Genomic DNA, 61,794 nt, shown 5'->3' on the forward strand with positions numbered 1-61,794 from the left:
AAAGAATAGCACACACCCAGTTTCTCAGCCTTTTATTGGATTCACACTCTTCTCAGGTCTACACTTTTCTCTGGGGGACACGTGAGATCTCCTCATGTCTTTGTTGCAGACAACTCAGCCTGCGGTGGACATGTCTGTCATGTGTTGCAGGTTTGTTGCAATGGCTGTCAAGCAGCTCCTGGAATATGGATGGATGTTTGGCCCAGCTGGCTGTTCTTTCCTCCAGTTGAAGCACCTCACCAACCTGGAGGCACCCTGCAAGGAAAGAAAGGACAGCATGAAGATGATGATTGAGTAGAATGACATTGGAGTACTTGGAATACCTGCAATTTTCTTTGGGTGGTAGTTGTTGTTGTTAACATCAATAAAACGGATTGTCATGATTTCCTCGTCATGTCCTGCTTAGCTTTTACAGAAACACACTTTGATGATAGGGACTCACCACCACATGGCTCACTATATCAGATATCTACAGCAGGTGTAGGTTAGATAGAGTTTAAGATGACGTCATCAAAGTGTGAGAGATGGTAGATTATGAACATCATAATTATCTACCAACAAGTAGATTAATATCTACCAAGTAAGGAGAGAGGATAGATCTAACCCCCCCCCCCCCCCCACGCCAATCTATCCACCTGCTGTAACTATGTCAGGATGGATTGATCTGTTACATGACATCAACCTGGACTGTATGTGTGGAGCTAGATGGATTTGTGAGAGCTAAATGCGCATGCATTTGTGTGTGCACACAATAAGTAGTAAACTTATTGATTTAAGTAGTAAAGATCATGAAGCCAAAAGACCCATTTTGGCCTATATGCCAAGAGACAAATGCTCACATCCACCCTACACACACTGCTGGTGGCTTGAGCAGACAAACACCCAAGCACAGAAGCCTCACAACCTGTTTGCAAGAGAAACGAGGACTGTGCTGAGATTGACTCTTGAAGGTGTGTGAGATAGAGAGAGATGGAGAAGCTGCCTCACTGGGTGCTATTCCTGAACACACACACTGGCCTCAGGAAACATAGCCTGCATTTGGATGCTGACCCACGAGGCAACTGCAGGCTATGAGGACTACCGAGTTCTATTCTGAAGCCTAACTAGGAACACGGGCACATTGTTTGGTGAAGGATGCAGTGGAAGAAGGGGGCTGTCCAAATTAATGCCCAAGTCCACCCAGCTCACTCAGGCCACACCCACCACAAGGAAACATGATGGTTTGGGAAGTGGACTTCCCAAACCACAAGGATGTCACAACAAATACAGCTCACCTGGGACTGGCCTATTCCAAATCCACTCAGGGCTGTGGCTGCTTGAGTTGTGGTGCCTGTCAGCAGCCCAATGGGCGTGATTGCACATCGACCTGGGTTCCACACCACCACAACAAGCTACACCTGATCTCATGAAGCAGCCAAAGGAGGGCTCCAGTTACTTTGCCACCACAATCAAGCTGATGCAGTTCAGCCTGTTGAGGGGATTTGCTGAGGAAGCAACTGAGAGAGCCAAAGACGTGCATCTCCTTCCTTCCTTCCTTCCTTCCTTCCACACGAGCTGCTCTTTCTTTCTGTCTGTCTGTCTGTCTGCATCCTACTCATCCATCATACTCTGCCTGCAGGGCTCAAGCCAAAACACATCCCGTGCTTCCATGTCTGCCACCAAGTCTCAAGAACGTCAGACACCTTGCAGAAACTGGGCCTGCCGACATGCTGTGCTTGACACACTTTCTAACCAACATTCTAACAACACACTCCACCTCGTCCAACTGCAGCCATTTTCGCTGTGTCGACTACACAGTCTGCATATGACACCACCCTCTCCAACATGACACCATCCTTTTTCTTCTCTGCTTGGGGTGCCACATCCCACCAACATGACACATCTGCACCACAGTCTCACCAAGAACACACACGCCTCCTGCTCCACCTCAACACCTTTCACACTGGGCATCATAACCACACGGGACAAGCACTTCATCCACTCTAAACTCACACTTTGATCAAAGACTGGGTGCCATGAAGCAGTCGAAGCTTGAGTCTATCTGGCCAATCAGCAAGTGCTTGAGTGTCAACAGACAAAATGGGTGAGTGCTCCTCCACTCTGCAGTCAAGACAACAAACACCACACAATCCAGCCACACCTGTGTTCCTGCATCTGAGCCCCAGTGGCAGCAAGCATCTTGGTCACACAGTGCACGCAGCACGTGCTGCACGTCTGCACTTCTTCCACATACTCTGCAACAGCTCCTATGTCTCTCACCCACATAGCAGCCATGTTGTCTCCTACTTCCGGCCTTCGCTGAAACACTCCAGTTGTCTCTGTGGGGTGGGGCTAGTGTGGCAGCGCTGCCACAACACCAGCCTCACTCTTTCTACTTCTCATTCTGTCCCTTTTCATCCACCATTTAACTTGCACATTCTCCTTCTTCTTCCTCCATTGTCACCCACTTCACCCTCCCCTCCCAAAATGCATAGCTCATGTCCGCCACAAACAGCTTCTCCTCTTTGACACATGACATGAAAGAAAAACTCCTCCTCTTTCTCACTCAACACCTGTGCTCCACAAACACACTTGCTCCCCATTTCGACCCAGCAGGCTGACAACTCCACAACCACAAACAGCCACTTCTCCTCCTCCTCTGCACTACACTCACGTCTCACTCACCAATGCACCAGCCACAACGACACCATTGGCAGGCAACAGAACACAGGCTCACAGGGCTTCTTCACCACACCAGCACCAACGCCGCACTCCCTGGGATGGACCACAATGCACACACATTCAAACAAATGCATCACCGTTTCTATTACTTTTTACTACTCGCCTCATGATATGTCAACATCCAGATAGATCTCGTCTCTCACTTAGCCACCAACCAACCTCAATGCGTTGGCCTCAACACGGATCCTGTTTCCTTTGAGTTCACATTCTGAAGATACCCTCTGCTGCTTTTTGCCTCAACCTGGCCAGTGTTGCTCCAAAAAGAGCCGCTGACTCGAGTTGACTGCAAGTCACTGTGAAAAACAACTGCAGCTTTGATGCCAATGTGACAGACATGCTAAACCACCACTAAGGCTGCACAACAACATTCCCATTCACTCATGTTCAACGACATTGCAACATGGGCGCTAACTCACAAGTCATTTCATTTTATTCATTTCCTTGCACTTGCCTCTTTGGGGAATCTATCTTTTCAGATTAAATCCCATTGGATTTGTGCTTCTCGTCTCACTTCCGACAGCAGTCTCATCACAGCTGCGGTATCCTTTTCCTTCACCCAGCCACAAACATTGTGGCTTCTCAACCAACAGCTGGCACACAGGCGGCTGGAGACGACGCTGCTCAGCTGGAGGCCAACGCCAACTGCGCAAGTCCTGAACACCAAAATGGCGGACAGTGGGACAGTGCACCAACAGCCAAGGATCTCTACTTCACACCTACTGGAAATAACTTTCTTTTGTGGGCTGTTCATAGAAACACTCCACTCGTCCAAGCTCATCGACTGCAGTTTATTAACACAACCCCTTTGGCTTCTTCTTCACAAAGCTATCTAGCCTTACTTTTCATCTGCCTTCACGCTGCCCTCGCCACTGATGACGTCACGAACGGCCTCCGCCACGACAGACTTCACTTGTTGCTCCTCCTGTCAAACAGGGGACACAGAAAATTCTCTAGTCCAGATATTAACATCGACGTGTGGATAAGCGCCACTTTTCCCGTGAAATACTTGCAGGCCATTGACATCTCGGAATCTCTGCTCACTACTGTGGCGTCAACTGACACGTCACTGACAACTGCCACCCAACATGACTCTTACCTGAGGAGGGTGAGCCTTTCTTCACCTCCAACATGGTGCTGCAGCAGGAAAACACACCGTCAGCAATCGGGCCGACAAACTCCATTCGCTCTCCACAAAGGTCACCCACACTTCTCTTCGTCACTTGCCCCTTTTTTCCCCACCCTCTTCCGTTTCCCGGCACCGACGGACCTGCTTCAAGTCAGACGAGAGTGGCCGTTTAAAGGAAATGCCACCTCCCCCGGACACAAGCAAGGCTAACACTACTCGACTAAATCTGAATGCTCTCAAAGGCCAAAGTCCATCTAACATGAAACCACACAAACACCTCACCGGCTGCACCGACTGCAAGAGCACGAGTCGCCAATTAGCAACCACCACACCTGTGGGCGTGGCACACGCTCTCACACTCACTCTCTCTTCAGACATCTCAGTCGATCAAACGCTCACACGTCACTGTGAAGCTTTCATTCATTTCGTGCCCTCCGTCGCCATTTATGTTCAGGAAGGAAAAGCATGGCGGACATTTGACCGGTCCTCTCAGCCGGGATAAACAGCGATAAACATCGTCTCGCTGCTGTCGAGGCACTTCGGAAGGAAGGCCTCTGTCTGAAATTGAACGCTGTTCAGTAGGAGATGAGTACGACATTTGATTTGGCACTCATCGTGCTGATAAGTACTGTTTGTATTCTTCCATTCAATAAAACAAGTTCCTCCGTGTCCTTAAGCATGTGCACAACTTGGCCATGGTGGGAGTATGTATAATTGAAAATTTTTATTATCCCTTTGACTGCAAATTCATATCAGCCTCCTTCACTACTAATAATCGGTATCGGCCCTGAAAAAAAACCACATCGGTATATCGCTAATTTAAAATGACTAAATGCTCTACCAACGACCCCCAAAATAATTCTACTTCAGAATATTTTGCTCTCCATAAACTGATATTAAGGAATACAACAATTACAATATTTACAGTCACTTCAGCTCCACAAGAAGACAAACACACACTCAGCCTCCTCTTTTTAACGTGACTGGACTCCCCGTTGTTTTCCCCGCATCTCTATCACATGAAAGGGACAAATGAAGTTGTTTTCACAACCATGTTCAAATATGACTCACCTCCACTACGTGGCTGTCCAGCTCAGCACATGACATTCATGGACATATTCCATGAATCAAAAAACAAACAAACCCACCCACACAACAGCTGCTTTACAATCATTACTTTGGATTTTATTGGTTTCCAAACTGCAATTCACTTTCAATTTCTCAGACATTAAACAACCATTACAGCACAAAAACATTTCACATTACATCGTCCTTTACAAAGCATATACTCAGTCTGAAACTGAATGCTTCTTGTTAGAAATGTTTCAAAGTCTACAATAGCATTAAGTTGTCACAAACCAGTCACTACTACACACAATACACTTTACATTTCATTTAGACCACTGCACATGTAAATGGGCAAATAAAATAACATAAAATTATCATAACATTTAAAACTAAAATAAAACTCCCCTATTCAAATTACCACAACACTGCACGGAAGTTACAGCCAAACGACAACCGCACTTGAAACTACTCAAACCATGAACCAGGCCAAACCAAAACTACACGTCAACAACCAAACAGGGCTACAGGAGCACAGACTTTACACACCAACAGCAAAAACAAATGTAGGACCCACACCTACGTTTCACTGCAATCACAAAAATAAAGCAATGCTTACTTTTTTGCCTTGTACATCCCGTACGCATCATGATCTGCATCCAGAGGAGGAACACCAACAAGGTGATCAGCATAAAGAGGATGAGCTGCAGGATTGTCATGGTGAAGAGCAGCTGGAGCAGCCTCAGTGGTTGGGAGACAGTCTGCCACCTCCAGGCCACTGAAAGGACAAACAACCAGCCAAGGACACAAACCACTGCTCTGAATTGAATGACATCCACTCACCACACCATCTGGTTTCTTCAGACAGGAGGCAGCAGTGCTGCTGAAGAACACAACACTTAATGACTGTTGACATTTCACAGGAGGGAAAACACTTGCAACTGTCAACTTACCTTCAACGCCTCAGCACTGCTCCTACGCTAGGACAAAAAGGCATGTTCACATACAACCACACTTTTACTGCACCACATGTGACACCACTTGCTGTGTGGCTAAAGAGGATGCATGCAGAGAGGTGTGTGCAAACCTTCCGGCTCCAACTGCAGTCAGGGAGACATGATGATGAGTCAACCTAAGCGTCAATGGATCAAGAACAGCTCCGAAAACATGGAAATGAGACCAGAAAGAAGAGTAGTTCATAAACACAGAACATAAATTGTCTCGACAACACAACTTCTGTCCAAACACAAAAGCAGATCACCAAGACCAAAGCTAACCACCACTGGATAGACCGCATGCACCAAACCTTGAGCCACAACCGCAAAACCACCAAGGGCCAACACAACGCACACAGTCCAAACTGACTGCTGAACCAGAAGACAAACAAACCAGACCACATTACTACGCAACCACCTATTACACTATAACCACTGGCTATGCAGGTACAAAATAGGAAAAAACAAAATAAAAAAAAAAAAAATAAAAAAATTGCCCATTTACAACATACAAAGCACACAATAAACAACGTCAACAGTTGATCTGTCCGACGACGATGCTGACTGGCCCCTTCCGTCACACTGGTACTCTGCAAGGAGGAAAGACGTTCATTACCTAACCAGTCACTGTTACTTCAACTGAAAAGAGAGCCTTTCTACTTCATTTCTTCATCAGCTACGGCAGAATTGCTGCTTGTACATACCTTCAGCCGACCCTCCCTGCTGAGGTTGAACCTGAAAGCAGACAGCGGCAGTAAATGGAAAACCATGGCTGGGAGTTTACCTGGCAAGTTACATAACGGCACCGACTCACCAAATGGACACGAGCAAAGCAGTCCATCCGTCCTGGACCGGGAAGGTGGACGAGGTCACTGATTCCTGGGACCACACATCATGCACCACTTCCATTGCGGGGAGGGGGGCTGTGGTGTGACACACAAAATTACTGTCCAGAAGAAGGACAAGCAGTAAATATTACAACCACCCCCGACAAAACAAAAGCCACGTGACTACCCAACACCAAAGGAAAAGTGACAACCCACTGATGCAATAATACAGCAACAGACATCTTGTAAACAAGTTCAAGCTCACCTGCTGGCCCCAACGACTGCAGCAGCACAGCTCCCACTTCAGGGTACAGCAAGTCAAGGTAGGCATTTACTACACTTTTATTTCTGAAAACAAATAAGACTCTTATCTGAGTGGGAGTGGAGTCCTGCTCCATCCTGCTCCTGCTACAGCTTTGGCCCCTCAGAGAGGCTCCATCACAGCCAACACAAAACTGGAACACAAAAAACAGTCCAACAGCACACGCAGAAATTATGAACACCTCAATCTTGTATTAAAATGTTTCCACATGATTACACCTACCTGTTGATTGGCACCCCCTCCTGCTTCTTCTCCAGCACTAACAGAGGGAAACAATAGGATTAAATAAAGCTCGTGTGCACCATTTAAATTTAAAGACATTTACTCTACCATTACAATCTCACACCACTATCAGCCCACCCAAAACCACGACGCAAGCCGACGAGCGAGAAACAAACGGCACGCAAAGTGGAAGAGTCAAGCGAAAGTCAAGTCAAGTCAAGTGAAACCGAGACAAAAGGAAAGGACCGCACAACCAACACCCTCCCTCCAACGACAACCACAACCCGTCAAATTCAGTGCCAGGTTCTTCCCTAAAACTCAGACATGATTTCATGACGACAACTACTTCAGTGAATAGAGAACTCAGACTCTTACCTGAGGGAGGGTCCCTGCCCAGGTGTGCCCCTGATGGGAGATTCAGGGAAACTGCTCCAACATACATTACCATCAAAACATTAAGCAGCTGACTGAATTCATTTCAAGTCAACTGATCCTCATGTTTAGTCCTCCAGTTTGTTTCACCATTGTATTGCCTTCTCAATCCATAGAATAACCTGGAGGAGAAAAAAAACAAACAAAGACATTTTAGCTCATAACATTTGGTGCACGCACAACAAAATGCTAAACATTTCATAGCTCACTGAAGACCTATGACATGACGTCACTTCCTGTCTTCTCCCACCTACCTGTTGGACTTCCGGGCCACGAGCCTGAATCCGGATTATTATTTTTTTATTTTAACATGTGCTGCGGAAAAAACAAACACAAACAGAGTTAAGACCACTCGTTAAATCCGTGTAGACATCTGCATGTGACTGACAGCATCTGCTAACCGGAAACAGTGAGACAGGTGCCCGGTGAACCCCTCCGTGGTGCACACAGCGTGAAAAAACACACAAACACTCACACAACAGCAACATCATCTAAACGAGAAAGAGTCTGAAACAAACAAACACAACGCTGCGGACACGGCTGAACTGGTTTGCTGTTGCCGGTAGCCGTAGCTTTGGCGGCTAAAGCTACCTGAAACGACACAAAGCCGACCTACCTGTCGTCCAGAAGCAGAGAGCCGAGCCGAGCGGACTGCTGGCTTGTTCTGACTGAACCAAGTTCAGCGCAGCTCGGTCTGTTAAACACGCCGTGACAGCAGTCCTGATTCAATCCGAGTGACTCTCACCGGCTGCACTGACTTTAAGAAGAGCCGGCAATTAGCAATCAGCCCACCTGTGGGCGTGGCGCACATGCGCACACTCTCTCTCACACACACACCGGTTCTCTCAGCCGGGATAAACAGCGATAAACATGGTCTCGCTGCTATCGAGGCACTTCGGAAGGAAGGCCTCTGTCTGAAATTGAACGCTGTTCAGTAGGAGATGAGTACAACATTTGATTTGGCACTCATCGTGCTGATAAGTACTGTTTGTATTCTTCCATTCAATAAAACAAGTTCCTCCGTGTCCTTAAGCATGTGCACAACTTGGCCATGGTGGGACTCCCGGTTCCATTCCTGTCTTGTTATATAAGGCAAAACACATATATTATAACAACAAAGGGGTGAGGGTAGGAGGGAGTAGTCTTTTCTCCAAACTCAACGCGTTAGGAAAGAGAGGGGGGTAAAGTCCACATGTCAAGGTGAAGAGAGAGAGTGTGGAAGAAGAAGAGCCTTTAGATTCCACTTCAGGGTACAGCAAATCAAGCTGGACATTGACTACACTACTATGACTGAGAATAAATAAGACTCTTGTCTGAATGGGAGGAGAGTCCTGACCCAGCTTTGTCCCCTCAGAGAGTCTGTCCAAAGTCGACAACGCCACCAACACAAAACTAGAACACAAAAGCAGTCTAAACAACACAAGGTGAGAAGATGAACACCTCAGTGTTGTATTACATGTTTCCGCATAGAATCTCATCCTCTGACAATGATTGTGAGCCTTTCCCAAATCATCAGCAGACCTCCAGCTGTGGGTTACGGCCTCTCTGAATCGACCAGTGTGAAGATGCAACATAGTACTCGTGCCCATTCATTCCGACAGACATTGCTTAGTGGCACATGATGCCAATAAAGTTTTTTTTTTTTGTTTTTTACTGGTGTCATAGTAGGCATAAAGATACCCAGATCATCCACATCAGTTACCCTGAAATTTTGGAACACTTTATTTACTGTTGAAAACTTTACGGAGCTATTTCTGTGTTTAAGCTTTCATTTAACCTTAATAAGACATGCTGCTGAGCCTGGGAGCTCCCTGCACTTTTTGGTAGAATTGTAAAACAAAGATGACTGTTGTCTAAGACAAACAATAAAATAAAAAAAAACTTTGACATGTTGCAAATCTGATAAGCTGTTTCATAAACATATGCTTAAATGTATTTCAACAAAGTTAAGTGTTGGAGTTTGTATTTAATATTTTGAGGCCAATATTATCGGAGCACACAGATAAACACAAACGTCATGCCAAAGAGGATGAAGATCGCACGTGGAGGCCAAAATAATGCCAACGCAGCAGAAGAAGTCCTTCTGAGGGAAATTGAAATGCTGAAAAGGGCTCTGGAGAACGAACAGGCCCTGAGAGCGGCAGAAACACAGAGGGCCCGAGAGAATGAGTCCAAACTCAGGGAGGAGCTGCACAGGGTGAAAGTGATGTTCTCCAACTACATCAGGTACGATGAGGTGGTCAAAAAGACAGAGCCACCCCAGAGGAGATCATCTCCAAACACCTCACAATCCTCAAAGATGGAACAGCTGCTGGACGGTAAAGAGCCAGAGGACAATTGTGGAGGGACTCGGAAACCGACAGAGAGGGAGCAGAAGTTGATGACGTTGGTGGACAACCTGACAGAGTCCCACAAAGAAATCCGCGAGATGTACAAAAACACAATGTCTCTGCTGAAGAAAACCAGAGAGCTGAACGACGCCACAAAAAAGGACAATGTGGACTTCATTTTCACGTTGGAAATGCAGAACCGATGTATTCAGAGGCAGCTGCATTTGCTAAAGAAAACCAGCAAACTCCAACCAGAACACAGGTCCCGTCTGATGGACATGAAGGCCAGCATACAGGAAGTGGCTGAAGTGACCAAGGTCAAAAAACAGGAAGTGGTTCAAGTGATTGAGGCCAACAAGCAGGAAGTCAATGACAATCAGACACCAGCAGAAGATGTGAGGCCTGGACCAGCACCTTCAAATCCACAGGCCAGCTCTGAGCCGCTTCCAGACGGACCAAGGCAGAGGAAAGCACAGACACTCCCCAAAGTACAAACGAGAATCCTGAGTTGTTTACAAGTTGTTTGTTGTGCCTCATTTCTAAAATCACTATAGTTAACGCAGATGATACATAAAACCAGAATAAATAATGGAACTACTCCTGCGTCTCACACTCATGTCTTCTCAACAATTAGCAACCAAATATTCAAGAGAAAAAAGGCCTCAGAACAAACAGCTGAGTGGTGTCTGAGAAACTGTCTCTGCCAGTCAGTGTGTATTCAAACACCTGCTCATGTATCTCCGAGGCCCCTCCAGTCTTCTCCGAGGTCACAACCAGGAATTAAGTCATCTTGCATGAATCTGATGGTTGGTTTTCACATCAAGGCCACTATGCAGGATGTGCAGGCTTTTGGACATCATGCAGCCTCTGCACCTGCCGAAAAGCATTCAAATCCAAATAAAACAGGACAATATATTGAATTTTAAAAATTAAGGGAGCAGCTGTCAGTGGACTTTGTGAATGCAGCAGTGAATAAAAATGGAGATATTTAGGCCCAAAACCATGAAGTGCTTTAAAGAGCAGCAGGAGGATTTTAAAATCCTTTGACTCACAGGAAGCCGGTTTTGTGATTTCACATGTAACACATTTCAACCTTCTTGGCGTTAGGACTCTGTCTGCATCAGTCCCGCAGGGGACGAGGTCAACCACCAGCAAACGGCAGACAGGATACTCATAAGATCAGCTGACTTACACGATGTGCATGTAAAACACTGAACTCAAACCACCGCAGAAAAACTGTCGGGCTTCTTTCATCCACCTTGGGTAAAAAACTGTCCTCGTTCGGCTGAATGGTAATGATGCAGCTGTCTTGGTGCCTGCTTTACACTTGCCAGGTCTAATTTGGTCTTAAAATATATAAGCTTGATCAAACTATCACTGCGATAATAGGATAAAAGAGCAAAAGCCAGAGGGCTGTGTGTAAGGTGACCCAACTCCACTGTGTGCCTTGTCAGCGCAGTCCTGAGAGCAGATGGATGGGGCCTTTGCCGAAAGTCTGCAACTATTTCAGTTTCTGACGCTCTAAGTTTAATTTCTTTATTCTGAACATTTCCACATAACAGGTAAGGCAAAAGAAGAAGGGGGGGGGGGGGGGGGGGACCCAAAACAACCTTACCTGGTCTCTCAGGGTGTCGAACTCAAATGCATGGGCCAAAACTGAAAAATTGGCAAAAGGGTTCAACGGTTATTGAAAACTCATTGCGCTGGAACTCACAGAGCCTAGAGGTTAATGGCTATGAAACATCATGAATTATGAAAAGAAATAAATTCAGGTCATGGTGCTTCATGTCTGTTATATTCTTTGATTACAGCTACACGGTCCTCTTTTGTTGCAAAAATCATTTACATGACATGGATTAAGTGTCAAAGTGAGGCTAAAGAGAAAACAGAAGCAAAGAGTTGTGTGAAATAAACCAAGTGTGAGGACTACATTAAAGTATGACAAGACAGACAGAGTGAAAAGGCTACAGGACCAAAAATACCCCCCCCCCCCCCCCCAAAAATATAAAAACAAATAAAAATAAAAAAAAACCACACAACAGCTGCTTAACAATCATTACTTTGGATTTCCAAAATGCAATTCACTTTCGACTTCTCAGACATTAAACCAGGTAAGGTTGTTTTGGGTTTTTTTTTTTTTCATCACCCCCCCCTTCTTCTTTTGCCTTACCTTTTATGTGGAAATGTTCAGAATAAAGAAATTAAACTTACAGCTTCAGAAACTTCAATAGTTGCAGACTTTCGGCAAAGGTCCCATCCATCTGCTCTCTGGACTGCATTATAGCACAAAAACAGTTCACATTACATTTACTAAGCATATACTCAGTCTTAAACATTTCAAACAAGAAGCATTCAGTTTCAAAGTATACAATAGCATTAAATTCTCAGACATACAACCACAATCTAAACAAACCAGTCACTACTACACACAATATACTTTACATTTAGACCACTGCACATGTAAATGGGCAAAAAAATAAATAAATTAATTTAAAAAATAAATAAAATAAAAATAAAAAATAAAAATCCCCTAATCAAATTACCACAACACTGCACGGAAGTTACAGCCAAACGACAACCGCACTTGAAACTACTCAAACCATGAACCAGGCCACACCAAACTACACATCAACAACCAAACAGGGCAACAGGAGCACAGACTTCACAAATGTAGGACCCACACCTCCATTTCACTGCAATCACAAAAATAAAGCAATGCTTACTTTTTTGCCTTGTACATCCCGTACGCATCAGGATCTGCATCCAGAGGAGGAACACCAACAAGGTGATCAGCATAAAGAGGATGAGCTGCAGGATTGTCATGGTGAAGAGCAGCTGGAGCAGCCTCAGTGGTTGGGAGACAGTCTGCCACCTACAGGCCACTGAAAGGACAAACAACCAGCCAAGGACACAAACCACTGCTCTGAATTGAATGACATCCACTCACCACACCATCTGCTTTCTTCAGACAGGAGGCGGCAGCAGTGCTGCTGAAGAACACAACACTTAATGACTGTTGACATTTCACAGGGGGAACACACTTGCGACTGTCAACTTACCTTCAACGCCTCAGCGCTGCTCCTACGCTAGGACAAAAAGGCATGTTCACATACAACCACACATTTACTGCACCACATGTGACACCACTTGCTGTGTGGCTAAAGAGGATGCATGCAGAGAGGTGTGTGCAAACCTTCCAACTGCAGTCAGGGAGACATGATGATGAGTCCACCTAAGCGTCAATGGATCAAGAACAGCTCCGAAAACATGGAAATGAGACCAGAAAGAAGAGTAGTTCATGAACACACAACATAAATTGTCTTGACAACACAACTTCTGTCCAAAGACTAAAGCAGATCACCAAGACCAAAGCTAACCACCACTGGATAAACCGCATGCGCAAAACCTTGAGCCACAACCGCAAAACCACCAAAGGGCCAACACAACGCGCACACAGTCCAAACTGACTGCTGAACCAGAAGACAGACAAACCAGACCACACTACTACGCAACCACCTATTACACTATAACCACTGGCTATGCATGTACTAAATAATAGAAAACAACAAAACAAACAGGGGGGGGAAAAAAACCCTCTGACATGTTGCAAATCTGATACTGTTTCATAAACATATGCTTCAGGGCTTTTCAACAAAGTTAAATGTTGGAGTTTCTATTAGCAAAAGTTTTGAGGCCAATATTATCCCTTTCACTGCTAATTTATATCTGCTTCCTTGATTACTAATAATCAGTATGGGCCCTGAAAAAAACCACATCGGTATATCGCTAATTTATACTGACCCCCAAAATAAATCTACTTCAGCTTATTTTGCTCTCCATTAAAACATCTCCTGTCAATTATAATTAACACTTCCTAATATTAATGGCGGTGCAACATAGAAAACAATAATTAATAAAAACATACAGACAATATTGTCTGTTTTTATTATTAATTGTCTTCTTGGGGAGCTGATGTCGCGGTAATTAAAAAACTATTACAAACACACTCTGCCTCCTCTTTTTACCGTCACTGGACTCCCCGTTGTCTTCCCCGCATCTGTATCACATGAAACGGACAAAAGAAATTGCTTAAAAAACACGTTTTCCCAAACATGTTCAAATATGACTCACCGCCATTACGTGACTGTCCAGCTCGGCACGTGACATTCAGACATATTCATGTCTACGTAGCGTTTAGCTTTGTCATCAGCGGCAGCTAAGTTAGCTTGAGATCATCCGCCATTTTCACTTCACATCAACGTTCATATCCTGACGGGTCTTGAGCTTCACAATCACTCTCACTACATTAAATACAATTAAGAAATAACACAGTTTAATAATAATTAAACCCATTTCTGACTAAAACTCCTGTCCAGTCAGCTAGCGTCAGGGAGCTAACTCACCGGGATGATCCGGACCAATGGAAGAACCGCCACCGGAGTTCCTCGCGGACATTTCGCTCTCTTCTCCGGCTGCTACAAGTGCACAACCTCGGTGTTCGGCTCGGGAAGGTCCTCTCGGTGTGGACACCATCAGACTTCGTCCGTGAGGAACTCGCTGATCTCCAGCCGCATAGAAACTAATTCTCTAGTCTATTTCACTGGATTTGCTTCAAATAAAATAGAAATCATGATAATGATTACTTTCTAAGGAGTGCTGTTTTAGAGAGTACAGCTCCATACACACAGCAAGAGGCTGAAAATTAAAATGTACTTTCTATATTACTGACTGCTTCTACACTCCTTGTGGGAACAACAACATTTGGGTTTGTGACTTTGGTGTGAAGGTCTTTCTTAATTTAATGTATCTGTCGGTGATGTCATCATCCTACTCTGCTCTATAACATTCCATCGCCTTTGAAGTGACTCTGTTGCCTTTGAAGTGACGCTGTGATGTCACTGGCTCCTCCATCATTCCTTGTAAATACCAGCTGGCACACACAGTCCCATCACAGTACATGCACAGCAGCACTACAGCGTTTGAGAAATCAGAGCACACACACACACAAACAAACATCATGCCAAAGAAGACAAAGAGCGCACGGGGACGCCCAAATAACGCCGACGCGGCAGAAGAAGGCCGGCTCAAAGAAATTGAAATTCTGAAATGGGTTCTGGAGAACGAACAGTTCCTGAGAGCGGCTGAAACACAGAGGGCCCGAGAGAATGAGTCCAAACTCAGGGAGGAGCTGCACAGGGTGAAAGTGATGTTCTCCAACTACATCAGGTACGATGAGATGCTCAAAAAGGCGGCGCCACCCCAGAGAAGATCATCTCCAAACACCTTAGAGTCCTCAAAGAAGCACGGTCAAGAGCCAGAGGACGACTGTGGAGAGACTCAGAAACCAACAGAGAGAGAGCAGAGGTTGATGACGTTGGTGGAGAATCTGACAGAGTCCCACAAAGAAATCAGCGAGATGTACAAAAACGCTATGTCTCTGCTGAAGAAGACCAGAGAGCTGAACGACGCCACTAAAAAAGACGTCGACTTCATTTTCACGTTGGAAACGCAGAACCAATATATTCAGAGGCAGCTGCATTTGCTAAAGAAAAACAGCAAACTCCAACCAGAACACACATCCAGTCTGATGGAAATGAAGGCCAGCATACAGGAAGTGGCTGAAGTGACCAAAGCCAACAAGCCCGAAGTGGTTATAATGACTGAGGCCAACAAACAGGAAGTGGTTGAAGTTAAAGAGACCAACAAGCAGGAAGTGGCTAAAGCGACCGATGCCAACAAGCAGGAAGTGGCTGAAGTTACCGAGGTCAAAAAACAGGACATGGTTTTAGTAACTGAGGCCAACAAGCCGGAAGTGGTTGAAGTTAAAGAGGCCAACAAGCAGGAAGTGGCTAAAGTGACCGAGGCCAACGAGGCTGAAGTTACCGAGGTCAAAAAACAGGACATGGTTTTAGTAACTGAGGCCAACAAGCCGGAAGTGGTTCAAGTTACAGAGGCCAACAAACAGGAAGTGGTTCAAGTTAAAGAGACCAACAAGCAGGAAGTGGCTAAAGTGACTGAGGCCAAGCAGGAGGCAGCTGAAGTGACCAAGGTCAAAAAACAGAAAATGGTTAAAGTAACTGAGGCCAACAAGCCGGAAGTGGCTAAAGTGACTGAGGCCAACAAACAGGAAGTGGTTCAAGTTAAAGAGGCCAACAAGCAGGAAGTCAATGACAACCAGACACCAGCAGAAGATGTGAGGCCTGGACCAGCACCTACAAATCCACAGGCCAGCTCTGAGCCGCTTCCAGACGGACCAAGGAAGAGGAAGGAGAAGACGAATCACACCAACAGCAACCACAACAATTCCAGATGGAAGAGGTTCATTGGCTTTTTCAGCTTCAAAAAAAGAAACAACCGAGGAGCTGGAAATTCATCGCCTCACCTGCAGGAAATGACCGAGCTTACGCCACCCAGTTTAAATCCAACTGACTGCACGCAGGAAGAAAGTCCATAACCAGTCAAACTGCAAAACAGGGAACAGGAGAAACATCCAGCCTTCCCACACAAAACCCCTTTTTTCTTTTTCTCTTTCCTTTTCCTCTCTATTTATCTCTTACTTTTTCTTTCTCTTTCTATTTCCTTTCCTCTCTTAAAAAAAAAAAATAATTAAAATAAATAAATATCTAAACTCAAACAAAGAATATCTTGCTTTCCATTTTGGTGTCCATGTAAGCAGCTTGGAGCTGCCGTGATTTACTAAGTGATGAACGGAACCCCTTTATTTCAACTGCGTTTGCATAGGAATGATTGCAGGCCAAACTTCTTGATCGCTACAACCGATTGATCACTGAAAGGGGAAGCGCACACACTCCCCAAAATACAAACGAGAATCCAGAATTGTTTACAAGTTGCTTGTTTTGAAAACTCATTGACATATTGAACCTGGAACTAACAAAGCCTATAGCTTAAGAGCTATCCAATCATAATCACATCAGATTTATTTGTATAGCGCCAAATCATAACAAAGTCACATCAAGGCACTTTACATATAGAGCAGGTCTAGACCAAACTCTTTATAAATTCATTTAAAGAGACCCAACAGATCCCCCAATGAGCAAGCACTTGGCAACAGAGGCAAGGACAAACTTCCTATAAGAGGCAGAAACCTCGAGCATAACCAGGCTCAGGGGGGGCGCCCGTCTGCCTCGACCGGTTGGGTTGAGAGTGGGAGAGAGAGAGACAGAAAGAGAGACGTAGGCATTGGAGGGGGGTGTAGGCAGGAACATGTTGCTGCATGAAGTTCATGGAGTTGAGCTGGAGTACAGAATTCATTACATATGGGACCAGCTGGTGTTGCAAGAACATGGGATGGTAATGAGTCACCACCTGCAGGATGAGGACGGGGGGAGAGAGGAGAGGAACTGGGAGAGACAGAGACTTTGGCAGAACATGGTTAGTAAATGCAGTATAAATGCTTAGGACTGGGTGAAACTGTTTTTTCTGAAGAAGGATGGTTCTTATCAACACATGCACAGGGGGGAGGAAAGGAGAGCGAGCGAGACGGAGGGAGAGAGAAAGAGGGAGAGGGGGAGAGAGGGTAACAAGGAGAGACAGGGAGAGACAGAGAGAGAGAAGCTCAGTCCTTCCCCCAGCAGTCTAGGCCTATAGGAGCATAGCTAAAGAGTAGAGGACTTTAGTCATTTTCAAGTCCAGCTTTAAACTTTCCTGTATGACAGAGCTTATAGTTAAAAAGTTAAAAAGAGTCCACCCCCCAGACCGATGCTGGAAGTTGGTTCCATCAAAGAGGAGCCTGATAACTGAACAATCTGACTCCAGATTTACTCTTGGAGACTCAAGGAACCACAAGTAAGAGAGCAGAGTGGCCTGCTAGCACAGTAAGGAACTATGAGCTCTCTGACATATGATGGAGCTTGGCCATTAAAAGCTTTCTATGTTAAGAGAAGGATTTGGATTTCCACTCTATATTTCACTGGCAGCCAATGAAAAGCGGCTAACACAGGAGAGATGTGATCTCTCTTCCTAGTTCCTGCTAATATTCGTGCAGCAGCCTTCTGAATTAACTGAAGGCCTTTTAGACTTTTGTTTGGACGTGCAGATAGCAGCGAGTTACAGAAGTCCAGCCTAGAAGTTACACATGTATGGACTAGTTTTTCCTGCATCATCCTGAGAAAGGATGTTTCTGATTTTCCTCATGTTTCTCACGTGGAAGAAAGCTGCCCGACTAACTTGTTTTATGTGAGGGACAATGGACATGTCCTGGTCAAAAATGACTCCAAGGTTTCTTACAGTGGAGCTGGAAGCCAAAGTGATGTCATCGAGACTGATGAGATGATTAGATCGTATTTTTCTGAGGTGCTTAGGACCGAGTACAATGACTTCTGTTTTGTCCAAATTGAAAAGTAAAAAATTTCCTGTCATCAACACATGCCTGCAGCCTGACTATCTGAGTGACTTCATTTGGCTTCATTGATAGGTACGGCTGGGTATCGTTTGCGGAGCGGTGGAAGTTGATGCTGTGTTTCCTGCTCATGTTGCCTAGAGGAAGCAGATAAAGCGTAAAGAGGATTGGTCCAAGTACCGAACCCTGCGGGACTCCATGACTGACGACGGTACGTGAGGAGGAGCTGTCGTTTACATGGACAAACTGATGTCTATCTGATAAGGAGGATTTGAACCACCTTAGTGCACTTCCTTTAAGTCCTATTTCATGTTCCAGTCTCTGGAGTAACATATTATGATCTATGGTGTCGAATGCAGCGTTAAGATCTCAAAGGAGAAGTATGGAGGCTGATCCATTGTCTGGCGCCATTCGAATGTCATTGGAGACTTTCACCAGCGCTGTTTCTGTGCTATGATGGGCTCTAAATCCTGACTGAAACTCTTCAAACAAACTGTTCCCAACCAGATGCTTGTGTAGTTGTTTTGCTACAGCTTTCTCAAGGATTTTAGAAATAAAGGGAAGCTTCAATATGGGTCTATAATTTGCCAAAACATCTGCATCAAGATTAGGCTTTTTAAGCTGGGCTTTGATGACCACAGTCTTAAGTGCCTGAGGTACATAACCCAGACATAAAGTCAGATTAATCAAATATAAAATAAACGGCTCATTTAAATAAAAGATGCCTTGAAAGAGGCAAGTTGGTACTGGGTCTAATAGACAGGTCGACGGTCTGGATGATGAAACTAGAGAAGCTAGCTCTGAGAGATTCAGAGGTGAGAATGACTCCTGATGTAAAAGAGACATCGCAGCTGATTCAGCAGTTGCTGTATTCAGTAGGGGATTTTTATCTAACGGAGGCAAGAGCTGATAGAATTCTTTCTCTGATCGCGAGAATTTCATCTGTAAAAAAAGTTCATACAATCATCACTGCTTAGAGCTAATGGGATCACTGGTTCAACTGAGCTATGGCTCTCTGTCAGCCTGGCTACAGTGCTGAAGAGAAACCTGGGGTTGTTCTTGTTTTCTTTGATGAGTGCAGAGTAATATGAACTTCTAGCGCTGCCGAGAGCTTTTCTTTTTTTTTTTTATGTTTTTACGCTATCTTTCCAGGCTCTGAGAGACCCTTCTGACTGACTGGAACGCCAGTTTCTTTCTAATTTGCTTGATGTCTGCTTTAAGGCACAGATTTGAGAATTACACCACGGAGCCAGCTCCCTCAGATTGAATACTTTCTTTTTGAGAGGGGCGGCACTGTCGAGATTCAAACGCGGTGTGGCCATAGTGCTAGTCACGAGGTCATCAACCTGCGTATGGGAGAAATCCTCATTTGAATTTAGATATGGCATTGCTGGGAATGATGATCAAATGTTCTCTTTACATTTAGCCACGGCTGCTTCACATTAACATCTTCTATCGCTGAATTTATTCCTCAATGCTGTGGAGCCCGTTAAAGTAAACTCAAATGTAATAAGGTCATGGTCAGACAGGAGAGAATTTGGGGAAGAATTGTTAGCTTGTCAATTTCAATGCCATAAGTTAGAACAAGATCAAGGATACGATTGTAGAAGTGAGTGGGTTCATTCACATGCTGGGAAAAGCCAATTGAGTCTAGTAGGGAAAGAAACCCTGAACTAAGGCTATCGCTTTCTACATCTACATTGAAATCTCCCAGGATAATGATTTCATCTGTATAAAACAACATGAATTATGAAAAGACATTAAAACAGGTCATGGTGCTTATTTTTGTGTCTCTTACTTTCTTTGATTACAGCCACACTGTCCTCTGTTTTGTTGCATTAACTTTTTTCTTCAACTTGAAGCTGGTTAAATACCTTCAATTATCAGGTAGCAATTTGTGCTTTACTTTTTCTAATGTGAAAATACTTGAAAGGGGAAAAGGGGGGGGGGGGGGGGGGGGGGGGGGGACACAAACCAAACTAACAGAACAGCTTTGCCCCTTTATCGCCACAAACAAATGTGACTCCAAGCTGTCAAAAAATGTTATTCTGTCCACATTGCGGGGAGAGGGATAGCTGAAAGCGCACCAGTGGTGGATAAGAGACTGCTGATGAAAAACTAGATTTCATACAAATTTCACAAGACAACATTAAAGCACTAAGAAGAGGAATGAAGTTAGATTGGGGACACAGAAAATGTGTTGAGGAATGTTAGCAAGAAGAAGGGAAAACAGTGTAAAAGACTAAAAAGGAGCTTCAACCAAAGACCAAAACAAAAAAAATGTCTCTTTCTTCCCAAACTTCCATACACATTACATGTCAAAGTGGGGAAAGGAAGACAGTGTGCAAAGTGAGGCTAAAGAGAAACTGAAAAAGACCAAGCAAAAAAGAGTTGTGTGAAATAAACCAAGTGTGAGGACTACATTAAAGTATGACAAGACATACAAAGACTAAAAGGACCACCCCCCCGCCCCACACACAAACAAACCCCCTAAAAAAAAAATAAAATAAAACAATACATATATATATATATATATATATATATATATATATATATATATATATATATATACACACCTACACAACAGCTGCTTTACAAACATTACTTTGGATTTCATTGGGTTCCAAAATGCTATTCACTTTAAACTTCTCACACATTAAACAGCCATTATAGCACTCAAACATTTCACATTACATTTTCATTTACAACGAATATACTCAGTCTTAAACATTTCCCGAACTAGAAGCATTCAGCTTTAAATTCTACCATTACATTCTCAGACATACAGCCACAAACTAAACAAACCAGTCACTACTACACCCAATACACTTGACATTTCATTTAGACCACAGCACATGTAAATGGGGGGGAGGGAATAAATAAATAAATAAAAACTAATAACTAAAAACAATGTCCCCCTCATCAAATGAACAAGACACTGCACGCAAGCAGTAGCACATTACAGCCAAACAACTGCACTTGAAACTACTCAAATCATGAACCAGGCCACACCAAACAGCGCTACAGGAGCACAGACTCTCAATAAACACACAACAAGCAAAAACACAAATGTAGGACCCCACACCTACATTTCACTGCAATCACAAACAAATCAATGCTCACATTTTTGCCTTGTACATACCCTACGCATCAGGATCTGCATCCAGAGGAGGAGCACCAACAAGGTGATCAGCTTAAAGACGACGAGCGGCAGGATTGTCATGGTGAGGAGCAGCTGGAGCAGCCTCAGTGGTTGGGAGACAGTCTGCCACCTACAGGCCACTGAAAGGACAAACAACCAGCCAAGGACACAAACAACTGCTCTGAATTGAATGACATCCACTCACCACACCATCTGGTTTCTTCAGACAGGAGGCAGCAGTGCTGCTGAAGAACACAACACTTAATGACTGTTGACATTTCACAGGAGGAAACACACTTGTGACTGTCAACTTACCTTCAACGCCTCAGCGCTGCTCCTATGCTAGGACAAAAAGGCATGTTCACGTACAACCACACATTTACTGCACCACATGTGACACCACTTGCTGTGTGGCTAAAGAGGATGCATGCAGAGAGGTGTGTGCAAACCTTCCAACTGCAGTCAGGGAGACATGATGATGAGTCCACCTAAGCGTCAATGGATCAAGAACAGCTCCGAAAACAGGGACATGAGACCAGAAAGAACAGTGGTTAATGAACACACAACATAAATTGTCTCGACAACACGACTTCTGTCCAAACACTAAAGCAGATCACCAAGACCAGAGCTCACCACCACTGGATAGACCGCATACGCCAAACCTTGAGCCACAACCGCAAAACCACCAAAGGGCCAACAACGCGCACACAGTCCAAACTGACTGCTGAACCAGAAGACAGACAAACCAGACCACACTACTACACAACCACCTATTACACTATAACCACTGGCTATGCATGTACCACATCATAGAAAACAAAACTAACGGGGGGGGGAAACCCCTCTGACATGTTGAAAATCTGATACTGTTTCATAAACATATGCTTAAAGGCTTTTCAACAAAGTTTAATGTTGGAGTTTCCATTAGCGAAAACTTTGAGGCCAATATTATCCCTTTGACTGCTAATTGATATCTGCCTCCTTGACTACTAATAATCAGTATGGGCCCTGAAAAAACCACATCGGTATATCGCTAATTTATACTGACTACAACGACCCCCAAAATAAATCTACTTCAGATTATTTTGCTCTTCATTAAAACATCTCCTGTCAATTATAATTAACACTTCCTAATATTAATGGCGTTGCAACATAGAAAACAATAATTAATACCAAAAACAGACAATATTGTCTGTCTGTTTTAAATAAATAAATAAATACAAAAATAAAAAAAATAAAAAAAAACAAACAAACTAACTAACAACTAAAAACAATGTCCCCCTCATCATATGACCAAGACACTGCACACAAGCAGTAGCACGTTACAGCCTTGTCTTCTTCCTTGGTCTGTCTGCAAGTGGCTCAGAGCTGGCCTGTGGATTTGAAGGTGCTGGTCCAGGCCTCACTTCTTCTGCTGGTGTCTGGTTGTCATTGACTTCCTGCTTGTTGGCCTCAGTTACTAAAACCATGTCCTGTTTTTTGACCTCGGTAACTTTAGCCACTTCCTGCTTGTTGGCCTCGGTCACTGGTCCAGGCCTCACATCTTCTGCTGGTGTCTGGTCACCATAAATTGTCTCGACAACACAACTTCTGTCCAAACACTAAAGCAGATCACCAAGCAACTAAACCAAGACCAAAGCTAACCACCACTGGATAGACCGCATGCGCCAAACCTTGAGCCACAACCACCAACACAACGCACACAGTCCAAACTGACTGCTGAACCAGAAGACAGACAAACCAGACCACACTACTACGCAACCACCTGTTACACTATAACCACTGGCTATGCATGTACTAAATAATAGAAAACACAAAACTAACGGGGGGGGGGGGGGGGGGGGGGGAGAAACCCCTCTGACATGTTGAAAATCTGATACTGTTTCATAAACATATGCTGAAAGGCTTTTCAACAAAGTTTAATGTTGGGGTTTCCATTAGCAAAAATTTTGAGGCCAATATTATCCCTTTGACTGCTAATTGATATCTGCCTCCTTGACTACTAGTAATCAGTATGGGCCCTGAAAAAACCACATCGGTATATCGCTAATTTATACTGACTACATCGACCCCCAAAATAAATCTACTTCAGATTATTTTGCTCTTCATTAAAACATCTCCTGTCAATTACAATTAACACTTCCTAATATTAATGGCGGTGCAACATAGAAAACAATTAATAAGAAAAACAGACAGACACGATTGTCTGTTTTTCTTATTAATTGTCTTCTTGGGGAGCTGATGTCACAGTAATTAAAAAAAATATTACAAACACACTCTGCCTCCTCTTTTTAACGTGACTGGACTAACGTTGTCTTCCCCGCATCTGTATCACATGAAATGGACAAATTTAGTTGTTTTCACAAACATGTTCAAATATGACTCACCGCCATTACGTGGCTGCCCAGCTCGGCACGAGACATTCACAGACATATTCATGTATACGTAGCATTTAGCTTTGTCATCGGCGGCAGCTAAGTTAGCTTGAGATCATCCGCCATGTTCACTTCACATCAACACAACGTTCATATCCTGACGGGTCTTGAGCTTCACAATCACTCTCACTACATTAAATACAATAAAGAAATAACACAGTTCGCCCATTTCTGACTAAACCTCCTGTCCAGTCAGCTAGCGTCAGGGAGCTAACTCACCGGGATGATCCGGACCAATGGAAGAAAAGCCACCGGAGTTCCTCGCGGACACTTCGCTCTCGGGAAGGTCCTCTCGGTGTGGACACCATCAGACTTCGTCCCTGTTCCACAAAGAAGGGGAGTCAGTGAGCTCACTGACCGACCACATGATGCTTTGGCCCCGACTGTCCACCGTTCATGTGGACCCGCTGATCTCCAGCCGGATAGAAACTGATTCCCTCATGTCCATTTCACTGGATTTGCTTCACATTAAATAGAAATCATGACAATGATTACTTTCTAAAACAGTACTCATTCGATATGGAGCTCCATACACACAGCAAAAGGCTGAAAATTCAAATGTTCTTTAAATATTACTGACTGCTTCTGCACTCCTTGTGGGAACAACAACATTTGGGTTTGTGACTTTGGTGTGAAGGTATTTCTTAATTTAATGTATCTGTCGGTGATGTCATCATCCTACTCTGCTCTATAACATTCCATCGCCTTTGAAGTGACTCTGTTGCCTTTGAAGTGACGCTGTGATGTCACTGGCTCCTCCATCATTCCTTGTAAATACCAGCTGGCACACACAGTCCCATCACAGCACATGCACAGCAGCACTACAGCGTTTGAGAAATCAGAGCACACACACACACAAACAAACATCATGCCAAAGAAGACAAAGAGCACACGGGGACGCCAAAATAACGCCAACGCAGCAGAAGAAGGCCAGCTCAGAGAAATTGAAATTCTGAAAAGGGCTCTGGAGAACAAACAGGCCCTGAGAGTGGCTGAAACGCAGAGGGCCCGAGAGAATGAGTCCAAACTCAGGGAGGAGCTGCACAGGGTGAAAGTGATGTTCTCCAACTACATCAGGTACGATGAGATGCTCAAAAAGACAGAGCCAACCCAGAGGAGATCATCTCCAAACACCTTAGAGTCCTCAAAGAAGCACACTCAAGAGCCAGAGGACGACTGTGGAGAGACTCAGAAACCAACAGAGAGAGAGCAGAGGTTGATGACGTTGGTGGAGAATCTGACAGAGTCCCACAAAGAAATCAGCAAGATGTACAAAAACGCTATGTCTCTGCTGAAGAAGACCAGAGAGCTGAACAACGCCACTAAAAAAGACAATGTCGACTTCATTTTCACGTTGGAAATGCAGAACCGATATATTCAGAGGCAGCTGCATTTGCAAAAGAAAAACAGCAAACTCCAACCAGAACACACATCCAGTCTGATGGAAATGAAGGCCAGCATACAGGAAGTGGCTGAAGTGACCAAAGCCAATAAGCTGGAAGTGGTTATAATGACTGAGGCCAACAAACAGGAAGTGGTTGAAGTTAAAGAGGCCAACAAGCAGGAAGTGGCTAAAGTGACCGAGGCCAACAAGCAGGAAGTGGCTAAAGTGACCGAGGCCAACAAGCAGGAAGTGGCTGAAGTTACCGAGGTCAAAAAACAGGACATGGTTTTAGTAACTGAGACCAACAAGCAGGAAGTGGTTGAAGTTACAGAGGCCAATAAGCAGGAAGTGGCTAATATGACCGTGGCCAACAAACAGGAAGTGGTTCAAGTGACCGTGGCCAACAAACAGGAAGTGGTTCAAGTTAAAGAGGCCAACAAGCAGGAAGTCAATGACAACCAGACACCAGCAGAAGATGTGAGGCCTGGACCAGCACCTAAAAATCCACAGGCCAACTCTGAGCCACTTCCAGACAGACCAAGGAAGAAGACGGAGAAGACAAATCACACCAACAGCAACCACAACAATTCCAGATGGAAGAGGTTCATTGGCTTTTTCTGTTTCAAAAAAAGAAACAACCGAGTAGCTGGAAATTCATCGCCTCACCTGCAGGAAATGACCGAGCTTCCGCCTGCCAGTTTAAATCCCACTGACTGCACGCAGGAAGAAAGTCCATAACCAGTCAAACTGCAAAATAGGGAACAGGAGAAACATCCAGCCTTCCCACACAAAACCCCTTTTTTCTTTTTCTCTTTCCTTTTCCTCTCTTTTTATCTTATTTTTTCTTTCTCTCTATTTCCTTTCCTCTCTTAAAAAAAATAAATATCTAAACTCAAATAAAGAATGTCTTGCTTTCTATTTTGGTGTCCATGTAAGCAGCTTGGAGCTGCCATGATTTACTAAGTGATGACTGGAACCAATTTATTTCAACTGCGTTTGCATCGGATTGATTGCCGGCCAAACTTCTTCATCACTACAACCAATTGATCACTGAAAGGGGAAGCACACAGACTCCCCAAAATACTAACGAGAATCTGGAATTGTTTACAAATTGCTTGTTTTGAAAACTCATTGAAATATTGAACCTGGAACTAAAAAGCCTATAGGTTAATAGCTATGAAACATGAATTATGAAAAGAAATACACGTCATGGTGCTTGGTTTGTGTCTGTTACTTTCTTTGAATACAGCCACACTGTCTTTTTTTTTTTTTATGCATCAGCTTTTTTCTTTCAACTTAATTGGTTAAATACCTTCAATAATCAGATAGCAATTTGTGCTTTACTGTTTCTAATGTAAAAATACTTGAAAGGGGAAAAGGCAGCATTGGGGGGAAGACAAAACACAAACCAGAGAACAGCTTTGCCCCTTTATAGCTGCAAACAAATGTGCCTCCCAGCTGTCCAACTAAAAAAAAAAAAAAAAAAAAAAAAAAAAAAAAAAAAAAAAACAAAAACATTACATGTCAAAGTGGGGAAGGAGAGAGAAAAAAAAAAAAATAAGTGTGCAAAGTGAGGTGAAAGAGAAGCAAAGAGTTGTGAAATATACCAAGTTTGAGGACTACATCAATGTATGGCAAGACAGACTGAGACTAAAAGAACCCCCCCCCCCCCCAAAAAAAAAAAAAAAAAAAAAAAAAAAAAAAAAAAACACCTACACAACAGCTGCTTTACAATCATTACTTTGGATTTTATTGGGTTCCAAAAAGCAATTCACTTTCAACTTCTCAGACATTAAACAGCCATTATAGCACTCAAACATTTCACATTACATTTTCATTTACAAAGAATATACTCTATTTAACATTTCCCTAACAATAAGCATGCAGCTTTAAATTCTACCATTACATTCTCAGACATACAGCCACAAACTAAACAAACCAGTCACTACTACACACAATACACTTGACATTTCATTTAGACCACAGCACATGTAAATGGGCAAAAAAAAAAAAAAAAAAAAAAAAAAAAAAAAAAAAATAAAAAAATAAATAAAATACAACATCCCCAAATCAAATGGCCTAGACACTGCACACAAGCAGTAGCACGTCAGAGCCAAACAACGACAACTGCGCTTTAAACTACTCAAACCATAAACCAGGCCAAACCAAACAGGGCTACAGGAGCACATACTCTTCATAAACACACCACAAGCAAAAACACAAATGTAGGACCCACACCTACATTTCACTGCAATCACAAACAAATCAATGCTCACATTTTTGCCTTGTACATACCCTACGCATCAGGATCTGCATCCAGAGGAGGAGCACCAACAAGGTGATCAGCATAAAGAGGATGAGCTCCAGGATTGTCATGGTGAGGAGCAGCTTTCGCAGCCTCAGTGATTGGGAGACAGTCTGCCACCTCCAGGCCACTGAAAGGACAAACAACCAGCCAAGGACAAACAACTGCTCTGAATTGAATGACAGCCACTCACCACACCATCTGGTTTCTTCAGACAGGAGGCAGCAGTGCTGCTGAAGAACACAACACTTAATGACTGTTGACATTTCACAGGGGGAACACACTTGTGACTGTCAACTTACCTTCAACGCCTCAGCACTGCTCCTACGCTAGGACAAAAAAGGCATGTTCACATACAACCACACTTTTACTGCACCACATGTGACACCACTTGCTGTGTGGCTAAAGAGGATGCATGCAGAGAGGTGTGTGCAAACCTTCCAGCTCCAACTGCAGTCAGGGAGACATGATGATGAGTCCACCTAAGCGTCAATGGATCAAGAACAGCTCCGAAAACATGGAAATGAGACCAGAAAGAAGAGTAGTTAATAAACACAGAACATAAATTGTCTCGACAACACAACTTCTGTCCAAACACAAAAGCAGATCACCAAGACCAAAGCTAACCGCCACTGGATAGACCGCATACGCCAAACCTTGAGCCACAACCACCAACACAACGCACACAGTCCAAACTGACTGCTGAACCAGAAGACAGACAAACCAGACCACACTACTACGCAACCACCGGCTATGCATGTACCAAAAAAAAAAAAATATATATAAAAAAATAAAAATAATTAAATAAAAAAAAATAATTTTGCCCATTTACAACATACAAATCACACAATTAACAATGTCAACAGTTGATCTGTCCAACGACGATGCTGACTGGCCCCTTCCGTCACACTGGTACTCTGCAAGGAGGAAAGACATTCATTACCTAACCAGTCACTGTTACTTCAACTGAAAAGAGAGCCTTTCTACTTCATTTCTTCATCAGCTACAGCAGAATTGCTGCTTGTACATACCTTCAGCCGACCCTCTCTGCTGAGGTTGAACCTGAAAGCAGACAGCGGCAGTAAATGGAAAGCCATGGCTGGGAGTTTACCTGGCAAGTGACATAACGGCACCGACTCACCAAATGGACACGAGCAAAGCAGTCCATCCGTCCTGGACCGGGAAGGTGGACGAGGTCACTGATTACTGGGACCACACATCATGCACCACTTCCATTGCAGGGAGGGGGGCTGTGGTGTGACACACAAAATTACTGTCCAGAAGAAGGACAAGCAGTAAATATTACAACCACCCCCGACAAAACAAAAGCCACGTGACTACCCAACACCAAAGGAAAAGTGACAACCCACTGATGCAATAATACAGCAACAGACATCTTGTAAACAAGTTCAAGCTCACCTGCTGGCCCCAACGACTGCAGCAGCACAGCTCCCACTTCAGGGTACAGCAAGTCAAGGTAGGCATTTACTACACTTTTATTTCTGAAAACAAATAAGACTCTTATCTGAGTAGGAGAATCCTGCTCCAGCTTTGGCCCCTCAGAGAGGCTCCATCACAGCCAACACAAAACTGAGGGAGGAGAGAGAGAGGAAAAAAAAAAAAAAAAAAAAACAAAAAACTGTCCGACAGCACACACTGAAATTATAAACACCTCAATCTTGTATTAAATGTTTCCACATAATTACACCTACCTGTTGATTGGCACCCCCTCCTGCTTCTTCTCCAGCACTAACAGAGGGAAACAATAGGATTAAATAAAGCTCATGTGCACCATTTAAATTTAAAGACATTTACTCTACCATTACAATCTCACACCACTATCAGCCCACCCAAAACCACGGCGCAAGCCGACGAGCGAGAAACAAACGGCACGCAAAGTGGAAGAGTCAAGCGAAAGTCAAGTCAAGTCAAGCGAAAGTCAAGTCAAGTGAAACCGAGCCACAAGGAAAGGACCGCACAACCAACACCCTCCCTCCAACGACGACCCGTCAAATTCAGCGCCAGGTTTTTCCCTAAAACTCAGACACATGATTTCATGACGACAACTACTTCAGTGAACAGAGAACTCAGACTCTTACCTGAGGGAGGGTCCCTGCCCAGGTGTGCCCCTGATGGGAGATTCAGGGAAACTGCTCCAACATACATTACCATCAAACATTAAGCAGCTGACTGAATTCATTTCAAGTCAACTGATCCTCATGTTTAGTCCTCCAGTTTGTTTCACCATTGTATTGCCTTCTCAATCCATAAAATAACCTGGAGGGGAAAAAAAAAAACAAAAAAACTCACATTTTATAACATTTGGTGCACGCACAACAAAATGCTAAACATTTCATAGCTCACTGAAGACCTATGACATGACGTCACTTCCTGTCGTCTCTCACCTACCTGTTGGACTTCCGGGCCACGAGCCTGAATCCGGATTATTATTTTTTATTTTAACATGTGCTGCGGAAAAAAACAAACACAAACAGAGTTAAGACCACTCGTTAAATCCGTGTAGACATCTGCATGTGACTGACAGCATCTGCTAACTGGAAACAGTGAGACAGGTGCCCGGTGAACCCCTCCGTGGTGCACACAGCGTGAAAAAACACACAAACACTCACACAACAGCAGCATCATCTAAACCAGAAAGAGTCTGAAACAACAAACACAACGCTGCGGACACGGCTGAACTGGTTTGCTGTTGCCGGCAGCCGTAGCTTTGGCGGCTAAAGCTACCTGAAACGACACAAAGCCGACCTACCTGTCGTCCAGAAGCAGAGAGCCGAGCCGAGCGGACTGCTGGCTTGTTCTGACTGAACCAAGTTCAGCGCAGCTCGGTCTGTTAAACACGCCGTGACAGCAGTCCTGGTTCAATCCGAGTGCGTCTCACCGGCTGCACTGACTTTCAGAGGAGCCGGCAATTAGCAATCAGCACACCTGTGGGCGTGGCGCATGCGCACGCTCTCTCTCACACTCACACACACTCTCTCTCTTCAGACATCTCAGTCGATCAAACGCTCACACATCACTGTGAAGCTTTCATTCATTCGGGCCCTCCGTCGCCATTTATGTTCAGGAAGAAAAGCATGGCGGACATTTGACCGGTTCTCTCAGCCGGGATAAACAGCGACATCCTGAGGGGCTCATCGTCTCACGCCGCTCCTTCATCCCCCTGCTGCTGTCGAGCCAGGTCGGAAGAGACGGCCTCTGACTATGAACAGTGAAGGACATCAGTGCTTTGGAGTCCCGTCCCCCCCCCAAAGCAAAAGTACAAATATACAATGACTACTTTTAAAACGCTCTTCTCTCCTCCACCATAGAACACAATGTTATGAACACAGCATTAATTCACATTACAACCATTATTTTAACACCAGGGGGCTACACTGCCATGTCCCCAGTCACAGAACAGAACAACAGAGTGTTTTTTATTTTTTTATTATTATTTTTTTTTTATTTCTTCATCTTCTGGCATGATTTGCTACATTTTTAACCAAACGCTGTATTTCATCTGTCACTTTTTTTTTTTCTTCTTACACTTCCAGTATTAAAAATATGTTGCATCCCTGAGTCAACTGTCCACCCTATTGTCTGTTTTTTCTGGAATTTTTTCTGCAAAAAACCAGCTACACTAACAACGTCTTTCATTATTGGCAAGGTATGAATGAGGAAAATAATATCACTTCAAAATACAGCGACGTTCCATGACATTTCTTTCTTTTCAAAAAGTTACATTTTGAAATCACATTGTGCCTTCAAATAAAGCACTACTTCACTGATAAATAACATTTCTTTGAAACATTTCTAAGGGCTCAAATAGGCGGACCTTTAAGTTCTTACTGTAATGTTTCCATTTAGTACTAACCACTTCAAATATGTATTCCATCGAAATGACAATGTCTGCTAACAGGGTGGACATTCAGTCTGTTGACTCCTAAGACGTGGTTCATCAATATAACACTTTGCTCGACCTACATTGCTTTCTTGTATAAGTCTTCCTTCAAATTAATTCTCGAAATCAGAGACTATTCAGTTTTGTTTTTTTTTTATAAGATACTACTATGCCTAGCTGAAATGGCACAGTATAATAGCAAATACCCAACTTGTATTCTTTCAGTCCATAAAACAAACACTAATTCAAGTGGTAACATCAAGCTCCTTACCCATCCCAACAAATGTCCACCCTTAACTGCCAACTTCAGTCCTTTCAGATTCTCAAATGGCCAACTGCTGGTCACAATCCTGCTCCACCGCCCCAAACAGATTTGAAAAAAAAGATAAATAAAAAATAAAGATAAAACACACACATGAAAAGACACCACCACAAATTGCTCCCCAATATGACATTTTTAAGCAATCCCTCCATTTCTCATAAATACTTTGGCCCCCTCCATTGATTGTGGGTTCTTACTTCCATCAACAAGTTGATGCTGCTGTCCGTACCAGGTTGAACTATTTGACAGCCAGCATCCCTCACTTCTTGGGCTGCCTAAGGTTGTCAAGGACAGCACACAAACAAGATTTATTTATTTATTTATTTATTTATTTTCTTTTTTTTTTTGGGGGGGGGGGGGGGGGGCGCATTGCCCAAACAGAAAAATGCCACCTTGTATGGTAATGGGGCTGGGCGGATACAATCACAACTGCAACTGTGGTCGCCTGAGAATGGTCCATTATTTAAGGTCAGCTCCATCTTGACAGACGCTGACCTCGTCCGCTGCTTCCAGGATGTCTGTTGCAAAGCTCCAAAAGGCCTCCTCGTCCACCTCTGTTCCCTTTCTTTGTTTACTCTTCTGGGATGACACATTTCCGATGCTGGATACACTGCAGCGCCTCATCCTTCCATCTCCATGCAGCACAAACCAGGAAAATGTTACATTTCTCCTCATTTCACTTTTTTCTTTTGTCCCTGCAGGTTTCTACTTCTACAGCCAAGTCATTTCTATACAATTATGAGCAAATAAGGGATTACATCTGCAACAACAACTGTCTGGTAGAGCATGTAAAGCATCATTCCGTCATTTGAAAACAAAGAGGCCCAGTGATGGTTGAAAGGCAGAGCTCCGAACGTGCCATTTCATTTCTACAGCACGCCAGGAACTACTTGTGAACACAAGCTCACCATTTCACATGACGTATTTCTCATTAAAACTACCAGAGTTCATTTCATGCATTACATTTCAACCCGCCAGCTGCGGTCAGCCAGTGTCTCATGACGTCGTTTGATGGCGTCGGTAATGGCCGCCACCGCGGCAGAGTGGGCTCGTTGCTCCTCCTGTTGAACACAAAACACACACACACACACAATAAAAAGTCCGGAAATTAACATCTACAGCAACACGTGCACAAGTCATTTGGAGCTGCACTATCAACCTCATGACTAAAATGCCAAATATATACTCCTTTCTTATTTTCTGCTCACTAACATCTCGTTAATTTAGAGAGCCGCCACATAAAGACAAACAAACATGACACTTACCGTAAGTGAACAAGCCTTTCTCTGGCCCCTCTGTGAAATCGGCTCCAACGTGGCGCTGCGGCAGGAAAACACACAATCAGCACAACTCCATTCGCTCTCTACAAAACGTCACCCACACTTGCTTCCTCACTTGCCCCTTCTTTTCCTGCCCTCTCTTCCGTTTCCCGGCACCGACGGACCTGTTTCAAGACCGGGGAAGGTGGCATTTCCTTTAAACGGCCACTCTCGTCTGACACAAGACAGGCTAACACCACTCCACTACATCTAACTGCTCTCAAAGGCCAAAGCCCATCTGACGTGACACCACACAAACACCCTCCTCGGCGGCGGACTGCTGCTGTCTGACTCCGACAAGCCGACTTTAAGAGGACAAGCCGGCAATTAGCAATCAGCACACCTGTGGGCGTGACGCACACGCTCTCTCTCTCTCTCTCTCTCTCTCTTCAGACATCTCAGTCAACCAAACGCTCACAGATCACTGTGAAGCTTCATTCATTTTGTGCCCTCCGTCGCCATTTATGGTCAGGAAGGAAAAGCGTGGCGGACATTTGACCGGTTCTCTGAGTCGGGATAAACAGCGACATCCTGAGGGGCTCATCGTCTCGCCGCTCCTTCACCTCGCTGCCCCCCCGCTGCTGTCGAGGCAGTTCGGAAGGAAGGCCTCTGACTGAAATTGAACTCTGAATGGAAAAAAGGAGCTTTTTTCTTCTTCTTCTTCTTAGGGTAGGAAATTTGATTTGGCACCACGCAAACTCTCGGCCTCCTTCGATGAGCTGGCCGTCTCCGTCTCAGAGAGCCTGGGCAGATGTTTCCTGCCTCCGCAGTCCCTCAGTCAAAGCCCCGCTGGACCGGCGGTATTTAGAGCAATCAAAGATTTTCACCCCTTTCGTCCTGGATCGCACCCGATGGCAAGTCCAGCTTTTGTGTTTTGGGGATGCACGTGACAAACGAGAGAATTATGAAAAGCAAATCGCCGATTAGGATTCCAACGACGCGTTACTCTCTGTCGCTTTACAGCAAAGAGGTCCAGTCGTGGTTGAAAGTCAGAGCTCTGAACATGCTGTTTACTTTATATAGCACAACAAGGCAGGAACTAGTTGCAAACACACGCTCACGACGGCACGTGACGTACATGCATTACATTTACACCGGCCAGCTGGGGCTACGTTCAAGCATTTGGCATTTCTCCTGCAACCAACTTAGTCTCAGGACATATTTGATTCCATATAATATCATTTACAAGGCTTTTACTGCTCTCGTGCGAGCCGCCGCAGATTTCTTCTGGTGAAGTGAATTCGGCTGCGGCTCACAATCTCATCATGATCATTGTTTTTGTCAATTATTCACCTTTTCTGTCATTATAAAGGCTCCGACGACAGCCCTCCCCGTTCTGGAGGGCTGAGCGACAGCCGTCTGGCTCTCCCCTCGACAACACAGTTAGAAAACAGAGCCTTAAAGCAGAGCTGTCAAATTGCATTCTGACTGTTGCCATCTGGACTTTTCCATCCCGATGTCAGTCTGGAGACATTACAGTCAGAATCAGACCCAGAGAAAGCAAAGCCACCGTATTTGTTCAGGACAACTGCTGCCGCATTCAAGCAAAACATTCAAAGCTTTTGCTGTCAATGGACACCGGCCCCACCGCATCAGTCCTGCAGAGTCCTCTGCTGGCGCTTCTTGGCTATTGCAAAATCTGCAGACAACAAGTGAATACGCTCATCTCTGTGTTTACGACATCATACGATCTGCCATCAGAGGAAATAAGTCCTGCGTGCCAGCAGTAATATCATGTCGACAGGCGGCGCTTGCCTATTTAATCCATCTTCAGGCACTTTCGACATGTTTTTGCAGGACGCGTCCCATCTGATGAAAAAGCGATTGGAAAGAAGCCATCCCGTTTGACAGCGCGACTTCTCGGACTGATTCGCCTTCACGCAGACAGAAATTGGGATCGGGCTGCGCCGGAACAACAAGCGGGATTCTTCGTTCGTGTTTAGTGAAGTTTTCCTTGTGCAACAGGCTGTGTCGGGTGCAGCAAAGCCACCAAGGTCCTTCGAATGGAGCTCGGGGCCAAACCGGAACGGCAACATTTAAACCTCCTGTTGCTGTTAAGGGTGTGGTCGCTCATTAAAATGTTAGCTTTATAGGAAAACGCACAGCCGCTCGTGCCACGGGCCAAGAAATGAGCTTCCAAACAAAACCAAAAACAACCAAACAAAACAAAACAACAAGAGACAAATCAAACGCGATTCCTGTGGCCTCGTGCACAGACTCTGCACACCTTTGCTACATCTGGAGAACACGTTTTTTTTTTTTAAGCTGGGGCGTCTCTGTTGGAATTTGCAATTTGCACTAATATAGAGATTGCCATTTGGATTATATTTTGATGCGTTGCGCAGCTCTGCAACGTGAAACGACTGCAATGAGCTTGAACCGGTTTCAGAGGCGATGAGGGTGGGGTCCATTTGGGGAGAAGGGACGAGGTGTTTCCGATGTCTCGTGTCACACGAGAATTAAATGCCATTCTAAAGTCATCGAAACGTCTCGGTGTCCGGTATGGTATCGTCGTTTATCCCAGCATCCGTCGACGTACCTTTGTCGGGAGAATGTGCCAAATCAGTAATTGTCCCGATTGTGATCAGTGCCATGCCTTTTGAATGACATGAAATTCATTTCAAGTCGTCCTCATTCTCTAGCAATCAACCAGCGACGCTTCCACCGAGCGGCCAGGAGATGGCAGAACAGCACCAGGAAAGACCTGAAACCCAACTCGCCGGCATCAATGTGAAATCACACACCAACTCTGTGATGACCTTTGACCCCGACCAAGCCATTTCATTTCTTTCCACCCATGTGTGAGAGACAATGTCCACAAAATGAGTCCCATTTTGCCCATTGAATTCATTCTTTCCAGCAGAACGAAGAGGTCCAAATGAGAAGGTGAACGACTAAAACCGACCAGACGGCGTGTGGAAACAGACATTTTACAAACTACCTCCTTTCTCCCTCAGTACGCTGAGAGTCGCCAGTGTCACCTTGGCCACCACCCTCCTCTGTGCGTGCACGCACACACACACACACACACACACAGCGAGGCCCAGCTGGGCAAGCAAACTGCACTCTCTCCCTTTCTCTCTTCTCTCGCTCTCTCTCTCTCAGAGGTATTTAGTTGGTTATGGATCCCTGAGGAACGCTGCAGCCTCCTGTGAGCAGAGGATCCATGCCAGGCCCCGGATGAACCGTGTGTGTGTGTGTGTGAGAGTGTGAGAGAGAGAAAGAGAAAAGGGGGGGGGGGGAAGATACTCTGGCTGGCACTTTTGCAATCACGCCAAAAGACAGCGAGGGTGTGCGTGTTGTTTGTGGCTACTGTTCAAATGTACCAACGTGGACGTGTCCTGGTGCAGAGATGATGCTTGGGCGTGGATGATCTTGCTCAACGAAAAGAGTGACATTCACCTGTTTCCCTCCAACGTTTTCATGCGAGGATGTCAGGCTGAAAGCACGTGAAATATTCGCCCTGCGTAACTCTGATCCGGAGGCAAAAAGCGAGGGCGTTCGACGTGTTCGGTCATCGCCTATCTAGGCTTTCGACTGCCGCCCCGAACCTTGGGCCTCCTGCCGTCTCCTTTTAAATATACGGGGATGAAAGGTCAAACTGCCCGGTCTCGCCTCAAAATGGAAGGAGCGGATGCTTTTGTGACAGCCCCAGTTTGCCCCGTCCTGAAACACGCGTGCGCTTCCTCTCCTCTACAGTCTGACCTCTTCTCCTCCTTTCACCCCTCTTCTCGCCTGCAGTCCCGCAGAGCTGACCTGACAGACGCTGTTGTCGGTGCCCGTTTTAATTGCGTGTCGATCCCGCGGCTTTGGCGTTTTGCATATGCAATAAAAGGACTTTTCTCTTTTCGCCCTCGCAGCTCCACATTTCCAGCGCTTAGTTTCAGCTTCTGCTTGCCTTTTCTGGCTTCGACAACTTTGTTCCATTTCTCATTCTCTGGCATAATTGCAGCTTTACGGCATACTTCGCCGCTCGGGCATGCCGTAGATACGCGGCCCCTCCTTTTCCTTTTTGTTTCTGTGTCTTTTTGGGTTGGATCTCATTAATAATTCACAGAAAGAGACTGGGAAATTTTAGTGCAATTTGCAGCTGCTGAATCCCAGTGATTGTTTTGCAGGGAGAGCGAACCTCGGACGAAAGCTTTGTAGTCCCGAATGTAATTGGCTGCAACTCTCTCGGGCCGCACATCATTACGCAGGGCCAAGGAGTGTGTGGTGCGGGGTCGCTGCTACGTCCGACCGGTCAAACGCGCTGTCCTCGTCCGTCGCTCCGCGTGCCGTTTGCTCATATTTATGCCTGCAACTATCTGCGTTTCATTGTGTGTTGTTTGCGTTCGACTGGGCAGCCGCTGAATTATTCAGAGCGGCTTCAAAAAGACGACGGGAAACCGCTGTTTCCAGGCTGCGCTTCATTTTAAAAAGTAACAATGGCTTTGTCCACTTTTCTTTTTTTTTTTTTTTTTTACTTAGGCCCTTTTAAAGCCTTGTGGTTGAGACGATGGATTCGTTCATCCAGCCTGAACCCTCTGTTCCTGTTAGTCCTTTAGCGACAAACTGTCCGACAACGGCTATGAAGACCACAAACTAAACATCCAAACACTTGTTTTGCCAACGCGCAAATACAACACACAATCGGCCTTCTCGGTTGGTTGTCGTCTGTGTGGATGAACGCTGATCTCAACAAGCCCGACATCAACCTACGCGCACAGGTACGCGCATTTAACTCGATGCCATTTACTGCTACTTTCTGCTACTACTAACTTACAGGACTCTTTCAACTTGAGCAGTTCTCTCCTCCTTTTCACATTTCGCTTTCGTTTACTAAAAGTGGGCCGTTTGCCACTGACACTGGTTCCGATTTCCAAGTGCAATTACATTTGTGTGAGTTAAGATTGGCCGTGCGTGCGTGAGTTCGGCATAAAAACAGTGCAGAGAAAAAGAAAAAGAAGAAGAAGAAGAAGAAAGAAATCTAAAGCTCTCTTTTCCTTTTTGCCTGGCCTGACCTATTTTACACAGAGTATCTCATAACCGGAGAGTTTAGAGCTGTTTAATGCTAGGTGACACAGCAGTGTCCTGCAGTCTTTTCTTTCTTAATCCCTGGCATCTTCGGTAAAAGATCTCTCGGAAGAAACGGCGCTCGTTCTGGCATCCTGCCGCCAGAGGGAAGGGGAGATTGTCAAGGCGCATTTCTCCTTTGCTCGCCAGCCATTCCTCAGGAGGGTTGTTTGTGTGTGTTTGTGTGCGAGTGTGGGTAAATTCCCCCACCCTTTTTTTTTTTTTTTTTGGGCGAGTTAGGTAAACTGAGGGAGAAGGAGGGGAAGAAGAAAGCGAGGTGGCAGCTACCCCCCCCCCACCCTCCCCTTGGAACACAATTCCACCTTAAGCTCTTTTTGGAAAATTACAGGGATGTTTCTCTTGTACTGCTCTTGTCACCTTGCCTCCAACATGGCCCCAAACAAGCCAAAGTGAAACTCAGTGACGCGGGGGGGCGGGGGGGTGATGCCCCACAGGCCGGTGTTTCATGTCAGCCTCTGATAGCGCCTTGCGTTTGGCCAGGGGAGGTTTTTGCAGGGGTAATCTCGCTGACCCCGCTGCCCAGCCTCCGACGAGAGGAGACGCAGTCCCACGTTGAATTTCAGCTTCTCTGCCTCTCTCTGTGCCCGCGCCGTGAAGCCGAGGCGGAGCGATCCGGCTCGTCCCCTCGGCCCTACGACGCGCCGACTGACCGAGCGGACCGATTTTCAGCTCGTAACGCCTCTCGCTCTCGAGCTTTATTTGCATTTGACCGGCCAACCTCCTAAAAGTCCAGTAAAAGTCCTGTGCGCTCTGTGGAAAAAATAAAACAAAAAAATAAAACAACTACTAAAGTTCTTCATGCGTCATTGCGTTTCCTGCACGCTTACAACTCCTTTAATGTCTTTTCCCACTCAAAAATATCAATCACAAAAACAGTCGACGGCACGGTGCTCAGTCAGTGTGAGCTCTACGCTTGGCTTAGGTACTTTCTCCACACTGGAAATGACGGAGGAGGAGTGGAGCAACTCGTCTTTCTGCAACGCAAGATAAGGACGGGCTTGACCCTCCATATGTCCCGGCACAAGGCAACCCCGGCGTCCAGGAAGCACCAGTTTTCCCCCAATCAAAAGTTCCATTAACCTGGAGCACCGGGAGCTAATTGAGAGCGGTCGCGATATATCACCGTGTCGTTTGAGCCGCACGGCCCGACGACGTGCCGGCGTCAGCGGACGTCATACGGTGACACGTCTGACATGGAAGTAATTACCTCGGATAATAAGAAATAAAATGCAGCCGCAAAACAGCTGAGCTGAGGATGACGGTGTCGGCTGCGAGCCGGCTCCTCCGGGAAAAGACAATGAGCGGGAAGATTTTTTCCAACCTTTGATGACCCAGATCGTGTTTTAAGCATTAGTTGTGCTCTTCGTAACGGGAAGCCGGGGGGAGGGAAAGAAAAAAAATATTCCACAAATCTGCATTACTGGTTTGAAGATTTATGAATCTCAACTTCACACGTGCTCTTTAGTGGTGGGAGATCACCAGTTCATTATGTTTTGCACCGTTTTATGATGGTTGTGTCTCTCTTATCTCCTCGAGGGGGTGAAAGATATTCTAATCTGTCGCCCCAATAGCCTTAAGCCCTGGTACGGCGAGTGGGCCAACTTTTGTTCCGCATAATCCCTCCGCCCCGACGAGGGGAGGTCACGTTTGTCAAAATGTGGCAAAGTGAACGTGATTTCTTTTTTTTTCTTCCTCTCTCCTCCTCCTTCTTCCCTGGCTTAATTTGGAATTAAAAATGCATGCGATTTTGAACTTTAGATCTCCGGAGAGAGCTGTAAACAAGTATGAAATTAAGTGTCTTTTGAAATGCTGCGGCGGGGACGTGAATTGAATTGAGACGCTCGCATTATTCAGCCTTGGCGGGCTTCAGAAGGGTGGGCGGGTGACCGCGGTGGCCTCTCAAGACAAATCACTCAGAGTTGGTCCGTATTGACAAAAACAAAGAGGACCACCGCAGGAAAAACTGCGGATTTAACACAGACTGAAGGTTGCACGTGATTAGAGCTGAAACTCCAGAGAAACGGTGGAAATCTGCCAAATTCTGGAGGAATTTTACATATTTTCCAGGTCACTTTCACACCACTTACTGCTCTCTCACAGCCAAGACGAATGTAAATCCTCAATGCCAGCAAATGAAGAAGAGGCAAAAGACACAAAGCAACATCAATGGCAGGACAAAAAAAATGTCGATGACCGGCCTGACAGATTTTCATTTGGCCAACGGCTGAGTTAATTAGCCAAATTGCATTTCTATTTCTACAGATTTCTATATGTTTTTTGGGACGACTTTTTCAAACATGCGCCTTAAAGTGTTTTAAAGGGCCACGTCACACGGTCAGCGTAAATGTGCTACGTTTTAGTCTGAAGGCTTCCGACCTTTTTTTCCTATTCCACACAGTCAAGCTCCTCTTTGCCAACGCTACATTTCCTCCCCTCTCCTCGTGTCCTAATATTTACACCTTTTATGAGCTCCGCTGCTCTCTGCTCATTAACAGCGGCACCGACATTTGTCCCTCTTTAACAGCGGGTCGCGCCGAGGTCAGCCGGTACCGTCAGTAAAAGACGACACATCCTGTGTAGGCGATTAATAGGCGATTAGTTTCTCTTCGTGCCTCATTTCTGCACGCCAAATCCTTGCTTCAGCTTTCTCGAGACTCTGAAAAAGCTCAAGGACTTGAACCGTTACGCGTCTCGTGTAAGGTGGTGAGTAGCTCTCCTAAATTGTCCGGCTGGGACGAGCCAGAGGCCGGGCTGAGGTGTTTGGCCGTAGCGCCGATCTGGAGCTCAGTCGACGGCCGTAAAATGAGCTCGTGCGCGTAAGTTACTGAAAAGTGAGGCGGGTGAACGCAGGGATACGCAGAGGCCCGCTACTGCGTTAACCTTTCAGGAAGTTCCCCAGTGGTCCTCCCCCGCCCTCAAAGGCGCATCAAAGGTCTCCTAAATGTTTATCCAACCTACGTGCCGCTCGCTCGCGCCCGGCAGCTGCTTTAAGGAGAGTAGAAACGGCGCCGAACCTCAAAGTCAGTCCCGAGAAACTTTATTTGCTGTTGAAGCCGTACCGAAGCGAAACAATGAACCTAGTCAGATTTCATGTCAGAGTAAACATTTACCAACACTTTGACACTGCTACAGAGCAACTCAGAGATTCAAAGCAGATCAAAGAGCGCTCCTTGGAGACTCGAGCCAAAGCTGTAAAGAGAAGCTGGAGAATCCCTACAGTTTGTACAGTAAATTGGGCCTCGGTAAACAACTTAACTTTGCAAACTCTGCTGTCGGCTCCGGGAGGCGGCGAAGCGAGCAGCTCAACTGCTGCAGTCATCTGTTGGAGCTGCAGACTGCTTGACCAGGGGAGCGACCCCCCCGGATGACGGATGGCAGGCGGCCGGAAAACGAGCGCCTTTATCGGGCCGCCTTATCCTCCAGCGGCCGATCCAGACAGGCCAGATTTTTATCAAACTGTATTGGATTTAGTAATTTCCTTTTTCCGAGACAAATGGATCGAGGTACTGGGGGAGAGGGGGGAGGTTTATCGTCTGCAAAGCCGGGCTGATGATTACTTATGATCCATTTAGGATTTCGGTCTTGTCCCAGCGCGCGTCGGTTATTGTTCTCAGTCCGCCGTGGCTGGCTCACCTTGGCCACACGATCCACAGCCTTTATCCTCACGCGCAACATGTTAGGGTTGCGCTCTAAGAGTCGTGGCCTTTTGGAGTTGCGGAGGGAAAAGCTTTGTTCGTTTGCAAAAAAAAAAAAAAACAACAACATTGAGGCTGTTACAACCATGCAGTAAGCCGCTGACCTTTACACTTTGGACACGTGCGCGCCGTTGGTTTCGACGCTGGAGGTGCACGAGGGCGGAAAGCGTGACTGCGTTAACCCTTTTGCGTTCCACACCTCACGTTTATTTTGTGACGACAAAGCGTGAATGACAAACTCTCCCCAGACCTTGACACAATGCAAACAGGGCCCTTTTCACACTGCCATGAGACAGTTTGGACTAAAGCATTCACCAACCGGCATATGTCGTGCTCCCACCTCCTTCCCTCCCCTCTCTCTGTGTGAACATGTGTGTACAAATCCCACGGTTGCAAACACACAGACGGCGGAAGCACCTTGCCTCGATGAAAGCTGTGTCAGGTAATTTCACACTCTCACACGCGTGCAGTCACGTCGGCCTCCCCGAGCTAACTCATTACCTGTCTCGGCCGCCGAGTGTGCGCGGGATGTACCTTCTGGAAACGCTGGCGTTAAACAAGCTGCGCAGGTGGGAGGGCGGGGAGGGTCCGATGGTCGCTAGAGCGAGAGGATGAAGGTTTGCGGTCCTAAACGTAGTGGCAATAAAGGGACAGTACGGTGGAGTGCAAACTGAAGAGGTTCGTCCTTGACGGGGGGGGGCTTTCAGGTCTGTGACAGACCTGAGTATTCTCAAACAAAGGCAAACCCACGCAGGCAGCTCCTCTCACCTTGTAGCAACGACGGCGCTAACAAGAGCGCGGTCAGGGAAGGACGAGGGGTCAGGTTCACCTAGCCGGGCCGGGGAGAGCAGCGAGGGCGGACGTCGAGGGCCGAGGCCCCGCTAGCGGTCTTTTCCCTCTGTTTTCCTCCTGACAAATGCCTGCCTCCTCTGTCCTCCCCCCCTCCAACATCATTGCCACCCCTGCAACCTCCCTGCCGTGCGGGAGCTGTCAAAGGGTGGGGCGGGGGGGGAGGGGTGGCGGGACTCCAGACCTGCCAGCACGCATCTGGCTGACAGGCGACTGGGAAGGTGCACTGCGAGCGCACGTCACAATCAATAACCCCCGCTGAGAGCGATGGACCGGGGGCTGCAGACGCTCTCCGCCACCTCTCTGTGTGTTTTTATTTTTGTACAGGGGCTTGGGGGGGGCGGTGGCGATGACTTGTCACCTAACGACGCACGCTCGCTCCGGGTGTTTGGGATTTTGTTTTGTGAAAATACATATGCGCCGTGTGCAGGCGTGCGTGCATGCATGAAGAGCGAGTTTTGGAGGTGTGATACGTGATGTGATAAACTGTAGGTCAGCGTCGGGGGGGGGGGATGTAACCGAGCGGCAGGTTTGGATGGCAGTCGGCATTATAACGCCGGTGGCCCAAACCACGCAGCTGGTCAGGTGACAATGAGGAGACTCGACAGAAGATGCAAGCGCTGCTGAAGTGAATTCCAGACAAATATTATTCTGATGTGAAACACAAGAAGAAGGTTTGATGGGACGCTAAGAAGAGCAGCTCGAGCGGAACCCTTTTGGAAATAAATGTAGAATGTGATGCGCTGTATGTGTTCCTGTAATTCTTCAGACAGCTGGATGACCGCCCTCTCTCGTGTCCTGTTAATTGCCCACGTCTGCGTGTGTGTACGGAGACTGCTACAAGTAAATAATCTTCAAGTGTTCAAAATGTCAAGATTTCCAAGAGTTTACAGGCTCCCCCTGCGCTGAAACGCTGCTTGGAGTGGATTACCGTGTATAATTATACACGTGTGTCCTGGAGGATGATCAATTGTCTTTGCGCTTACAGTCAACAGCTCGGCAAACCGCGGCAAACGCGCTCAAAGATCTGTTACGATACCTTCCCAGAAAAAGAGGGAGGGGGGGGGGGAGCGTTCCTGGCACATTCACCGGGCCGTAAACAGATATAACAAGTCCCCCCCCCCGCCGTAGATGAGAGAATGTCAATGGGGCCTGACGCTGAGACACCCGGCCGCCGATCAATCGATAGCTGACATTACACCTCGACGCGTCAGACCTTCTTCATGTGCGAGTATTAAAGTTTTGCATTACCAATGAGGCTCTGCCGGCGAGCTTGCCTCCCCCCTGCAAAATTCATGTTTACCAGCTCTGCTTATATTTTGAAGGGTGATTATCCAGTCACGTCAAAACCTTAATGAACCTCATTTCACCAGCAGCGTGTAATATTCGATGCCCCCCCCCCCCCCGCCTTTTTTCTTTGGCAAACGAAATCTATATCATTTCAGAGAATTCAAAAAAAACTTGAGCTGATTAAAATCATTCTGTTGGTTTGAGCCACAAAAAGAATGTTTCCCACTGGTCGGTCGTGGCTTTTGGACGCGTCACGTCGTATTTAAGTCGACAGCGTCGTCCTCCTCCTTAAAGGTTTTCTAAGCGCTGACAGATTCTCCTTACTGGGGAAATTAACTGGCTTTGATACCTCGCTCATCTCCCCTGAAGCCAATCAGGACATGTTTACCGTCACAGTGAGAGAAGGGGAGAAGTTTAAGTGTGTGCGTGTGTGTGTCTTTCTTTTTTTTTCTTTAAGGCTTGGCTCTGATGTGACGAGGCCCCATCTACGGAGAGAAGAGGGGGGCATCCTCGACGAGTTCCTCCTGCTTTTAATGAAGCTCTGTGCAATTATCAAAGCCGCCTCCTATTGATCTCCCCGCTCGTGCCAGGTCAACCAGCCAGACGCCGGCTTTTTAAGTCACTTTTCCAGCTCCGCTTCATTATGGGGACCAGGCGCCGTGAAAACACGAGTCAGGATGTCGACCGCTGCCTGTGCTCATTTGCTTTGGGCTGTGGGAAGAAAGGCCCCAATGTTTTTGCCTGTATTTTTTTTTTTTTACATCCAAACATCTTCACTCAAGTGAAAAAAGTGTCTAGACACACTGAATCTGTCATTTGCTCTTGCTGGAAGCGGATGACCTCTGTGCAGATTCTGTTTGAGACAGGAAACGTTTGGAGTTCAAATGTCAAACGCAGGTGAAACCCACTTGACGGGTGAACATCTCTGTGCTCTTTCTGCTGCTTGCACGTTGCGCAATAAGTACAGTCGGGACTACGGTTTGGATTCGGACTTGTGGAACCGATAAATCTAGCGATGGACTTGCGCGTGTATGTTTATGTCAGCCAGCGTGAGAGGAGCGCGCGTGTGTGTACGCTATGTGCTACTCGCACGAGGCAGTGGAGAGTGACTGATTTGCAGTTTGTTCATACATGTGTTGCGTGACTGTGAAATTTGGAAATGTTTAAATATCTGCAGACGCAAAAGAGAGAGAGAGAGAAAAAAAAAATATGCTGAAACAGCGAAATCCGTCCGGGACAAAAGAGCCGTTCCCTCCGTGTGCCTGGACCTCTCCTTCGCTGCCTGACCGAGGCAATAAAACTCTGACTCAGTCTCAGTGAAATATGCCGCTGCGTCGCTGTGGTCCGCTGCCTCGCTTCCAAACACATCAGTCCGTATTGTTACAGGCCTCTGTTTACCTTCAGGCCCAGACGCTCTTCATTTTTGCATTGCCACCTGTCACCCGGCTCTCATTTATAACACGAGTGGGTTCCTTGCCCTTCCAAACAATGCCAGAACTGTGAAACCTTCTGTTATATTATACCAAAAAGAAAATAAATATTTGAACTAGCGTTTAATGGGGGGGTTTTGCACATTCCGTCATATCGTACACAACCTCAATTGTTACCTTGGATGAATCGCAGGGTTGTATTTACTTTGGGGTCTGTGTGAGTGATATCTGCATCGATGCTGTTTGCCATATTAGTGAGCTAAGACCTGACGCTCTCCAGCTGAACTATTGCGGCTGTGTACACAATTTAGATGAAAATCCTGTTTATATTGCTAAAGAGGTGTATTTTGTAAGCCCCTTTTCCTCCATCCTGTTGTATATTCAATTGTGAAATATTCCCTGCGCCTGCTTGCGGCCCCGGCCGGTACGTCCTGCCCTCGCTTGTCCCAGAATGCACCTTTCGGCTCTATCGAACGTTTGGTCCCGCTCGCGCCGCTTTTCAGCTGTGGAGCCCGGCTGTCGTACGCGTGCCGAGAACGTGGCCTTTTCGTTCATTTCGTGTTATTTGTTCGAGGCCTTCTTTACATTTCGTCTGTGAGCGGCTTGTTGAGATGACTTTGAAAGAGAAAGCCAGTTTTAAAAATTGATCACCTCCATCTCAGCTCAGGTCCGCTGCACGTCCGGTGACGTAATTATCCTCGCGTCTTTTGGACCGGGTCTAATTGTCCTTGACCCCCTTTCTAATGAGATGCCATGTTAATTAAATGCAGGCACATTGAAGGTACCTGCGGCTTTTACGCACCTATCCGTACACAAACGACTGAGGACCGCGTTCTACTTCAAATGTCTTCCTGGCCTGTTTTAAGGTCACGGCGGGCAGTTGACTTTTGCGCTGTCGTCGCCCCCTGATGAGTTTCGTTTGGACTTTTTCAGTCAAGCTCGTTGACGAGGTCGTTAAGATCTTCAAAAGCATCGCAGGTCCTACATTAAGAGCGCTTTCGATGACAAAATGCACCGATCGCAATAAAGTTAATGCAGAGTTTAGCGGGCGGCTATTTATACATCGTGCTTTCTTCTTTCAATTCACGCTCCTCGTACAGATCATCGAGCTAATTCCTGATCTGCGGCGTCGGTAAATTAGATCTTGTGCAAATTACGGCTCCCTCAGAAAGTGATATTTCACTAAGCTGACTTTGAGGACTTGTTTTGAAGGGCCGGACTTTGCGCGATAGGAACTGGTTGTCAACGTGACGGGTGGGATAATTCAGAGAGCCTCGTTACGTTGACCGTACGACACGGCTGCTGCGGCGGCGGCGGCTTTCCGCTGGGGCCGAGTCCGGACTTAAGAGATCTTTGAAAAGAGCCAATTTCAGATTATCGCGGCCCGATCTGTGTGGATGCGGCGACCGGGACGCGCGCGGTTTAGGAATGCACAGATGCCTCGTGTTGTCGTTAATCTCCCCGAGTGGCTCGCGTCTCGATGGCATCCATATGCAACTTTTAATTTCAGCACTTCAAACTGCAGGGGGATAAAGATAGCGTTTGAAGATTGCTTTTCATGTTCGCCGCGTTCGTCTGAGTGTCTAAGTGTAGCGCAGTAGACGGTCCCCTCCTTTTGAGGCATAGTTTGGCTTTTTAAATGAAGAAGGGTAAAAAAAAAAAAAAAAGAAAAAAAGAAAAAGAAAAAAGAAGTCACTCAGCTCAGAGACAACTTGAAGCATCTGAAAACGCCGGCTTTAGAGGCAATTTCCCGCTATTGTTTCACACTAACGAGATAAACACTTTCTGTCAATCAGAGCTTCTTCCAGAGGTGTCAGATTTCAACATCGTGCTAAATTACATGCAGTAACAGGCAGCGGTTGATGGAAACAGTAATTTTGTGGAGAGAACTTCATTCAGCAGCCAGCTGTTTTGGGCATTTTTACATTCAAGTATTTCTGAACCAGGCAATAAAGTGTCCAGCTTTTTCATAACTGCAGTTTTCCCCTTTCGCATAAATATGCCTCTAACAAACAACCATAACATCCCTGTTATACGATCCCTATTGTTAACAATTCTCTTTTAACTTCCATCCAAATCAACTAGCGCTGCTCACAGAGGGCCAGTGCTAAAAGGATATGGAGCTTTCAGATGGCACCTAAGTGGTGTATCGCATAACCAGCGTGCCTTTTTATGGATTAACAGTTTATTCCTTTTGCTGGAGCCGCACCAAAGCGCCCTGGCCCTGTGTAAAATATACTGCTTTTGGTGAATTATGAGTGTGGCCTTCATCCAAGTGCCTGCGGCCTTCCTGTTTATTTGTACGGCGGCGCAGGTCGGCGGTGAGGTGGGGTCCGACGGATCCAGCTGAGCATGTGTAAACACTCATCCTGGGAGCTGCGGTGAAAGTGGCTATTTTCCTCCAGCGAGGGGATTTTTTTACTGCCCATTGTTTTTAACACAGAATCGACCTCTTAAAAACATTGGACACTCTCATGGCTCTCCTGTGGCCCAAAGAGTGCTTTGTATATGCCTATTGACAAAATATTTCTGTGTTATGGCATGTGTATACTGCGACTCGTATAAACTGGAAAAGAAACACGAGTGCGCTGGCGGGAACATCTCGGCCCGTTTGGCGCAAGTGCTCCCTGGAAACCTCTCCGGATGGCGGCTTCAAAAACACTGACGGCCCGCGTTTCCCCTCACTGCAAATCTCAGACACGCACGCGCTGAGCTCGGGTTTCACCTTCTGGCCAACCTTTATACGCGTCCATTCCCCAAAACGCTGCTCAGTGGAGAATGACGTTTGACCTTTCACCTCTTAAAGGCTTCTAGGAAAGGACCAAATCACTAATGCTGGTCTGACTGCAAAAAACCTCGGCCGCTTCTGTTCATGAAAACCTCTTTTTCTTTTTTGTCTTTCAGTAATTGGAAAGTAGAGGGCCTCAGCCGACCTTTTGCGGGTTTTTCCACACCTGAGGAGAAACTTCTCGGGGTGGCACTGAGCCCCCTCTCAGCTTTTCCAACACGCAGCGATAGATTTCAAAAGACCAGTTTGACCGGTGTGAAGTCCTGAGGGAGCAGGCTGCAGCAGACTGGGACTAACACAGGTTAGGTCACAAATCGACCTCATCAGTTACTTCCTCTTTCAAATTGGACTAAACCTAATGACTGATATCTCACAGAGAAAAGGACTTGCGGCAAAACCTTTCCAGAAACTTGTCTTGTCCGCATCTGCTTGGCTGCGGGGCACTTTGCAGACCGTCGGTGCGCGGCCAAAAATATACGGAAGGAACGAGAGGCTGACGAGTGAATTAGTGGAAATCTGTTGAACCAATATCAACAAGCCAACTGCGCTGACATCATGAAATTCAAGCTCCCGCTGTATACAGTTGGACAAACGCTCGATAATCGTCTTCGTGACAGTTTCACCCCTGAGCGTTTTCGACGGGATTTTTTGTGTGACTTTCGTGTCGCTGTTGCTTTTGTCAACGCGATACGGGTCGTCTGAAGGCGAAATTTCAGCGGCGTCCCGGGAGGCCGCCTTCGCCGCAGCTCTGACTCAACGAACTCAAGCGGCAGCGGCTCGACCGCTCGTCCGCCGTGACGCGACAGATACGACGGCGGCGGCTGTTACGAGCACGGGGTTCGGGGACAAGCTGGAGAAATAAACATCTGTAGGCTGGTGGCTGAGAGAAGAGGACTGAGGAATGGGTGGCTGTTTTGAGCGCTGCCACTATGTGAAAGCCACTCCGGGCTGCCTGTGCACTTTGACACCGGCAGCCGAGTCCTGGAGGCCTCAGCCGTTTGTTGCTGCTGAAGGAGTCTGGGAACAGGATCCAAGCCAGGGTCGGGGGGGTCAGATACATGTCCTAAAAGCAAACTGCAACCTACTTTCACCCACCACACACGCACACAGCGCAACACAGCAGAGCAGAGCACGGCGAGCCAGTCACACAGCCAGACACAGAGTGTACTCTGTCGTTCTGTCTGATTTGCAAAGTCAAAAGACCACAAGGGAGAAGAGGTAGCTCATCAAACTTTGGGGCATCTGCTAAAGTGCCTCAGAGTTCCCAGAGTGCTGCTGGTTTCAGTGTGGGTGGCACGAATCCCTCAACCCTGCAGTGTTCCCTTCTTCTACATTCCTGCTGCTCGAGCATACATTTTCATACCCTCGCGACAAGACAGTGTTAGACTGTTAAGGTTGAAGCGAAATGAGAAACTCACGCCTACCGTCCGAGAACAACCAGCAAAAACTGCAAACGAGTTGACACTTTTGAAAAAAAGTTCTCCAGGCGCGCCGTCTCCGTTCGACTGAAAGGCACGACGGGAGGACGCCATGTCATGAAATCTACACTTCCCGTGATGCTTTTTCAATCGCTTTCCTCATGCACCAGAACAACACTCTCTCCTTGACATCCACATGCCAATCGTTTACCGCGGGAAATCCATTTTGACAGGACACACGGCCCAGGCTGTGAGCAAAAAATTAATAAATAAATAAAAAATACGGCGAAGACACGTTTGCCGTGAACTGAGAGTGGCACGAGTCCGCTTCTCACTTTTCGCCAAATGTCCAGAAACTATCTGACTATGGACTGTCAGACACAGGATGTTTTAATGAAAACAACAATCTTTCTCAGGTATTTACTACACGACCCTCGTTTGCCTGCCCTGGCCTCTGCCGACACCGATATCAACTTCCTCCGTGCAATTTTTGGTGGGCTTGAATGAAGGGGGGAAAAAATAAAACAAAAACAACAACAAACAAAAAACTAAAACTGAACATTGAGGCAATCCGTTCAATTCAAAGCACATCAGTGGCTCTTACATACATTTTGTAGGAGACAAGGTTGTTCAGATTCTGCTCTGCCGCCTGGTTGTCGCCCCCTCAGGCTCCCGACCCTCCTGCTAACCTCGCTGCATCGTTTCAACGCTAAACCCCATGAAAACACACACGCCGAGACACGGCTGGCCCGTAGCACCGACAAGATCCGCTCCACTCAGGATCACCCCGGCTCGTCTTCCCTCAACGCTCGCTGCTGGTTTGAAGCCTGACTCTGAGGCGCGTTGCAGCTCTTATAGGGTTTGAAGTTGAGAGCTATGGCACCGACAAGTACCCGCTTCTCCTTTCACCTCGCAGCATTTCTACCCATCGAAACAAAGGAACTAAATCAGTCAAGTAGCTGCCAGATCAAGGAAAAAAAAAAAAAAAAAGGAAGGCGAAACGGCACGTCTCCTGCAGGAAAAAGCCTTTTTGTGCTTTGGTGAGGATCAGTGCTGCGTCAGTGATCAAATTAAGAATGATACTGTTCAAAAAGACCTGACGTTCGCTCGACACCAGTGAAAACATGTCAGTACAGATGAGTAAAACTTTCTCTAGTTTCCCCAGAAAGAAACTCAAGCCACTGCTCACGCTTATACCTCGTTTAGAATTTGAGATCAAAACTTTCCCAAAAAACAAAAACGCCGTTTTGATTTATATAGGAAAGTGTGTCCAAACTTTATATGTAAAAGTATTGCTGCTTCCCAGGCCTTCCGAGAAAACTTATTTGTCCACCACCTCTGTGAATTATTTCTCCTGATCAACGTTTTATTTCTGTGCACACACACGCACACGCACACACAGACAGACAGTGTGAGACACGTATACATATGTGTGTGTGTATTTTGAGTTTTCTTTTTCTTTTTTGTTTTGGACGCAAAATACTGTGTAAAAAGGTGTCGTCCACCTGCAGTCGTGGGCCAAGATGTTCGGACGGCGTCAAGCAGGTTCACTTCCTTTCAGATTTCAAACAGACAACGGACCCGAGTACTAAAACGGGATCCAAAAATGGCGTTTCGTGTCGACTTGTATCCTGTCGAGACTCACAAAGCCGCACGACGTGGATTGCTTTTCTGTCGACGCGTGGCAAAACAAGCCACCGTTTTGAAGTTGGAGGTTGTTTTATTCATGCAGCTCCGAGACGCAGACAGAGGAGCCTGTTGGAAGCTCTCCGGCGTGGCGGGAAGTCGAGCGGAGAGAGATAAGGGCTGTGCGGAGCAGCGGGGGAACTGTCGGTGGGGAAGGGAAACAGTTCGACGGTAACCGCGGGACGCGCCGTCGGAGACAAATATTTCATCAGAAAAGTTGCCGCAGACCGGGGGGAAACTCGGGAGCCTCAGAGTGCTTGTGAACGCACCCCGCTCACGGTTTGTCTTTTCCCCTCGCCTTGCCTCGACGCTGCGAGCTGGTAAATATGTGTTTTCCTCCGCAGTGATTGGAGATGGCTTTTCGCCGCCCAGAATAAATCATTGTCGCTTCTGAAAAGCAAACACAAGTATCTGTTGCTCAGCTTATTGACAACGTAAAGAGACCGGAGAATAAATAAAGAGGAAAAGGGAGGAAATGAAGGCAGCTGCCCAATCGTGACGCCTGCTTAAGACCTCATTGCTTCCGAGTGCTACTTACTGTTGCCGTATTTTGACTGAAATCTTAATGCAATGAGGATTAAAGGGATTACAACATAATCTCGAATAATCCAAAGTGCCACGGACGGAGGAGCGCTTGTAATAACGGCGTAAAACCCGTCCGGAGGTCTGACAACATTGTCAGTCACGGCGAGGATTAAATATTTGCGGGAAAACTTTCAACTAATGCCCGCAAACCGACGCGGGGGGAGGCACCGGGGCCAGAAGGCAATTCAAGTCATTTAAGAGACATATAGCACCTCGGTAAGTGCTGGCCAGCCCGCCGCCAGGACAAAGCCCAGGCAGACGAGGGGGAGATGGGCTTTTAAGCAGATTTACTCCTCCAATTTTTGTTTTTGATCAATGCTCAGGCAGGTTCATTACACATGTAAAGCACGTGGGAGGTTTGAGGAATGAAAATGTTCTCGCAACCAAGAATCAATTCTTATTAGGTTTACCGAAATGCCATCAACATGTCCATTAGCTTTTCCATTAATTTATAGTTTTTCCTCAGGAGCAGGGCAGCCTTGTATTTTTAAGGATTATGTAAAGCATCACCAGAAATTATCTTTTGAGCTAAATAACCCACATTCATCGATGTGAACCTGCCTTTAATTACAACCCTTCACTCAATAACGGTAACGCTAAAATCTGTGTGGGAGTTGATGCAGACCTTGCCGGGATCCTCCCTGAAATTCATGCCGGTTGATTGAAGTCTTATTGACGCTTAACTCCTCTCCAACAAACCAAACCCTTCATTTCGCTGAATGAATATAAATTGAGGGCAAGAAAAGCTTTTAGAAACAGAATCTACATTAAGTTCGGGGGGGGGGGATTTGTCTCGGCGAACAAGAAGCACAGACGTGACAACTAAAGCGGCGACAGCACAAAGACAGCAGACAGCGGAGCCGCACGGTATAGCTTATATATGATAAAGCTGCTCCGTGCTGATATTTCAATCACCGTGCGCATTCAGCCAGCGACAAACTACGGCTGCTGCTGTCAGGCGGGGAAGGAGGAAAGCGGGTTGAGGGACTTGAGACTTTTGTGCCTTGCAGGGTCAGTCGTCTTGCGTTAGCGCCGCGTGGCGTGGAAAGTTTCTCATTTTAGGGGTGTGGATCTGGACAAATTCTACCCCTGTCATATTTCATGAACTGTTGGCCCACATCTTCTATTTGCACAAAATCACTAAAAACTGATTGCACAAAGCCAGGCTGCTATTTACCTCCATCACGGTGACATTACGCTCCAGATATTTGTGAAAAGCAAATGTTCACTGTCACCTGAACGGCATCTGGACGTGCGAGTTCACACAGACGAAATGTTAACAGCCGCCTTTTCTCTGTTTCTGCTCCCTGAACATCAGTGTTTCATGATCATTCTTTAGTCGTATTAGCCCACTGTGTTTAGGCCGGTCATCCAGAGAGAGAAGTCTCCATTTCATGTGCTCATTCATTCCAACACTTTCTATGAAAATGCCACATCTGCGCTGGCATTAGAACTGAAACTTTCCCCGGCCTGCCTCTGAAACGTCTCGTCTCGGACGAAAAAGTTCTGTGTTTCATTTCTTTCTTTAATTATTTCTTTATTTTCCACTGAGGCCGAAAAAAAAAAAAAAATCACCTCCCTGGGTTTGCTGGAAGAAGCTGGTTGATAGCTACAAGGTCAAGGTGAAGGCCAACGGATGTCAGCCGGTTCTGCAAAGAGTCACAGAGGTGACGTTTTCAAAGTTGATACGTTTCACTTCACAAAATTCACAGCGGCCGTCGTTTGACCTGCGTTTGGCCTTCCTGGTCTTAAATCCTCCTCTCCAATGAGGACGCACTCTGACTCAACCTGCTGCTGCCCTCGGGCGTGGGACTTGACCCCAGTCTATTGTGCGTCTGGCTGCAGAGCTCTGGCCAGCTTCCAGTTTGAATAAACTGTACGAGGAGAAAATAATGCATCTGAGACAAGCTTCTTTTTAACTTGAGAGCAATGACGTAACGACAAAAAACACGTTTTCATTCTTGACTTCCAAAATATACATCTAGTTGGAGTAAATCCTGTTTGATGAAATTGTTATCCAATTACTTTCACAGAATATCAATCGGCTTACTCGCAACATCTCTCTCTCTCTCTCTCTCTCTCTATTCTTTCCTACGTTGCCCTGGAGAATCTGACACCTCATTATGTGTTACAATCCCATCAGGTACAAAGAGCACAAATATTAACTGAATCTTATGACACAGATCCAGCGCGGCTATGTCGCATCACTCTGCAGCTCAAATCGCACAGTTTGGACTACGTGTTTGTCAGCAGCAGTGGCCAAAGTTGAAAAAGTTCCTCACTATAGTCAGATACATTGTGGCATTATATTATGTGAGTATATTATCCAGGAAGTATTTTAATACTAGATATACTTCAAATAACTAATAGCCGTTGTAAGGGATCAATGCTCACAGCTAGATTATAAGACATTAAAACTGCTTCTCGTTCGTTTGAAATGCTGATAAAGGCTAATAAAGAGAGGGGGGAAGTGAAGCGTCTCCACCCACACAAAAAAAACATCTTCCCTTTAAAATGTCACCGTGTCACATCTCAAACGTCCACAGTGTAAAGCAGGCCTGAGCCCGTCAGCCCTGCACTCTCACCCCCAAGTGCTGCCACCCAGTGCAGACTGCCGTCTACAGCAGCCGGACCGTCTCTGTCATGGACACAGATAAAACCCCGGACGTGTGTTTTAGTTAGCAACAAGAAGACTCTTTCATAAGCGGGCACTTTAAACACCAACTCCTCATTTCTCTGAGAAAAGGAGGGGAAAAAAGCTGCCAGGCGCTACAGACAGTTTATTTTTTCTGCCTATAAGCCATAATGAGGTTGTGCCCCGGGGAATCAGTCGAGCGGAATGTATTAATGCCTCAAAAAAAAAAAAGGAGGAAAAAAATCCTCGGCACCTTCTGCAGCCGTGGCATAAAGGCAGGAAAGGACTGTCAAACAATTAAAGTGAAGTGAATTCCCCGAGATGGCGAGGGAAAGAAAGAAAAAGGAGGAGGTTGGGGGGGGGGGGAGAAAAAAAAACAAAAAAAAAGGGAAAAACAAGTGGACAGGCCTGGAAACGTGTGCAGAAAACTGTTTCCTCCAGGATGTGGAGGAGAAACGATGAGCTCAGCTTTAGTTTAATCAGCCGTGCGAAGGCTATCTACAGGCCGGGTGTTTTTCCACTGCGAGAGCTGAGATCAAACAGTGTGAGGATCGCTGGTGCGTTGAATCAGACGCACGACAACAAACTTCCTCCTGGCAGCGGTACCTGCAGAGAGCAGCAGCTTAAACCCCTGCTGCGCTTTCACCCTTTCACGGCTGATGCGGGATGGGAACTGATCTGTCCCAACCCGAATATATTCTCCTGCTGTTCAAACGAAAGGCCAAAATGGCTCGCACTCATATTTCCATCCGCTGTCATTCTCATTCTGACTGAGGCATAAAAGGCAGAACAAAGCCGGCATTATGTCACCGTCCTGCCATTTCGGATCCAACGTAAAACGGTTCTCCAAACTCTGGGATGTTCCTTCAAACCCGTGTAAAAACGGTTCAAAGTTGGCGTTTCTTCTGAGCACATCGCTGACATAAGGTCAAGTTGTTTCACTTTCGGGCACAGGGACGCTCAGGACACGTTTCCTTTTCTTTTTTTTTTTTCTTTCCCCCACCTCAGTGAAACAGCAGCTGAAATCCAATTTTCTCTCCTCGGTCCCTCTGGGCCGCCTTAGTGCCACAGAGCTACGACACAGAGGTGTGCGGCACATTTTCATCTTCATTTAGAGTAACCCGATGACTCAGATTCAATTTGCTTGGTTACATCCGCCAGGCCCGGCCTCCATTGTTCCTCCTAACGTGTCAGGGCGACATCCTCGACGGAAGATGCTGTCACCGTCAAAGCTCGGCGCCCTGATGGGTCGAGACCCCTGCGAGCGCCGCACCTCATTGTCTGTCCTCACCTTTGTGTCTTTGTGTCTGTATGAACTGTCACATTGGCAGCTCACTCAGACGTGACCTGCATCGGCTCATCGGGGGAAAAGGCATGTTTGGGGAGGAGGTGAAGGGGGGGGGGGCGCTGATCAACAAACCCAGTTCCCACAGGAAGATGTAGGGAAAGCATATCAAACAAGGAGAGGTGAGTGCCTGTGACACTTCCAGCAGAGTGAGCTGCAGCTGCTCGGTCTAACGAGAAAAAAAAAAAAAAAAAAGCCTCTCGCACACATACGGACGTAAAAATGGACATTTAACTCCGGCCAAACCTTTCTACAACTCAAACTGAATCCAGGTCTCGAAAAAAGGCACATGAATGAAAGCCATAAGAGAGGCCACACCTACTAATCTGCATATACACATCCAGTGAGATGTGAATTTTTTTTTTTTTTTTTTTTTTTTTGGACGTGTACAGCCAAACCGACGAACAAACGCACTATCCGTCAAAAAATTCAGCCCCGACTGCGCTGCCATCCTCACGTCACAACACCAAGAGAGGACAGACACCAGTCTGCTGATCTCAGATTCAGCTTTCCGATTCTTTTTTCACTCTGACGTGAATGCCGAGGCCAGAAAATACCATTCTGATCCCTCGCCAGTGCCGCCGGGCCGAATTTCGGTCAGGTGGTGAAATGTGATGAAGAAAGAAGAACTTTCTTCTGCAGCCAAAAGTGAAAACTTAAGTTGACAACTGCAACAAAAACTAGGCCAAACACCGCGGTCACGTCAGCTTTGCGCTGCAGTCAATTTTGTCCTGAGCGTTCTTGTTTTTTCGGGATCCGTACTGGGGCCTCGCTCGTCACACCCATCAACTCTGTGTGACAATCCCCTCATTAATTTGAACAGTGCAGCCGGGTTTGAAACATGAGAACCCTTCAGCCATTTCCCTAATGGTCTGCGAGCTGGCCGAGCCGGGCAAAGCCGAGCTCTCGCCTCCGTGGTCGAGCCGGGAATGGTGTTAAAGGTCCTATAGCTGAGAGCTGAGCAGCCATGATGGCTAACCACCACACCAGAGGGCCCCCTTCTTGTTTTTTTTTTTTTTTTTTCCTCTTTTCCTCACCCCCAACACATTACAAACAGCTAAGCCCGTCACAGTCCGACATCAAGGTTCAGTGGTCTGTCAACATTTACCAGCAGATAAAGACAAAGAGGGGAGAATTCTCAGCCCTGGAGAGAACATCACTCCGTCCGCAGACTGCGCTTGAGAGGGAAAGTGTGTGTGAAAAGATACAGAGCGAGTGCTTGTAAGTCCTTTCTCAGTGACAGCAACCAAACAGAAAACACTCATGCGGGGAAGAAGACAACGTGAGCGCATTAGGGGCCCCCCCACCCGTCGATGTAAAGTGACGATGGAAAGCTCTGACAAATAGGACCCGATCCCGCCTCCCCTGGGCTGCATCCAGTTCTCGGGCCTGTGGGCCTTTCGCTCTGTTTAGAGGAGAGCGGGGCTATCACAAGCTTCGCCAGCTTAGATGTGTCTGAGACGAGGAGCTGGAGCAAAGATCGGTTCTGCGGCGCATCGAGGACGCCCCGGCTAAAAACAGCGAGGGGATTTGATGCACAGAAAGAGCTGCTGCTCTTTGAAACAGCCGTGGTTTGAGGACACAGTACTGAAGGGGCTCTTTCTGTCTTTCCTGACTAATGACCCACCCACAGATTTATTTATTTATTCTTTTTTTTTTTTTTTGCTTTCACCATTTGCCCTGGAAATTTATTTGCTAACTGGGTCACGGATGACAAAGAAATCTATGACATTCCTCAAAAGTTTCTCACAATCGCCTCAAACATCACACCGCTGGCGAGAACTAAAAAGGTTCAGGGGTCGCAACGTGCTCGCGATAAATCTACACGCTGCATACAGGACAGCCAACTCACTCGAGATATTGCACATTTTAGCGTGTGTCCGACATTTATGATATATTCATTTTTCAAGTTTCTCTATTCCATTATTAAGCGCATTCACATCATCTTCGGGAAGAGCTTGCGCAATCAGCTGAACAGAAGAAGTGTCCAAGTCCGCTTGACGTGAGGATAAGAGCATCTGATACAACTGAAGGCCGGACGGTTGTGCATTTTGCAACACTGACGACTCTTTTCCGACTCATCGTGACGGTTTACTTTGGAAGGGCGGGGATGCGACGCTGAAACAGTGCTTCGTCAAAAGTTCGCCGCTTCAAAGGTCATTTTCAAGTGCATATTCTTCTGCGTTGTCTTTGAACTCGCGCTGCTTGGATTCAGCTTTTCCTAAATTTGACTTTCAATCATTGCGAGCCCGATTACAGGCATTTTCCAGTTGCCTGAAAAAGAAAAACATGGAATTTGGATGCGGCTGGAAATGAGAGGCTATTTTAATTGAATAAATACGCACGCGAGTCCGCCTGCTTGTGGTCAGTTTAAGACGGCCATTAAGTTTCCTAAATGTCATCTGCTGTCAGAGTGAAAATCGTTACACACTTACGGCGTTCGGGAGGCCTGTGAGCTGCGGGGCCACGTGATCCGCGTAGTCACCCCCATCATCTTCTGGTTTCCACATATGTGTCACCTGTCGGCGCAATTACGCTCGTCCAGAGGCCAGACGATCCAGCCTGACTGCAGAAGGCAAAAAGGCATCCGTCGTCGGCGGTTTGCTGCGGTGTCACAGTCGCTTCGGTGTCACAGAGATGACGTGACTGAGGCCTGGTTCCCTCCCCGCAGCAACGGAAAGCTGGGGAAGAAAGCAGAGGAGATCTGGGTTAATGATCTACTCCAGGATCCAGGTTGATCCCACTGACGCTAAAACAACATGCCAGGTTTCTTGGACGAGCGACGCTGACATCAGCCACGTCCGCTTAAGCCTGGGTGTGGTGATGCGAGGTTCGCTGCGGGGAACGGGCTCCGCGCAAGAAGAATGTTTTTCCAAGAGCAGTGTGAAAGTTAAACAAGTCAAACTGCTTTTCCTTTTAATCCAATTAATATTTTTGGCAGCACTGGCCTTTTCGCTCTCTCTGGTCGGTCAGTGTGGTTTCAGTAAGTTTTTGTGTGCATACGTTTGTCATGTGTAATGTGATTAGCAACATCATCCCCCGGTGAGTTGTTCCCATTTTTTTTTTTTTTTTTTTGATATGTGCCCTTCCCTGCTGGGACGTGCCGCAGCCATCCTCCAGCTTCTGGGCTGCTTCCAGGCCGGTCATTTATATATGCTGATGGCGCTGAGAGGGACTACATCTTTCTCGAATGTTAAAGGAACCTGGACTTTTTGACGCATCGCGAAACCGTTACAGTTACAATAAATACCAAAACAAACAAACAAAAACAAAACCCTTTGCAAACAAAAACACCTTGAAATCTATTTCTTTCCTTGCGGATGTCAGGTGTCCAACTTCAAAAGTCAACTTCCGCCGTCATGCGCGTCTTTGTGATATAGATCTGTTTTCATGTTGCCTTCAAAATAATCTAAAAGTTGATCGGCAAAGAGTCTTAGTGATTCAACCTCAGCGCTGTGTAAAATGTTTGATTTCTAAATCAATCTAAATCTGACGTCTAGGCTGACGATAATACGCATTCCGTCAAGATGCCTCTCTCTCTCTCTCTCTCTCAGAGTCCAGCACACAGATGTCCTAATACCTTGAGGTCTACAGCGCACAGATATATCTGCCATTTAAATGCCATTTCACTCGGACGGTCACACTGTCGGCAGGATAATTTAGTGCAGGAGGTTGAGTGTATCCTCCCCAGCCGCTGTCTGAGCAGCTCAGTCAGCTGAACTCTGCTGGAATGCGATGGAGGAACCAGGTTGGGTTTCATGAGCAGGTGTCTGTTGTTTTTCTCCCTCGTGTTTCTCACACTGTTTCACCACCTGTTCTCATCTCCACTCCTTCCCAGGTTTTTTTTTTTTTCCTCTCTCTCTCTCTCTCTCTCTCTCTCTCTCTCTCTCCTTCCCGGCAAACAGCTCAGAAAACAGTGTGCACACATTTACCTCTGAATATTACTGGGCAAGGAGAAACCAGAGCGAGGCTGAGGAAGAGATTTTTTCCGTTCGAAAACAGACATACGAATTATTTTGCATTCACATTCTCAATTTAGGAAATCAATATTCACAGGATTATTCCCTTTAAAATACTTTTTCGTGTGTTTTAATCCACAACAAGGCCGACATACTTTGTGAAAATGCTTTTAGCTGCCACTGTTTCAGCATTTCTTTTGTGATCTAATTATAGCATCACCTATTTCAGGATTTTGCAGAAAACATATCGCCAGACCGGAGCCGAGAGAGGGAGGAACAGGGCATGACATTTATCCAACAGGCCGCAGCGGGGCTGTGTGCTATAGGTCTTTCTGCTACTGGAATGATGAGTCAAAAGAGATTTGCTGAAACAAATCAAGAGTGAACTCGGCCTTTGACTTGGCTTGGGTACGCTGTATTCGAACACAGAACTGAACTGGATAACAAAATTAAACCAACTGAACAGCTTTCTTGCCACTTTGTGTCTGTCACAGCAAGGCGCCTCAAGTACAACGCTGCAATACAACACACTGACAGTTTTTCCAATATCAGGTGAATGTTAGGATGGTGGCTTTCCCAGCTACCTTTAACTAAAGCACTTCAGGCAGCGTCATTATAGCCCAGCTGTAAGTGCCTGAGAGTTTGACAGGAGGAGACTGAGGAGCGGCGGCGGGGAGGTGGGAGATGCAAAGAAAGGGAAAGAAAAGAGGAAGAAGAAGGGAAAAAAAAAAAAAAAAAGAAGAGCATTTGCGATTGTTGGCGTGTCCACCAGTGTTCTCCCTCTTTGCGCCGACGCACTCTTCGATGTTGCGGGCGCTGTGTTACACTTGTCAATGTATTTGTTCAAGCGACTCGGCCGTCGGTCCCTGTGAGGGCTGTGCACCGCTGCCTCCTCCCCCCCCCCCCCCCCATGTCTCTTTTTTAAAAAGCTGTGGCTCTTGCTTGAATGCTCTCTGTGTCCATGCCCAGTGCCCTAATCCAGGGCCTGCTCTTCCTCTAAGCAGGGAGTTAACTTAATCCCTCTCATTTAGGCAGCTGCACTGCCGGGGAACTATGGGAAAAAAAAGAAAAAAAGTTATAGCTCTGTGACAGACACTTTCAGCTGTTGTGATGGCACCTCCCTGATTCAGCTGCCTTAACATGCAACTCTCACTCTCGGCCTGGTATTTTAATGTAGCTGTGAATAATGCATGGAGGTCGGCGAGCATGGAAGGCGTAGAGAGAGGTATGCATGGCCGGGGCGATAGCTGTGTGACTGAAGACAAAGTCGGTGTAAAGCAGAACAAGCTGTAAAACACCGACTGGCATCGATGCTCCCAACGAGCTGACTACCAACAGAAAATATGCTGTGAATGTAAACGGTCATTCCCAAACACAGCAACACACAACAGCGAGCGAGGAGCTCGCTGAAGAGTTTAGACATCTGCTGTGATGTGACTCATCGCCAAAACAAAGAAGGAAGTGATGCTTTCCGAGGCCAAAGGTCAAACTCTTAAACCCACCAGGACTATTGCGTAGTCTGTTACAGCCAAAGGAAAATGTAAAATGAGGATTATTTACAGTGAGAGCATCAGTTTAAGTTGGAGTGGATTTCTGGTGGATGGCAGGGGGGCTCTGATGCCGCGTGCTAGCCGCGCCGTTCCGCTGACCTACAGCAGGTGGCAGTAAGGCGTCAGAAGTGAGCAGGATGCCAGACAAAGGCATCGAGTAAATTCAAGCGTTACGTAGGAAAGTTCCAGTTCCAGATTCTGGTTGGAGGACTTTGTTTTGTTTGGGGATGAGCCATTTTTATAGTCACCGAGAGGAACAGGGGATTCACTTCACAAAATGA

The 61,794-nt window shown here is 46.3% G+C and overlaps 2 long non-coding RNA genes across 2 annotated transcripts; both read right to left on the reverse strand.

The window, feature by feature from the left end:
* Positions 1-29,881: 29,881 nt before the first annotated feature.
* LOC115057226 (uncharacterized) lies at positions 29,882-30,526 on the reverse strand. The gene is made up of 3 exons (XR_003841917.1): positions 30,436-30,526; positions 30,075-30,134; positions 29,882-29,942 (listed from the first exon to the last, which is right to left on the reverse strand). It is a non-coding gene; the product is annotated as an uncharacterized LOC115057226 (long non-coding RNA).
* A 1,904-nt stretch (positions 30,527-32,430) lies between these two features.
* LOC115056260 (uncharacterized) lies at positions 32,431-58,658 on the reverse strand. Its single transcript, XR_003841776.1, has 3 exons — positions 58,440-58,658; positions 33,154-33,208; positions 32,431-32,949 (listed from the first exon to the last, which is right to left on the reverse strand). It is a non-coding gene; the product is annotated as an uncharacterized LOC115056260 (long non-coding RNA).
* Between the last annotated feature and the right edge of the window lie 3,136 nt (positions 58,659-61,794).

This window comes from Echeneis naucrates, chromosome 2, assembly GCF_900963305.1.
Source record: "Echeneis naucrates chromosome 2, fEcheNa1.1, whole genome shotgun sequence".
NCBI lineage: Eukaryota > Metazoa > Chordata > Actinopteri > Carangiformes > Echeneidae > Echeneis > Echeneis naucrates.